The 65,788-nt window shown below is 33.7% G+C and overlaps 3 protein-coding genes and 1 pseudogene across 3 annotated transcripts; 3 read left to right on the plus strand and 1 right to left on the minus strand.

The window, feature by feature from the left end:
* Nucleotides 14,465–15,632, plus strand: LOC18601628 (expansin-A23). Its single transcript, XM_007032645.2, has 2 exons — nt 14,465–14,656; nt 14,798–15,632. Exons 1-2 carry the CDS (start codon nt 14,509–14,511, stop codon nt 15,415–15,417), a joined length of 768 nt encoding a protein of 255 aa, XP_007032707.2. The 5' UTR covers nt 14,465–14,508; the 3' UTR covers nt 15,418–15,632.
* On the plus strand, nt 16,130–28,927 carry LOC108661581 (annotated as a pseudogene).
* LOC108661582 lies at nt 29,573–30,337 on the plus strand. The gene has a single exon (XM_018119018.1). It carries the CDS (start codon nt 29,573–29,575, stop codon nt 30,335–30,337), a length of 765 nt encoding a protein of 254 aa, XP_017974507.1.
* On the minus strand, nt 46,749–49,097 carry LOC18601629 (F-box protein At5g39250). Its single transcript, XM_007032647.2, has 2 exons — nt 48,847–49,097; nt 46,749–47,906 (listed from the first exon to the last, which is right to left on the minus strand). The coding sequence occupies exon 2, from the start codon at nt 47,797–47,799 to the stop codon at nt 47,050–47,052; it is 750 nt and encodes a 249-aa protein (XP_007032709.2). The 5' UTR covers nt 47,800–47,906; nt 48,847–49,097; the 3' UTR covers nt 46,749–47,049.

Raw genomic sequence — 65,788 nt, forward strand, 5'->3', positions numbered from 1 at the left:
ATAATAACTGAAACTAAACCGAACTATACAAATAACCGAATTAATCGAAACCGAACAAATTTGGTTAGTTTGGTTCAGTTTCCAAAAATCGAACTTGACAAATTTTTTATTTTTTTGTTTGTATATATTTATTTATGCTATATTTTTTTAATAAATCAATACTATAAAAATATTAAAAATGATAGTAAAAAATTATAATAAATAAGATGGATACTCATATAATTAAAGAGAAACTAAAGAGGAAAAGATATTAGGTTTAAGATTTATTTTTTATGCAAAAGTCCCATAATACCCTTACTTAAGTTTGGTTAGTTTGGTTAGTTCGGGTAGAAATTTTTCTAACTGAAACCAACCGAATTTGAACTATCCTAACCGAACTATCCAAAAAATCAAGCTAACCAAACTGAAAAAATCGAACTCATTTCGGTTCAGTTCGATTGTTCGATTCGATTTACATTTGCTCACCCCTAATTATGATTATATTTGTAACGAAGTCACTCCAGATGAAAGGTGTTCCATCCCAAGAGCGTCAATATTGAAGTTCAAATTTGAACATGGTGAATTTTCACTTTTTGTCACTAAATTTGGATCTAACTCACTATGGGTCCAAAGTTGGGATGAATGGGTAGAAAAAGTCTTAAAAAATTTCACATATTCAATTGTTCTTAACAATGCTGGAGTCCTTGATGCTGTAAGAGTCACCATTAAACTTTGTATTCGTAAGGAGATCAGAATTGAAATATAATGCGTTATTCTTGCAAGATGGAGCACTTTTTCAGATACTATAGTTACTGTTTGGGGAGTGCTTATTTTTACCCTTAAAGATGTGCATTTTTTTAGAACTTCCTTGTGCTGGACAAGGTAACTTTTGTTCCACCATACTTTTTAAGGAAAAGAAGAATGTCAAGAAATTCTTTGTAGACTTGTTTAAGAGCCAAGTTAAAGCTTCAAAAGTGACACGTTTCTCCAACTGGGTAGGACTTTTTTATAAGAAGTTCAATATTAAAGCTGAAAGTAGTCCTCTTAGGCATCTATATCACACTCATGAGTTAGTGGCTTTGCTGATCATGTGGTTGGATCGATATGTCCTCCTAGGTTGACTAGATGATGGAATCTTTTATTCAGTTATTCCTTATGTAATCAAAATTGCTAAAGGTATGAACTTTCCTCTTGCTGCACTATATCTAGGATCCCTATATAGGAGGTAAGACTTATATCACTTTAAAATTGTTAAATTAGTTGGCCACTACAGAGTCTTGACTTATGTGGATGTATCATTCATTCAGATGTGTTTGTGGGAGAGATTCTGTAGTTGTGCCCCCATTTTTAACGTGTATCAGCCTTTTGTGTCTTCCTCTACAAGTAAAGCTTTAAAGGACAATTATAGGGCTTGGGTGTGGCATGACTAGACTTCCAAAGATAACATTTTTAAGCTATTGAATAAGGCAGATCAATTTACTATAAAGCCTTATGTGTGATCGAATAATGGTTTTGGTGATATAACTATTTATTAAGATAGGCAACCATTTGAGAAAGGAAAACTGAGCTTGCGCGAATTGAACTTCTAAGTGTGGATTCAATCTTCTTAATTGCCTTCCATGATTGAGACGACTAGTTTAGGTGCTGATAGGGATTCATTGTCTTTCGAAGTATACTTTCCTTATAAAATGACGTGCCAAATTGTATATGATTGACTTGCTTTACCTAGACCTCATTTTCTTGAAAACTTCTCTTCTTGTACTTCCTTATTTCTTATTGTGTGCTCAATCATAATGTGGATAAGTTCAAAAATTATGTTGTCCCAACCCTTGACAGAATAGATGCCTACATTGTTGGTTGGTATGCTTATTGGGGAGACTATTTTCAAGAATAGACCTCGTTTATTATACCTGATCCTAAGGTGCAATTACATTATCCTTCCATTAGTAGTAATAACGTGTCGCTTTGCTTGATTTGCTTTAAGAGGAACAAAACTTCTCGTCAGGTAAGCTTGTTTCTTACTCTTTTTATCTCTCATTTCATTACATTCTTACCTTGATATTGAACTCGCTTTTTCTTTTTCTTAGAGATAGTCAACTCTAAGTGCATAAGTGTAGGGACAAGATATCTTAGAGTCTAAGAACGAAGAAGAATAATGTGATCACACGAATGATTATGAGTCCAATGATGAGTCAGTTAAGGAGAGGCTTCCCAAACATGAACATTTGAGTTTAGGAGGAGGAGTCGATGGTAATGTTATACAATAAGGTTTGATAGATATGATTGATTTTCTACCTTTTACTATGCAAAATGTTGGTGGTGATGATGTGAATGCCACTACTGGAATTGATTAGAGTGTTCTTGGGACCGTTTCAAGTAATATGAATTTTTTATTTTGGCTTTGGAACGCTTCTGTATAACAGTGCAAATACCATTTTTGGGGGTACTCAAAGCATTCAAAACAACTTTGGAATTGGTGATACTCTTGATGTTACTTGCAACATTTCCTCTTTTAGAGGTGTTCCGAATGCTACTCGCAATACTTATTCTTTTGGGGTGTTTCGAATACTACTTGCAATGCTTCTTCTTTTGGTGGTGTTCTAAATTCTACTTGTAATTCTTCTTCTTCTATTGGGGATGTTCTGAATACTACTTACAATTCTTTTTCTCCTTCTGAGGGTGTTTTGTATAGTACCTATGGAGCTTTTTCTTCTCTTAAAGGCACTCGATCATTTGGCTCATTAGTTGGTGTATGATCCCCCTACCTAGAAAGCAGGATTTGAATCCCCTTCCCCCAATTAAAAAAAAAGAAAACTAAAACGTTATTTATTTAAGTATTGTTTACACCCATTTTACTACTCATCATGTGTCATCTTTTTTTTAGTGATAAAATGTAGAGATGATGCTTTTGACACTCATTTAAAAGACTTTCATGGCATTCTAGTCTTGCCACAAGAATTGCAGCTTTTAGAGAATATAAAGCAGAAGGTGAATATTGACCTTTTAAAGGCAAAATCATGAACAAAGCTATTGTGGATACATTAGGCAGTGCCTTAGAGATTGCTTCCTCCCATGTGTAGACATTTTTTTTCTAAAAATTGTAAAAGATGGTGGATTTCTCGGAAGATGTCCTTAACTCTAGTTGCCGAATTAAATGTCTTGACGCTTGCAAAGGCAAGGCCAAATACATTATGACAAGGATTGACAAACCTAGCATAGAAGCTGAGATAAAAAAGCTTGATACAAGGAAGATGGAATTGCAAAAAAGATTAAAAAGCTTTTCCAATTTTGAGAATGATAGATTCTCTTTTGTTTGTAGTCTAACTTTCGCTTTATTGTTAGACTAGGAGGCAGAAGACATGCAAGGTGTAAACAAACAATGTCCAAAAAATATTTTTGTGTCAGCAGCTGAGGAAGCTGTGGCATGTCCCTCTCTCAATGAAAATTACCAACGAGGCCCATCGAATAGTGATTCGGGCATGAAGGAAAAGACATTGGCAGCAGCTGCAGAAAGTGACGGGATGGTGGGGCATAAAGTAATAAATGATGATGCAGATAAAATTTAAAAAAATTACTCTCTTGAATCACCCACACACCCGAGCTTTCCCATGCATGGGCAAATGGGTACTGCAGCGACAGAAAGAGAAATGACAGGGACTAGAGGGGTAGAGTCAACCTTAAACGCAACAGGAGGTCGGCCTGACACTCAGTTTTCTCCCAACAAGCAAGGCAAGCAGACTAAAAAAAATAAAAATAAAAATAGAGGCACGGGTGGAAGGAATATGGGATTGACAACACTGGCTGAAAATGATGGGACGTTGAGGCAAAAATCAATGCTAGAGGACAAAGGAGAAAGCTCAAAAAATAATTCTATTAAGCTCCCAACACGAGCAGCAACATCACAACATGGGGACGGGCATCAATCAGAGCATGTGGGTGCAGGTAAGGATTCAAAAAATTATTTGTCTAAACCTCCAACGTAGGGAGCGTCTTTTATACATGGGGAAGGCCAATTGAGGATAGAGAGTGGGCTTGGGGGTCAAAATGAATCAATGGACATGATGAAAGGAAGTGGAGAACACAGCCCAATAACTGAACAAAGTGTAAGTCAAACCAAGATTTTAGCTGACAATAATCGGGTGGCCTTAACAGTGGAATGCTCACGTGAAAGAATGAAATACTATGCTGAAAATCCTCCTAACTTAGAGTCTGCCTCAGGTAAGTGCATGTATAACAAAGAGCTAAGTGATGTTCCTTTTATTCCCACTGTCTCTGAAACAAATTTTGTAGAAATAGAGGTCCATCCTCGGGTACGACGTAGGAGACATTCCGACATTGAAATTTCAATCGATAAAATATTCAGTTTAACCTTAGATAAAGCTGTGGATATCAGGGAAAATGATGAGGCCTCGGATGAAGATTCCATCTCAGTAAACTTTGCAGCTAGTTGGGAACGCGAGAGGTATTTCTAGTTCTCTAATCCAAAGAAGAATCAGGAAATTACAGCTCTTGCAAAAATAAAATCTTAATAATTTCGAAACCCATGGTAGATGCTTCTACTTTTTAATAGAAGAAAATTAGTTTTAGGGTTGTGTAATATGGAAGTGTTTCACTTTTATGACAGTAGTGAAAAATATGATCATAAAATGAAACATTCCACTCTAGGTACTTTTCTTATTTCTAGTACTCATGTAACCAGAGAGGGTCGGTTTATGTCCCCCTCTTTTGCACTTTTTATTTCGTTATTAATAAAAATTAATAGGGTAGTTGGGCTCTGCGTGAATTTCCAACATTAAAAAAAATAAAAAAATAAAGCGAAAGTTGACTCTAAAAAGTCATTCATAGAAAAGGTAGATAGTAGATAGCATTCTTATACATGATACTTTTTAATGTATTGAAATTTGACTAGTGCTACAACATTATTGGTTTTTGGATTAACTAGTTTATAATATCCATTTTCGTTCACCTCATGAACAATGTATGGTCCTTCACACTTTGGACTAAACTTAGCTATTAATGTTCCTTTACTAATATGTTTTGCTACACGAAGTCCTAAGTCACCCACTTCAAAGCTTTTTTTCCTTACCAACTTGTTATACGCTCTACTCAATCTTTTCTAATATGTGAAGAAGTTCTTCTTAGCTATATCCCTTTTTTTCCTTCAATGTTTCTAATTCCATCATTTGTAAAGTATCATTATGCATTTCAGCATCCAAGGCCAATCTAGTTGATGGGACTAGGATTTCTGCTGACGAAATAGCTTTTGTCTTGTACGCTAAAGAAAAAGAAGTAGCGTTGGTAGGTCCTCATTTTGAAGTTCTACATGCCCATAGTGCCACTAAAATTGCATCATTCCAAATCATGATGTACCATTCTACTTACCATATTGAGTAGAGTCTTGTTGGTGGCTTCGACTTGTCCATTCCCTATAGGGTAATAAGGGGTTGACTTCACATGGTCAACATCATAAAGAGCTTAGAGTTCCCTTATGCTAGACTAATAATGGAGTACCATTGTTTGATGTTCTATATATGATGTTCTCTTTAATGAAGTTGGCCACAGCTGGTCTAGTTGCATTCTTCAAGGGAACAACCTTTACCCATTTGGTGAAGCATTCTGTTGCTGTAAGTATCCATATATGTCCTCTAAAATGAGGATTGATAAGCCAAACCAAGTTGAACACCCAAGTGTGTAAAGGCCAAGGTGTTATGAAGCTATGGAGTACTACAGTTGAAGCATGTATGGCATTTCCATGGACTTGACATTCATGGCATTTCCTTATGTAATTGATTGCACTTTCTTCCATGGTAGGCCAATAGTATCCAAGATCCAACAACTTCTAATAAAGCTTTCCCCCCCTTCATACTCTCCACTACTTCCGCCATGAACTTATTCTAATATAGGATTTACATCAGTTGGAGAAACACATTTTAGTGGATGTCCCGTAAATGACACTCGGAACAATTCATTCCTTTTAAGGCAAAGGCATTGACCTCTTCCTTGTAATTCTTTTGTGTCTTTAAAATTTGTTAGAAGAACTCCATTTTGAAAGAATTTGATGTAAGGTCTACGCCAATCGCCCACACTTTCTACAAAATGACATTCACACACATTTGGAAGTTCTGAACACTTGGGATAAGACTGTTGAAATTGAAGCACATCTTTGGACATAGTCGACCAAAAATACCCTACTTTCTAGGGTAACTGATGCAAAGGTAGTCCTTCCTCTCCACACCACTATCTATGCATTATTTTTAGTTTTTCTTTTGCTTATGCTTGGAAATGCATCCAGCTAATACTTTATTGCTTCCCTTGTGGTACAACACACCATGGATGAGAGTGAAGTGCTTCAATTGTGAGATAGAGGTAAAGTTGGATTGAGCAGGTCTCTTATTATAGGTGTATGCTAGTCCTCTTCTCATAAATGAGAGGTTGTAAAAGCTCACTGGATAGACATGAGAGCCTTCTCTTCAATACTAAAATAGTACTTTGATCTTCCTCCTACATCTATATCTTGGAAGCTAGAGTAACAAGTGTGTCTACATGTCTATTTGTCGATATCTTGAACTATGTTCGCATTTCACCTTTTGGAATTTTTGTTAAAGTGACTAGACAATAGTTATATATAATGCAAGCATAGGCTTTTTAAGAAAAACTCACCATTTATCTACTTTACAATGAAATTGGAGTTTCCATGGATGCATAAGTTATTGACTTTGACCATAGTGGTGTGGGAGTTAGATCTAAGTGGATTGATGTGATTGTGTAAAGCATGGATTTCAAAACTTTTGTTTTTTATAAAGGAAGCAAGCAATTCAATTACACAAGTGGAAACACACATTATTTTTATTGTAAGTAACATAATCACATCCTAAAAATAAGAATCTATTAAGTAAGAAAAAAACATACCTTTCTATTTAGATTCTTATTTTTGGACACTACCATACCAGCAGTTGATTTCTTGACCAAACAAGTTTACCACTTACTTTTTAAGAATGCTTTCAATATGAACCTTGAGTGGACAAGGTGTGGAATGCTAGACTATAAGATGACAATTGATTTTGTCTATCTTTTTTTCCTAAAAATTAATGGCTATTATTTTTTCAAGAAATTCAACCAAAAATGGGAGAAAGGAAAAGAGATACAGTAAAGTTAAGAGGATGAGGGAAGTGACGGCATGATTTCTTATCTAAATTAAGACAAACATGTTTTCTTATCTAAATTAAGATATAACATGTTTTCTTGTCTAAATTAAGACAAACATGTTAAAGCTGTTATTTTTATACACAATTTAATTAATTAAATAAAACATGCATTCCAACTTAAACAAGTTGAATTCTATAAAGCTAAGTGGGAAATCTATTTGGACATAGATAGTCCATACTCCAATAAACTTAGAATTATTCATAATCTCATTAAAAATAATTCAAGCTTATTAACCATAAAATCACTTCACCATAGATTCATGGTTGCACTATTGGATTAATTATAATTACAAGAAATAATTCAATACTTGATATTAATTATTAGTTATCCGATTGCAAACCTTATATTGTGAACCCTTATAACCATCCAATGACAAAAGGTGAATTTACCGTTTTACCTTTTATGTCAATTTTATCCCCTAGTCTTAAATTTCATCCAATTAGTGATTCAATACCTTAGATCTAATCTTTTGAGTAACCAAATGTGATGAGTAGCTAATTCATTAATCCACTGAGCTCAGATTAATCACCAATCTTTCTGAAATCACTAGAAGTAATGTTAATGCTATGAACTCTTTTTTTTGGATATATGTTCTCAAATGTTTATCTCGATTATAATCCCAACATACAAAGTCTAGATCAACATTTTATGATGATCATGCTCATGGCATATCTAAGATTATAAGGAGATAAAACATGAGTCCACTATTTATCAAGATTTTGGTTCTACTATAAGCAAATTCATAAGTGTGAGATCACAGTTTGAGTAACGATTAAACTTAAATTTAATTCTCACATGATTCCAGTTTATGTTATAGTGTCATTACTTAAAGACAATCATTTCGATGATTTGAGACTCATTTTTCCTTTGAAATGAATCACATTCGTTTCGTTGGAAGTAATCTTGACACTATAACCTTAATACAATAAAGTGACCAGCTTTATTATATGGTTGTGAATAATTTTTAAATTCAATTAAAATACATGTCCCTTATGTATGACTCTTCATACAAATGTATTTTAATATCTTAATAGAATCATGGTATCTTAATAACTAGATAATGAATGCTTACTTAAAACAAACTCTTCATCTTATTATCAAAATGTACTTTAATTACAACTAAATTAAATAAAATTAAACATGAGAATATACTTGCTTTTCAAGGCACCATATTCTTAAAATTCCTAACAAGTGGCCGTCTACAACCTTAGAATCAATGCTTCTACAACCCTAGAATCAATGCTTCCTACTCTGCTTGGTTGTTGGTGTAACAAAAATCTAGCTTAAAGGCAAAAGAAATAGGATCTTCTTTGGTGGGTATGTTCACCTTGTCCACCTCCTCTGAGTGAGCTTGATTGTTGTGAGAATTAGAGGATGACTCATTTTCTAAGTGAGCTTTCTTTGGGAGAATTAAAACTATCCTAACACCTCCACCAAACATAGTGAAGAACCATCAAAATAAAATCCTATTCTCTTTCTTCTGTGCTAACAAAGCATACTTTATGGAGCTCTTTTAGGATACAATTAGGAATTACCTCTTCAAATTGAAATGGGAAATGCACCAACAAATTTGAGAGAGCTTGAGACTTGATCACCTTAGGTTGCATTATCAGAATATCAAATTCTCCAAGTATGAGAAACCACCTTGTATTCTTCCAAATAGGGTTGGTTGAGAAAGTAAGAATTTGATAGGATCTGATTTGGTTACTACTTGAAGTTTGTGAGCCAAGAAGTAATGGTGAAGCTTTTGAGTTACGTACAACAATACAAGACAATACTTCTCCATCAGTGGGTAATTTAATTCACTTCGATGCAAACATCTACTTAGGTAATGCATAGGTCATTTTTGCCCATCCACTTCTTGAACAAATAGAACACCAATTGAGTGTAGAGCTGAAGTGAAATATAGCATCATCGGTTCCCCTTAGATTGGTATAGTCCTTGTCTTGAAAGAAGTAATAATACATTTGAATTTCTTATAGGCTTCTTGTTGTTGTTTACCCCATAAAAATGGGACTTTTTTCTTAATAAGAGCTTTAAAAGGCATAATGATCTCCCTTAGAGCTAAAATGAACATCTAAATGTAAAAGACGTCCCTAATAGGATTTTTAGTTATTTCTAGTTTAATAGAGGTGGCATTGACTAAATAGCCTTTATCATTGCATAATCCATATCTATGCCTTTCCGATGAACCACAAAATCCAAAAACTTACCAATTGTTGCTTCGAAAGCACACTCTAAGGGATTCATGCACAACTTGTTTTCTCAACATCACTTGAACACCCTTCTCAAATCTCTAAGACAAAGTAGAGCTTTTTTAAACTTCACCACAATGTCATCCACGTAGTCTTCTAAGCAATCATGCATCATGTCATGGAAAATGGTTGTCATGGCATGAAGTGGCACTTGCTTTTTTTAACCCAAATGGCATAATTGTACAATAAAAGTTATTAAATGGGGTTTTGAAGGCTTTCTTCTTTATATCACCAGATGCCATCTTTCTCTGGTTATATCCACTAAACCCATCCATGAATGAGAACATTTCGTGACTTGCAGTAACATCTAAAAGAGTATCAATGTTTGGAAGAGGAAAATCATCCTTAGGACAAGCTTTATTTAGTTTCCAAAGTCTAGCACACTTGAATTACTCTTTTTTCTTCTTTATAAGAACCACGTTAGCTAGCCAAGTTGGATGATGTATCGGGTTGATGAACCCAGCTTTAAGGAGTTTGTTGATTTCCTTATTTATCTAGCTTTTGACTTCATGGAAAATACTTGTGCATGCTACTTCACTGGATTGGTTCCAAAAGGGTTGTTCAATTCATGAGTGACAAGATTCTCATCCAATTCGGGCATTTGCGCATATGTTTAGGTGAACACATCTTGGAATTCCTTTGATAACTAAACCATTGCTATTCTCTATTCCTTCGAAAGGCTCTTACTTATAAAGAGTGGCTTAGGAGTCTTTCATTTCTCAACTAAGTTGAGTTCCTCCAACTTGTTACCTTGTGGTTTTGGTTGTTTTAATCAAGTAACTTCTTACGTTCTTCCTTTGTAACAAAGCTTTGAGCATTGGTTTAAGGAGTTGTCGTGACGAGATTTCTAATGATAAAGGGATTTGTGGTATTGAGGAATAGGTCAATCATGCTCTCTCCATTCCTTCTATTTCCATTTGTGTTGTAGACCACGTTATTAGCATTTTCTTCATTATGGGTTGGCATTGGTTGAGGTTGAGAAGTTGTGGCAATTGAGGATGCAAACTGGGTGATGGTTTCTATCATTCGCTTGTTGTTTTCCTCTAACATTTGCATCATTTCTTAGGAAACTTAGAGCATTTCTTGGTTGTTAGGAGAACTCTCCATATCTTTTGACAAGAAATTTTTTAGTAACTTTTTCACTTACTGCATTAGAAGTAGCAGAGAGGAAGATTGAAACAGTCTTTGAAGCGTAAATGCGTTGGTGGTAGGTGGTGAGGAATAAAAAAGGGTGGAAAAAGCGAACAAAGTATGACGGATGAGAAAGGCTGAGTAGAAAAAATGTTTGGAAGAGTATTGAAAAAGCTATAAGGATAATCTTTGCTGAGTTTCTGATAATTTCTTATTGCCTCCCAACCTTCAAAGCTCTCATATTTATACTAGATGAGAGTGCTTTCTTAGAAGCAATTAGGAGAACATGTTAAATTATGGGAGAATGTGCTCGTCATGGAAGAGCATGTTTAAAGAATGACTTATGAGATATTGAGAGAATAACCATGTGGTTGGGTAGTAGGCGGAAGTTTTGGGTAGTGAAGTAGTGACATGCGATAGTGCGCCACGTGTACTCTTAAGGAACGAAAAAAGAAAAAGGCAAAGCACATGTACTTTAAGGGAAGGTTAAGAAGAAATCCTCTTAACTATCTCTATATCTGAGCTACCAAGTCAAGTGCTCTAAAACATCCCAAATGTGAAGATAACTCATGAACCTTACCACCTGTGTTAAGTTACTTTCACTTCCCTGTATGCAATAGCTGTTCCACGCTTATTCCTATTCTATAACATAACATATAAAATAGTTGTTCCACGCTTGTTCCTATTCTATAGCACAACACTTCAAGAAGTAATATTTATCCAAAATTGGGCATCTACAAACCTTTTCAAGCATAAGGTTTAGTTCCTCTACCTTTTCTACAATTAAGGTATAACCAATATAACTACCTTTCAAATGGTTAAGGTATAAACAACAATGATTACAATAATAAGAAAATGTAAGAACTAAGATGCTTCTTTAAGATTGGTAAGCTTGGTAGGTATAAGTATTGAATAAGCAATGAATGATGAACAGATTAGTCATGCTCAATAAATGAAGACAACAAATGCTTAAGAGAGAATAAAGGGTGATTTTAATGTTTAAAACTTTGTTCTCTTGTTTTGATTTGATTCCAGAGTCTTTTTACTTTATGAATGTGATTGGAAGTTTCAACTTAGAGTAAGAAAGCCTCTTGGAGCAATTGGAGTGCATTTAATGCAAAATATAGCCATTAGTTGCTAGAATTTCATGCCAACAGTCACATGTATCAATACTTTTACTAAGGTATCAATACTTTTTAAGTGGGTTTTTCAAATCTCGCACAGAAGTATCGATACTTCCAAGATAAAATGCTTTTTGTCTTATATCTTGGAAGTATCGATACTTTCAGATAATGTATCGATAATTTTACCTCAGCTTTAAAATTTTTGCTCTTGGGTTGAATAGTATCAATATTTATAAACATGGTATCAATACTTGTTACTTGCCAAGCATGAGGTATCGGTATATACTTTATTGAAAATATAAATACTTACAGCTTAAACTTCATTTTTTAAACTGTTTTGAACCTCTTATTTCAATAAACACTTAGCCATTTCTTTTTAATATTTCAAGGGGTTTTTAGGCTTTGTCAAACGTTGTTTAAAGATTTGAATTTGCAATTTTGATCATTCATTTTGTCATTTCAAAATTAAGATCATTTGTAAAGTTAACAAAGACTGTTAACTTATATTAAAACAACCTAAACACAAAGCGTCAATTATGATCTTCCAAACAATCGAGAGCTTTACATCCATAGGATTGTCATTTTGGATGAAAGGGTATTGGTATTAATTTTGTAAAAAGTGATGACATCAAAATTCTTAAAGATATAGAGCAGTTTTATAGTTTCCAGATCAATGAAATGCCAATGAATGTTGTGAATCTAATATAAGAATGCTTTCTAGGTGATCGGAGCGAATGATATGGTTGAGCATGATTTATGTCCTAGTGTAATTGAATTCTTTGTGTAGTTGCATTATCTATTCTGTGTGATTAGGCTGTACACTACGTGGAGGTGGATTGAAGCAAGTTAGAGGCTTTTGTGATAAGAAACACATAATAGATTAAGCATCAACTATAAAAAAAAGAACCCAACATTAAACTAAGAAATTTAAATTTAATGTATAGAATAAGAATAATAGTTTTTATTTTTCAAAAGCGACCTTAATGTATGTTAATATAATTGATATGCTTTTTAACCGTTTATCTCAATTTTTTGCAGCAAAATATAATTTAATTTTTTACTTTTTTTTACATCAAAAGTATAAAAAAGTTACAAAATAATTAAATTATTAGCAAGAAGCAAATAACAAAAACAAGACTCAACTTTATTAGCAAAATTGGTAACGAGATATATTTTATCATCCTTTTATTATGTTATGAAAATTGGTGTAATGACTGCAATATTTGTAAAATGATCATTAATTTAATTATAATACAAATGTCAAAGTTTTAAAGTTAACTGATTAAAATTAAGTAGGTTCAATCCTTTTTCTTTTTCTTTGAAGAAGAATTTGAGAATTTAAGATTCAAATGTAAAAAAAAGAAAAAGTTTTTAAATATAAGGGTCTTATGGTTTTTTGAAAATTTAACATTGTTCCTCTTTGTGGGAATAGTAGTAAAATGCAAAGTTTTATTTGTAAAAAAAAACCTCAACATGTTATGTGAGAAAATGTCATAGGTTTATTTAAGTTAATTATATTATTAACATATTGAAAAATCATTTTATTTTTACAATAATATTTTAAAATTTTAAATGTATAATTTAAACTAAAATTTAATATTAAAAAAATATTATATTATTGATATAATAAGTTCTGGAGCCGAATTGGGATATTAAAAATCCTAAAAAAGGCCTGGCTGATGAGGGGCCAAGCTTACTTGTTAGTTTCAAAATTTTGGAGGACATGTTTGAATTCTGAACTGGATATTCAAATTTGTGATATAAGGAAGTCAATGGCAAGATGGCATAAAGTTTAATAAGCTTGCCTTATTTATATTGATGATGGAAAAAAGAAGGAAACTAGTGAAAAATGGAGCACCCTTGCACCATATATAATTATGTGCCTAACAGATTTACCATTTTTCAAATACAAGGATTAAGGAGCAAAACTAATTAATTAATTTTGCTACTGATTTTATCTCTCATAGCAAACACAGTGTGCCCACATGATAAAACAGCCTAATAAATAATGAAAATTTTATGTAGTTCCTCTTTCAACTGTCGAATTCTCTATATTTATTATTTAATTAATTGCTGTTCCAATTCCAATAAGTATCGCTAAATTGTAAAATGTTACCATTTTCTTTGGCATGATTTCCTTGGAATAATCATATGACCCTTTGACTTTTATCTTCACTAAAATCACAAATTTTATTCCTGAGATAAATGAGCATAAATTACCTTTTTTATCACAAGATTATGCTAAACCTTTGTTCTCTCTTGTCGTTACACATCAATCATGTTTAATAATATAATTAATCCCATAAATTCTATCTTTCTTTGAATGGTAAAATCAATTTTTGTGGATTAATTTCCTTAACTCTTGGGATTATTTTTTTAGTATATTATTATAAAATGCTTCTTTTTTTTTTGTTAAGTAAATTATTGTCATTTAATGGCCATACAAAAACGTACCTTATGCATGGAATAATTAATAAATATGTTTTTGCCAAACTGACTTAATCCCTTTTCACATTTATAAATTAATTACATAATGAACAAGATTGAAGAAGACAGAATAGATGAAAAGAATATTTTGCTGTTCTTTCCAAAATTGTGGTGGCTGCAATGAATGCAAGGTATCATTTCTTGCATAATTTGCTGGACTAAACCAAAATCTTCCTTGGACTTAAATGGTGGAATTAAGGTCTCATAAATTTGAATTTTCCTTCCCTTTTATATCTCATATTGACCTTGTATTTATACACCAGTCCTTGGACTCAGGTTTCTACCAGGCTTTGATTTAGTTTAATCTCTCTATATCGTTTATAGCAATGGCTGTTCTTAAGTTTTTCTTCTCATTTCTCTTGTGCATGTCCTGCTTGGCTGCAGCTATGGGCAAGTGGCAAAGACATATTGATACCAATTGGCACGACGCCCATGCAACATTTTATGGTGATATGAGCGGTGGAGAAACCCTGCGTAAGTATACCGTTTCACATGTATGGATTTTGGTGCTATTATTTCCTGCATGATATATCAAATCATCCACTTTTTGATGATTTTGATCATAACACAATCGTTAAATAGTTAAGAGGTATTATACGTGATTATATATTGCAGAGGGAGCTTGCGGATATGGTGATCTCTTCGAGCAAGGGTACGGACTCGAGACAACAGCCCTTAGCACAGCTCTATTCAACAACGGACTCACCTGCGGTGCGTGTTTTGAAATCAAGTGTGTCAATAACCCTCAATGGTGTTATCCCAATGCTGGCACCATCAAAGTGACCGCAACCAATTTTTGCCCTCCTAATTACTCAAAGCCTGATGGCAACTGGTGCAATCCCCCACTAAAACACTTTGATCTCTCAATGAAAATGTTCACCAAACTAGCGCAATACAAAGCTGGAATCATCCCCGTCCAGTACCGTCGCGTCTTGTGTTCCAAGAAAGGTGGGGTTCAGTTCCAGGTCAAGGGAAACCCTTACTGGACTTTGGTGTTGTTGTACAATGTTGGAGGTGCCGGTGATGTTAAGAGTGTTAAAGTCAAGGGCTCTAGCACTGGCTGGATACAGATGAGCCGTAACTGGGGAGTGAATTGGCAGACCGGAACAAAGTTAACAGGGCAAAGCCTGTCATTCCAGGTGACTACCAGTGATGGCAAAATGTTGGAGTTTGATAACGTGGCACCGGCCAATTGGCTGTTTGATCAAATTTTTGATGGGAAAAAGAACTTCTAGGAAAAGTTTCTTGAGCTTCTTTAGAATGTAGTGCTGCCTTTCTACATGTCGTTTTGGTGCAAGTTTGTGATGCAAATGGGTCTGATTAGGCTGTGTTTGTTGTATCCCTTTGTGGAACCAAAGCAACCATTTGCATCTCTATGTTCTACATTGTTTTTATGTAAGCAAGAAATTTGATAGTGGTCAAATGATAGCGTGACTAACGTTTTCAATTATGGAGTGAGACCATTTTTGAGAATGGTTATTGATTTATTTGGCCATCATTATGAAGATTATGATTAACCTCTTCCATATCCTGCCATAATGCAAGCTACTAAGCAGAAATGCAAAGCAAAAAAGTTTGGTGTTTGTGTTGATAACATATAAAAAAGTGGGCTGAGATCAAGTTCATCACTTTTATCAGCGTGGGTTGACATCCTTTGCATCAGCGTTAATAAATATTTGATTTAGTCTTGTTGTTAAGTTGATTTCAGTGATTGGAAGGGAATGAAAATTTCATGGTATTTAATCAAATTTAACGGATTCAATCAATGCAATTTTCGTTGGTTAACCATCCTTTTTTCCTTTTACAAGTTTGAGAATCTTCCTGGATAGCAAATATTTCACTTATTGGCAGTGTTATTTAATTTCTTTTGATGGGTGCATCGTTTAGAAGAAGATTAATACATCATATTTCCCATTAAAATTGGCATGCTCAATTTGACGTGCTTATTTACGCGAACGTCTCCAAATTGTTCATTACTCACCCTCAATATCAAACCTTTAATAATGCTTTGGAGAGAGCGCCTGTTATAATGCATAAGATGCCTAGGATTTGGATAATGTACTGTCTCATTTTTTAAGAGGCATAAGTTGTATTTCATTAAAATGAGTTACATCCTGCTGTCATTAGGCTTTGTTTCTATACATCAAAGACTTATCACAGCACACCAACTCTGAAAGCTTCCAGAGATGACAATAACATTTACATACTACCTGGATTGGAACATGCTTGACAAAAATAATGCAACCCAACCCACAAAATGCTTAAAAACAAAATCTTCCAAGGCCCATTTGATGGAGGTTAAACTTTAGTTCTCAAAACTCATTTCCATGACTGAAAGTTCATCCCTGTTGCCTCTTTAAGCCAGACTGTTCCAACATTCCTGGTCATGGCCTATCATAAAACGATAGGATAATGTACTTGTAGACATTAACGAAACAGGAGTTGATTAGTAAGACTCGTAAGACGTTTGATAGGGCGCTTTGTGCTTTACTAGTGACTCAACATGATAGGATTTGGCAGCCTTATTTGGTTTTTGTGAGTCAAAAGGTATCCCCGTTGAGACGTCACTTGGGGTTTACAGGAGGCATGATCCTTGTCTTATTGAGGATTTTATTGAGTTTTTGGTGAATTCAAGTCTGTGGCAAAAAGCAACGGTAGAGAGGTTAGTGTTATACATCGTATTTTGATACGGTGGCTAATAAAGTTTACGGATACCAATTTAGGTTGATTACTGAGTTAAAAGGGTAATTCAGAAGCAAACTTGTAAAATCTCGATCTCCATAGACACATAACTAGAAGTAGACGTGATAATGCGAACTAGGGGTAATTTCATAATTTCTCTAGGTGAGCTCCTACGAGTGGGTTTTTTTGATGCTATTGAGGTCTAAATAGGCCTAAGGAATGAATGAATGAATGATGTTTGTGATGGTAAATAAAGGAAGAAGATAAAAATAATGATAATTTCCACGATAGGGGCAAAATGGTTATTTTGCATCTCGGGTCTAAATTTTTAAGTTTCGTGAATCCGAGTACTTTTAGACTATTATGGACTTTGTTTCGGTGTCAAAAGAGCAAAAAGGTTACACAAAAGATGGGAGGAAGACAAAGTCACCATGTTAAGGGTATTTTGGTAATTTAAGTGAGAAATGAATAAACTTTAGATATAAATATCTAAAGCTCTAGCAATTTCCAGCAGCTTCCAACCAGTTCTTCTTCCTTCCCATCTCACGTTTCTTCATCTCCATGGGAGCCTCCCATAAAGCTTCCATAACTTTCTCTCTCTAGCTTCAAATTTCATACTTTTGAGCACTCTTCATGGAACCTTTTGCTCTCCTTCACTCTTTTGCACCTTAAAACCCTTAAAAAGTCTTTGTTCAACACTTTCTCTCACTAGTTGAAAATTTTAGGGAGAGAAAAAGAGGGATTTTCCTTGATAACTTGAGTATTCTTAAGAAAGAATTCAACTACAAATCCACCAAGGTGAGAAATGAGTTAGAATTTGATTTTTAAGATGTTAGAGATGGCTAAAAATTAGATTTATGGGCTGTCATATTTTTTATAGTTATATTGTGGGTGATAAGTTCCAACAAGGCCTCACATGTCCGTTTGAAGCAATAATCGAAATTAGAGTCAATTAAAGATTCAACAAATATTAGTGAGTGAACTTGCATTAAAAAAGTTTTGGGATGTGTATACAAGTATGTTTGATTGAATTTCTAAAGTGTTTTGTTTGTTTTATCTTCAAAACTGGTGCCTTAGGAACAAGCCTTTGATAAATTGTTTCTATATGTGACATGTGGCTGTTATGGATTCATGCACTATTACATTGTGTTGGTATATATATATGTTATGCATGGATGGTTGATATTGTGCGATAATTATAACCGTGCGTGTGCACGATGTGGGGGGATGCACATGCCGGTGATGACTGTGGTGAGGGAGATGGATGATGATAGTGTTCGTGTGCACGATGTGGGGGGATGTACATGATGGCACTAACTGTGCACTATGTGGGGGGATGCACACGATGACTCCGACTATGTGCACGATATGGGGGGATGCACATGAGCTGGATAAGATGAAGGTGGCATCAGAGCAAAGGGTTGTAACTCGATCCTTGGGAACTCTCGCATGTGAACAGTGACGAAGCATGACTCTCCGCCCAGGGGCTTATAAGGGAAGGTGTTTCGTGATCTCTCACCCTATGAGTGCTTTGATAGGTACCATTTGTTGTCGTCGTAGTGAAGGAGAAAGGGTGCTTCATGATCTCCCTTCCCTAGTGACAGAGGTGGTATCAGAGCTTTAGGTTTACTTGAGTCTTAAGAATTTTTGTGTCAGTCATCGGAGTTGTCGGAGTTAATGTAGAGTCTTGTTTATGGTTTGTGATTGCAGCAGAATTCATAGACATGAGGCTATATGAACTCTTATTCTTAGTAACCTATCCTCTTGCTAACATTATGCAAATGTCATAAGTGGTACCGTTGTCCGAATTTGAGATGCCACTCAAGACACGAGCTGTTATTGGAAAGATTTTAAGCAAATGCTCTTAAATGAAAGGTTAATGTAATAATAAATCGCTCCGATTAAAGATGGAGAAAATTGGAGTTGGACTAATAGGTCAGAAATAACTCATTTATTTGGTGGAGTTAACCATTGAGCCATGATTGTCAATGGAAAGAAATTTGATGACCATGGATGGTATTTAAGGTCAATATAAAAGAGCACGTGTGATAATGGTAACAAGGGACGCACTTTGATTGGAATGAATAGTGAATGTTATGACTCGCTTGAGGTTTATAAATTTAAATATCTAGAAAAGTGTAAACCAACGTTTATATGCACGGAAGTAAGTGCACTATGTTAATTGAGTTTGACATGCCCTTATAGAAATGGTGTGGGCTTTTGAAATATTTTATAAGCGTATAAGTGTTGAATATGTGTATATTAGCTTAAATGGGGTTGGTTTTGATTCTAATTAAGTAACTTTGAGATTTCAAGGCTTGAATTGAATTATTGTGATTTATGGTTTTAATTGCATGAATTAGCTCAAGGGTGAAAATCATTAATTATTATAATTGATGTATGGTTATGAAGTAAAAGGCTAGTAAATGATCTACTCTAAGGATGAGCTTGAATTTTGCTATGCTTAGTGTGGAGTCAAAGGATTAAAGGACTAGATGTGGATTTAGCAGTTTGAAATTAAATGACATGGAAATTAAAAATTTAGTCTAAATGCCATATGGAGTTCTATATGAAGATCGATATACGAATTGCTTTAATGGTCAATTCAAAAATATGTTTGGTTCAATATGCAACTTATGATGTAAATGATTAGTCTTGAATGTGACTTCTCCAAAGGTAAGGGACTTAAAACATGTGGATTTTCGGATATGCTCTAAGAGGAAGCTTCTGCATCCTAAGCTTAAGAAATTTTGATCTTATGACTGTAAAAGCAAGATAAAAAAATTTAGTGAATTGTCTATCTTATGGATGTAATTGGTTAAGAATTGATGAGTAAAGTCAATATCTTAACACTAAGTGGTGTGCAATTTGATATATGTGTACCTAAGAGTAAATTTGGAGATCATTGCTTAATCAATTTGCACTAAATGTTGTGGCAAAGGTATATGAATGTTAGTAGTGAAGTACGTCCAAAGTGAGATGTGTGGAGACTAATGTTCCGATCGTAAACTTGTGATAGAAAGCTAGTTTTGCAAATTGTGGTTTCCATGATCATAAAATAAATGGAGGTTATCAATATGTAGGCATACACTTGGAGTTGTACATCTTGTGATCCCCATGCATCATATGGAAGGAGATATCCCACAGGGAGTTTACCCTGATTTATGGTTACATGCCTGTAGGCTTGGCATGAGATTGAGAATGCCCTGGCATAAATGTGGAATGTATTATGAAAGGTTGAAAAGCCACATATACCTTAATAAGGTCAATAACATGAATGAGGGGGAAATATGAATGTTGACATGCTGAGCACAAACAGCTTAAGGATAATTAATGCAATTATACTAAGTTAGATGGTATGATCCTAACTAAGAACACGGACACCTTGGGAGATTTTAAAATAATGTCCAGTGGGGTCAGTGAGCTAAAGTGTTATCGAGCATACAATGAACGATTAAAGTTAAGAGTGGCTTTAAAATTAAGCCTTTGATTGATTAAGTTCTCAATGGAACCCTATTAAAGGAAGTGTTTAAGTGTTTTTGAAATGTATGGAAAAACATAAGAGAATATATTAGCTTGACTTGCTATAAAAGGTCGAAATTTGGATGGCCATGAGTGGCTTGTGAGTAACCCAACAATGTATAGGTAAATATGCAAGGGAGCTATGATTGATAGATAAGGGTAGAACTTTAATGATGAGACTATGTTCACTGCTTTATGCATTGAACAGTAAATTACGAACATGTATCCACCTAGTGAACACCCTGGTGAGACAAATTCAAGAGATTTTTCACAATGAGAAAACACTAAAGCTCAAAAAGCAAATGGCTGTATGATCAAGTTGGGCTCGTGACTGATATGTCACATAAGTATGAAGATAAGATACAAGCATAAGTGTACTTGGAAATGCTGGTTTGAGGTAATGATTATCCTACCGTTTTGTGGACCCGATGAGGTTCTTGTCTCAACATAATTGTAGACGTAAGGCATAAATTGTGAAATGTGCTTCCCCCACAAGTTCCAATTTATTTTGAGTAATTATCAAGGTAAAGTTCCTGATAGGGATAGGCAAAGGTTGAATTATGCTTCAAATGTTTAGAGAAAGAGGGTGACATGGTTTGATTAAATGATACTACCCTTGGTAAGGGAATAGAAATATGCTACGAAAATTATAGAAATCTACTTAGAAAAGAGATGATGATTCGAGTATTTATATATGAGTAAAGACTTTGGTAATGAGTTACGACCTAGAAGCATGATATTAGAATATGAATTTTGGCTAAGAAAAATCGATTTTTAAGACACGTGGTGCTCTTGGGGTGGTGCCAATTAGTGGTCGATTCTAGTATGAGAATAGAATATTGGGATTAGCTTTGTGTATTCACCACAAATGATGAGCATGATCTAACCAACTATAAGAAGAATTGATTCTAAACATGATTGTTGATTATTTTGGTTTTACAGATGGCTTATTGAACTTGATATGCCTAAGGCTATTCAAAGTTAAAATTTTTGGAAATATATATGTATGGATATATATGTTACATATTGGTATAAAAGCTTAAGCGGAGTTAGTTATAATTTGATTTGATGATGATATTCTATTAATGGTTATAGTGCTAGACAATGATTAAGATAATTTATCGCTGATTTGGCAGTAAACAAGTGGATTATAATGCTGTTAGCTTAAAAGTAAGTGTTTATACTTTTGGTATGAGTTCATCAAATTCTATTATATCGTGATAAAACTTGGTGTTTTGATATAGCCTAAGAGGCTTGGCATATGAACTAGCTTAACTGTGAGCTAGAAATTATTAGGCTATTATGAAGTACACAAATAGAGAAGTATGACATGAATTTAACATCCTAAGGAGCAATGGAAAATGATGTATCGATTTTGGTATAGCTTCAATATATATAGTTTGATATATAAAGATGTGGGAAAAAGTTTATAGCTTATGCGTAAAGGTGTGCATTTGAATTCGTATAAATAAAAGTGTAAAATCTACCTTGATTGGTATAAAGCTCATGATTCAAAGTGAATGATTATGGATTTAATTTTCTAAGGTAAAAAGGATAAAAGAAGTTAATATCAGAAAGGTCTTAATAGATGATTCTTAAATTTTAAAGTGCACTTAAGGAGAAATAAATGTTTAATTTGATCTTCAGATCGATGAACTAATGAGGCCATGAGATCTGATGTTTGGAGTAAATTTGAAAAATATCAAGTTAGATATGTTGTGGGTGATTGATGACGAGCAAATTACCTATGACATCGAAAATATAGAAATGATTAGTAATCAAAATGAAACTTAGAAAGGAACTTTAAAGGGAAAATTTTGAGCAACTTTAATCTTGAGAGGTTGAGTTATTGATTAAAGAGATTGGTTAAGATTATAAGGGGGTATGTGGAATGTCATGATTTATTGAAATGCCTAGTGGTATAAGTTGAGATTTATCTAGTGAGCACTCGATCATGAAGGTATTAGAGTTTGTTTTTGGGAATATGGTTACTTATGGTTACTAATGGTTACCATATTTGAATCATCCGTGATGTTAAATATATATGAATAAATAAAGAGTGTTTGATCCTTATGTATTATGAAATGCTTGAATGGAATTTGTATGGAGGTATGTAAAACGAAATAGAGGTTGGTTGACCATTTAGACCCATAGTTAATGGTGGAATAAATGCTAGAATGTTAGAAGGTTTGATAAAAGATCATGGTAGAGGAATTGTGGATGGTTAGGTAAACATGCAAGATTGATGATTTAAGGATGATTTAATTGAGGTGTGACCAGAATTAATAGCTTATTTGAATTCTCTTTATAAGATGAAGAATGATATTGTTTTGATCAAACAAGAGTAGTACACATAACCATATACTATGACATTGTCTAGTTTTCTATAAGATTGGAAGTTGATATGATGCATAGACCAAGATTCTATGTTAAGAATGCCTAACGAAAGTGATGTGGTAGAACTTTAGAATTTTGATTATTCACCTTACGTCGATTTGAATTCGAGGACGAATTCATTTTAAGTGGGAGAGACTGTAGTATCTCGTATTTTGATATGATGGCTAATAAAGTTTACGAATATAAATTTAGGTTGATTACTAAGTTCAAAGGGTAATTCAGAAGTGAACCTGTGAAATCTCGATCTCCATAGATACATAACTAGAAGTAGACGTGATAATGCAGATCAGGGGTAATTTCATAATTTCTCTGGATGAGCTCCTACGAGTGGGTTTTTTTTATGCTATTAAGGCCTAAATAGGCCTAAGGAATGAATGAATGATGTTTATGATGGTAAATAAAGGAAGAAGATAAAAATACTGATAATTTTCATGATAGGGGCAAAATGGTCATTTTGCATCTCGAGTCTAAATTTTTAAGTTTCGTGAACTTGAGTACCTTTAGACTATTAGGGACTTTGTTTCGGTGTCAAAAGAGCAAAAAGGTTGCACAAAAGATGGGAGAAAGACAAAGTCACCATGTTAAGGGCATTTTGGTAATTTAAGTGAGAAGTGATAAACTTTAGATATAAATATCTAAAGCTCCAGCAATTTCCAACAGCTTCTAGCCATTTCTTCTTCTTTTCCATCTCACGTTTCTTCATCTCCATGGGAGCCTCCCATAAAGCTTCCATAACTTTCTCTCTCTAGCATCAAATTTCATGCTTTTGAGCACTTCTTCATGGAACTTTTTGCTCTTCTTCACTCTCTCACCTTAAAACCCTTAAAAAGTCTTTGTTCAACACTTTCTCTCACTAGTTGGAAATTTTAGAGAGAGAGAAAGAGGGATTTCCATGATAGCTTGAGTATTTTTGAGAAAGAATTCAACTACAAATCCACTAAGGTGAGAAATGAGTTAGAATTTGATTTTTAAGGTGTTAGAGATGGCTAGAAATTAGATTTATGGACTGTCATATTTTTTATAGTTATGTTGTGGGTGATAAGTTCCAACAAGGCCTCACATGTCCGTTTGAAGCAATAATTGAAGTTAGAGTCAATTAAAGATTCAACAAATATCGATAAGTAAACTTGCATTAAAAAGGTTTTGGGATGTGTATACAAGTATGTTTAATTGAATCCCTATAGTGTTTTATTTATTTTATCTTCAAAACTGGTGCCTTGGGAACAAGCCTTCGATAAATTATTTCTATATGTGACATGTGGCTGTTATGGATTGTTGTACTACTACATTATGTACTACTATATATATATATATACACGAATAATGTTGTGTAATGATATTAACTCGGTTATGTGCAAGTGGGAGTGCGCATAAGTCGTTGCTGACCCGCCTATGTGCGAGTGGGAGTGCGCATAAGCCGTTGCTGACCCGCCTATGTGCGAGTAGGAATGCGCATGAGCCGTTGCATATGAGCTGATGATGATGATGATGGGAGGGTGTGCATGATGATTGATATATATGTACATATATGGTATATGGTTGTAATGCATGTGAAATTTTGGCATGTTGAACTTTGGAAATTTTTGAGCATTTCATATTGAAATTGGTATGATGTATCTTGAAAATGTCCCATTTTCTTGCAAATTGAGTTCATTGCAACACCAAATGGATTTTTAGTGCAAAGGAGTTCCTTTTTACACTTAGGTGCCCTTATTCTCACTGCAATGAGAAAGCATTCTCGCTATAGCGAGAAACATTCTGTTTTGGTAGCCAACAACTCGCTGCAGCGAGAAACTCTCGGGTTCTGATGCAGTGCCTTTATTTTGATAAATATTTTGACCACCTTCCCGTCTAAACTGGTAAAAGTGGTAAACATCAAAGTTTTAGCCTTGCCTCTTATCTTTCTAATGGTAAAAAATTAGGTCAATTGGACTTATGTAGCAGTAGATATGATAGAAAAATTGAAACACATGCAAATTGACACTATTTCTCACTGTAACGAGAAACTTTCTGGTTTGGCCGTCGAATCTCGCTGCAGCGAGAATGAACTTCACTACAGCGAGAAATTTGTCGCCATGCTTGCTACCTTGCTTGATTTTGACCTACTTTTCACCCATTTAAGTTCATGGATTGATCATGGGTTTGTGAAACACTATGAGGGTATTAATCAAAGTTTGAAATGATGGGTTTTTAGTATGAAATTAAATCAAGTGCATTGTTTTTGAAACAAGTGCATCATGATTTCCAAATTCTTGCTATCGATTGCTTGTTCCCTTCTTATGTTCACTCACTGAGTTTTATACTCACGTTTTTAAACTTCATGTTTTCAAATTCGAAGGCAGTTGAGACCTAGATTGAGTCGCACACATATGCTCGCCTTCTTGGTAGGTACTATGGCATCTCAGTAGCAGTAGTTTCACTTAAAGTCACTCCGCTGACGGTCTCGAGTCTATTACTTGTGAACATGTATATGTAATGTAAACTACTAAGAGTCATGTTATAAATGAAGTATGTATATGTTGGATTGATGATGACCGTACTTTGATATAATATAAATATGAATATTCAGTTGTTATAAAATATTACTGAAACATTTACTTTTGAGAGTTACAACACTTCATTTTAAAGATGATGGATGCGAATGATAATCGAAATTGCATAAAGAGGCTTGCTTGGGCTTAATGGGCTACGCCCATTGGGCCCATGCGCTGGTCATGGCTCGGGAATTTAGGCTGTGATAGTTAACATTTGTTTTGAATGATGATCAGTTCTATTCGATAAGGTAAAACTAAGCATAGATTGTGGTTGGAGTTGTGTGACTTGTTGAGAATGCATGCCACAAAGGTTTTAGAGCTCAATGTGGATGCAATAATCAATGGTGGGATTAGGAAGTTTACAAATGAAGTTGAGAGATCGACTTTGGACTTCGCTTGCTAATTATTATATCAGAAGAAATTTTTTGAGAAAGCCATGGATATTTTTAAGGAAAGAATGACAATAGTGGTAACCGTTAGGGATTTTAGTGTCATATTTGATGCTTATTCGCAATTTGATAAGAGCACGATGGCTCTTAAGATGGAGAACATGGATTTGAGCGATGAGGGAGAAGATGATGATGTTGAGGAGGATGAAGATGAACTAGTTTGTTTGGACATTGATCTGTGCAAGTCAAAACCTAAGTTTGAGAAGAAGATTATTAAAGGGCTTTGGTTACATGATGATAAGGACGTAGATTTGAGGTTTGCTCGGTTAGAGCATTCGATGAATAGAAAGGCTAGAATTGGCTAATAGTGTCCTTTTACGTCGGAATCCACTGTCCACATAATGTGGTGCAATGGCATTGTAGGGTCAAGTTATTTGAGGGAAACCCCACCAAGAAAATATTGATATACACAGAGGCAGTTAGGACAATTGACCCAATGAAAGCTGTCGAAAAGCCCCACACTCTATGGGTGGCTTTTGCAAAGCTATATGAGACTTACAAAGATCTGGCCAATGCTCGTGTCCTTTTTGATAAAGCTGTCCAAGTAAATTACAAGACTGTTGATCACTTGGCAAGCGTGTGGGTTGAGTGGGCGGAGATTGAATTGAGGCACAAAAATTTCAAAGGTGCACTTGAGCTGATGAGACGTGCCACAACTAAGCCTTCTATTGAAGTCAAAAGTAGAAGGGCTGCTGATGAAAATGAACTTGTTCAAATGAAGCTCCTTCAATCTGTTGTGATTTGGAAGAAGTTGGGATATGGCTGCATGATGCAGTCTCTGTTACAGGTAAGGAAAAACAGGGATGAACAAAAATGCTTAGCAAGGAACTAAAGTTCATCCCATTCATTACTAGTTGCTAAAGCTATTTAAGTGCAACAGACTCGTACGTGGATAATAGCCTACAATGCTTGGTCACAAGCATAAGATAAGTGTTAAAATACATTAAGAACTAAGCATGTATGACAACATGTAAATACAAGAGCTGATAGGAATAATAGCTGTTACGGACTTAAGTTGAGTTTGGACAAGTGTTAAACTGCTACTGCAGGTTGCATGCAAGTATTAGCTTCAACATTCCTCCTTAATACTTGCGTGCAAAACATCAGCTCATTCATCTGAAGTTGGAGCTTTGGCTTTGATCATAGCCATGAACAAATGCTCTTCCTCTTCATGAACCTTCTCTTCTATTTGAGTTGGTTTTTCTTATGTCTTAAGTTTATTCTTGTAAACCTTTTCCACATGTTCAAACTCATTAGATGTCCTTTTTTGTTCAAAGATTTTCTAGATTGCAAAGCACCTTTGTCTTTGAACTTGGCCATCAAATCATTTTCTGTGTTGTTGTTCATGCACATTGCTTTTCTATGCTCTATAGCTTGGAGAGGAGTCACGACTTCAGTAAGGGTCAGTTTGGAGAGATCCTTTACTCTTCCAATGAAGAGATTTTAGCTTCGAATCTCTGGACACATTGAACAAATTTTCTCTCAACTATCTCACTTGATTTGTCTTGCTTGACCTTATCTCTGCAAGCCTTCATAGCTTCGTTGTCCTTCATCTTCAAGACCTCAAACTCCTTTAATGGATTCAAGACTTGCATTAGTCTTGTTCTATGTCCAACCACATCCCAATGGTTGTAGGCCCTTATGTAGGCTTTCAATTTTACAGACCAAATGGAGTAGTTGGCTCCATTAAAGGTCGGTGGTATTTGATGAGAGAAGGTATTGCTATTTGCCATGCTCAAAGGACAAGTTTTTTTTTTTGGGAGGATTTTGTAGTGATATTCAGAGTTTTGGTCCCTTAAGACCTTAAATTATGTTTTGATACCATGTTGTGATTTGGAAGAAGTTGGGATATGGCTGCATGATGTAGCCTCTGTTACAGGCAAGGAAAAACCGGGATGAACAAAAATGCTTAGCAAGGAACTAAAGTTCATCCCATTCATTTCTAGTTGCTGAAGCTATTTAAGTACAACAGACTCGTGCGTGGATAATAGCCTACAACACTTACTCACAAGCATAAGACAAGTGTTACAATACATTAAAAACTAAGCATGCATGACAGCACGTAAATACAAGAGTTGAGAGGAATAATATCTGTTAAGGACTTAAGTTGAGTTTAGACAAGTGTTTAACTGCTACTGCAGGTTGCATGCAAGTATTAGCTTCAACACAATCCTTGAGGCTCTGGACATACTATGTGGACTTGGAAGAAAGCCTAGGTACTCTGGATTCAGCACGGGCAGTCTATGACAGAATACTAGATTTAAGAATCCCTATGCCACAAATTATTATAAACTATACATTTTTGTTAGAGGAAAACAAATATATTGAAGATGCTTCCAAAGTGTATGAAGGAGGTGTCAAGATAGTCAAGTATCCACAAGTGAAGGATATATGGGAGCTCTTTGAGCATGCTGTTGAAACGGCACCTGCAGATGCAGTAAAACATCTGTATCTTCAATATGCAAAGTTGGAGGAGGATTATAGGCTTGCAAAGCAAGCTATGAAGGTCTATGATCAAGCAACTAAGGCTGCTCTAAATGTTGAAAAGCTTTGCATTGTATGAGATTCGCATTGCTCGTGCAACTGAAATCTTAGGTGTTCCGAAAATAAGAAAAATTTATGATCAGGCAATAGAGTCTGGTCTTCCAGATAAAGACGTGAAGACAATGTGTTTAAATATGCAGTGTTAGGAAAGAGCTTAGGAGAAATTGATAGTGCTCGTGAAATATATGTATTTGCATCTTAGTTTACAGATCCACGCTCCGATGCTGATTTATGGGATAAAAAATGAGAGTTTGAGGTGCAACATTGAAATGAAGATGTCTTTAGAGCAATGTTGCTGATTAAAGGGAATGTTTCTACAAGTTGTAGCTAGACACACTTCATTCAGAACATTGATGAAGCTAAAGACAAATTGAAACAAGCTGGTATCTCTGAGGATCAAATGGCTGCTCTAAGGAGGCACTAATGATAAAATTGTTAAAGACAACTCTAGAAACATAGGCTTTGCGAGTGCTAGAGTTGAGTGATAGGCAGATGGAGCAAATCATGAAGATATTGAGTTCCTAGAAGAAAGAGTTGAAATTGCACAAAAAGATGTTCCATTAGCTAAGAGCCATCTGGGTGCACTTGAGCGAATTAAAAGGCATAAGCGAGCTTAATTTTGACAATTTTATACACTAATAGTAAAATTTGTGCCATAGTCTGAGCATTTGTATATTTAAATTAAATCCATTGAGTTTTGGGATGCTTTCTCTCATAATGAAAAAAGACCAAACTGTTATGAATAAATATATGAATGTCCATTATATTGTGACCCAATAAGTGTAGATCAAGTCAAACAACATAAAAGGCAAGATACAAGAAATGTAATATGATTTGAACTCTTAGATAGAATTAGATTAGGACTATGATTCAAGAGGTTGTTAGCCTATAAATAGACCCCTTCACTTTATTTGTAAATACGCACTTCAATAAGATATTTTTTCTTCCCCTAAATACTTTCTTTCTTCTCTTTAATTATTCTTTCAATTATCTTTATTTGTTCTTTTAAGTTATTTTTCATAACACGTTATCAGGACGAGTCTCTAATCTCTCACACTCAAGCTTCACAAAAATCGAAGTTCAATTTCTCTTCAGGTAATTTTTGTCTATTGTCACTTTATTATTTTCCCAAATTTTACCAATTTATAATAAGTCAATTTTTAATTTTATATTAATTGTTTTTCATTAGTCAATTTTTTTTCTTGCCAATTACGATATATTGTGTAATACTAATATTTATGTTCTTCTTTTAAGCTATCACAATGTCAAATCCTATAAAGCTTGAATTTGTGGCTCTTGATATTACTGGCAAGAACTATCTATCTTGGATTCTAGATGTGGAAATCCATTTAGATGCTATGGGTCTTGGAGACACAATCAAAGAAGAAAATAAAGCATCCAATCAGGATAAGGCAAAAGCAATGATTTTCCTTCGTCACCATCTTCATGAAGGATTAAAAATGGAGTATCTCACAATAAAAGATCCAGTCAATCTTTGGAAAAGTCTAAAAGAAAAATATGACCACAAGAAAATAGTAATTCTGCCAAAAGCGCGTTATGATTGGATGCATCTACGATTGCAAGATTTTAAAACTGTAAGTGAGTATAACTCAGCATTGTATAGAATTAGTTCTAAACTAAAATTGTGTGGAGAAAATGTGACTGATGCTGATTTGTTAGAGAAAACATTCTCTACTTTTCACACCTTATATGTGCTCCTACAGCAGCAATATCGTGAAAAAGGCTTTAAGAAATACTCTGAACTGATTTCATGTCCCCTCGTGGTTGAGGAAAATAATGAGCTATTGATGAAAACTCATGAATCTCACCCAACTAGTTCTACTCCATTCCCTGAAGTAAATGTGACATCATTTAGAAATTTTGGTCGTGGTAGTGATCGTAATCATGGTCGTAATCGTGGACGTGGAAAAGGTCATCATCATTATCGCAGTCGTAGTGGTTATACAAATTATTATTCTGATAATAAGAATACCCATCAAAAGTGGATGAATAGTGAAGAGATATAAGGAAAAGACAAAGATGGACAAAGGAAAAAGAATATAGAAAATATTTGTTATCGATGTGCATGAAAGGACATTGGACACGTACCTGTCATACACCAAAACATCTTGTTGAATTTTGTCAAGCATCACTAAAAGATAAAGGAAAAAATATCAAAACAAATTTTGTTGAAAATGATAGCCCAATTGATATAATACAGTTGGATGTTATTGATTTTTTTTCCCACCCTGAAGAACAGATTGATCATTTGATTGGTGATGGAAATCCTAATAATGAAATTTTTAAATTTTTTGTTGATGTGTTTTAGTACAATTCTAGTAGGAACTTGGTATGTTTAGTATAATTTTATTAAGAAGTTAAGTGTTTTAATATGTCTATTAGAAAGATTTTTTTTTTGTGTTTTATTAAAAATAGGGGTTTATATTTAATATTCTTTTATATGAGTTTCTTACTATATATGTTTTATTTTCTTGAAGAAAATATGGATAGTCAACTGGTTAGATCCAAGATCAATGATAAACATATAAGTTTAATAGATAGTGCTACAACGCACACTATATTTAAAAACAATAAATATTTTTCTCACTTGACAATGAAAAAAGCTAATGTTAATACAATATTTGGTAATACAAGATTCATTGAAGGCTCTAAAAGAGCCAATATTTCACTACCTGGTGGAACAAAGTTCATAATAAAAGAAGCATTATTTTCTACAAGGTTTCAAAGAAACTTATTAAGTTTTAAAGATATTCGTTTGAATAGATATCATATTGAGACAACAAATGAAAAAGGCATTGAATATCTTTGCATTACATCTATTATATTGGGTAAAAAAAGTGTATTGAAAAAATTACCCACTTTATCCTCTGGAATGTACTATAAAAAAATTAAAATGATTGAAACTTATGTAAACAAGAAGTTTACTAATAATTTTAATGTTTGGCATGATCGGTTAGGCCATCCCGAATCAATAATGATGCAAAAAATTATTGCAAATTCATGTGGTCATCCATTGAAAAGCTAGAAGAATTTTCAATCTAATGAATTCTCATGTGCTGCATGCTCTCCAGGTAAATTAATTATAAGACCATCACCAGCAAAAGTTGAGATTGAATCCCCTATGTTTTTGGAACATATTCAGGGTGATATATGTGGACCCATACATCCATCATATGGATCATTCAGATATTTTATGGTTTTAATTTATGCATCAACAAGATGGTCACATGTGTGCTTGTTATCAACTCACAATTTGTCATTTGCAAGATTACTTGCACAAATAATTCATTTGCGAGCACATTTTTCTGATTATGCAATCAAGACAATTCACCTTGACAATGCTGGTGAATTTACGTCTCAAGCTTTTAATAAATGTTGCATGTCTATTGGAATAAATGTTGAACAATCTATTAGTCATGTTCATACATAAAATGGTCTAACAGAATTATTTATCAAACGCCTTAAACTGATTGTAAGGCCATTACTTATGCAATCCAAACTCCCAATTTCTGTTTGGGGACATGCCATTTTGCATGCAATAGCACTTCTACGCATCAGGCCAACAAGTTATCATAAATTTTCCCCTATACAATTGATTTATGGTCAGGAACCAAATATTTCCCATCTAAGAATTTTTAGATGTGTGGTATATGTTCCAATTGCTCCACCACAATGCACAAAGATGGGTCTTCAAAGGAGGTTAGGAATATATGTTGGATATGAATCTCCATCTATAATTAAATATCTAGAACCCTCAACATGAGATTTATTCACTGCAAGGTTTGCTAATTGTCATTTTGATGAAATAATTTTTTCAACATTAGGGGGAGAAAATAAGCAGTTGAAAAAGGAAATATCTTGGAATACATTATCATTATCTAGTTTTGATCCTCGCACAAATCAATGTGAGCAAGAAGTTCAAAAGATAATTCATTTGTAAAATATAGCAAATCAGTTGCCATAAGCATTTACTGACCTATAAAGAGTAACTAAATCTCATATACCAACTGCAAATGCTCCAATCAGAATTGATGTAGGACAATCTATTGTTGCTAATGAGTCTAAGACATCCCTGAAGCGTGGAAAACCAATCGGTTCCAAAGATAAAAATCCTAAAAAAAAAAGGAGCAAATATTCAAGATGGTTAAGAAGAGGAAACAAAAACTCCAGAAGAGAGCCTTGACATAATTTCAGAAGAAATTCAGTACCTGAAATTAGTGAAAATGAAAAGATCTCAATAAATTATGTCATGACAGGAAAAAGATGGAATCAAAATGAAATAAACGTCGACGATATTTTTGCATATAATGTAGCGCTCAATATTATGAAAGAAAATGAAGATCTTGAACCTACATCTATTGAAGAATGTAGACATAAAAATAATTAGCCAATGTGGAAAGACGGAATCAAAGTGGAATTACATTCACTTACAAAACGTGAAGTTTTTGGACCTATAGTCCATATGCTAAAGGGCGTAAAACCAGTGGGATATAAATGGGTATTTGTGCGAAAATGAAATGAGAAAAATGAGATTGTGAGATATAAAGCACAGCTTGTTGCACAAGGTTTTACCCAAAAGCCTGGTATTGATTATGAAGAGACATATTCTCCTGTGGTGGATGCAATTACATTTCGATATTTAATTAGTCTGGCAATACATGAAAAGCTTGAAATGCATTTGATGGATGTAGTTACAACTTATTTATACGGCTCACTTGATAATGATATCTATATTAAAATCCTTGAAAGATTTAAGTTGCCTGAAGTACAAAATTTGAAATCCCGTGAGATTTATTTGATCAAATTAAATAAATGTTTATACGGATTAAAACAATCCGGACGCATGTGGTATAATCGCCTTAGTGAATATTTGTCGAAAGAAGGCTATAAAAATGATCCAATATGCCTATGTGTTTTTATAAAAAGATTCAGATATGAATTTGTAATAATTGCTGTTTATATTGATGATCTAAATATTATTGGAACTCCTGAAGAGTTATCAAAAGCCGTGGATTATTTAAAGAAAGAATTTGAAATGAAATACCTTGGAAAAACAAAGTTTTGTTTGGATTTTCAAATTGAACACTTGACAAATGAAATTTTTGTCCATCAATCTAATTATATAGCAAAAGTGCTAAAACGATTTTATATGGACAAAGCACATCCATTGAGTTCACCAATGTTTGTAAGATCATTAGATGTGAAAAAAGACCCTTTCCGACCTCGTGAGGATAATGAAAAACTTCTTGGTCCTGAAGTACCATATCTTAGTGCAATTATACCATTAATGTATCTTGCTAGCAATACACGACCTGATATTTCATTTGTTGTGAATTTATTAGCAAAATATAGTTCTTCTCCAACTCGAAGACATTGGAATGGAATTAAACATATACTTCGATATCTTCAAGGAATAATGGATATGGGCTTATATTATTCAAATGCATTAAAATCATATTTAATTGGTTATGCAAATGTAAGATATTTATAGATCTACATAAAGCTCAATCTCAGACAGGTTACTTATTCACATATGGAGGTATGACTATTTCATGGCGTTCTTTAAAGCAAACTATAGTTGCTACTCTTCTAATCATGCATAAATTTTAGCAATTCATGAGGCAAGTCGTGAATGTGTCTGGTTAAGATCTGTAACTGAACATATTCGAGAAATGTGTGGTTTGTCAACCAAGAAAGAATTCCAACAACATTATACGAGGATAATACTGCTTGCATAGCACAGTTAAAGGAATGATACATTAAAGGCTATTAAACAAAACATATTTCGCCAAAATTCTTCTTCACTCATGACCTTCAAGAAAAGGGTAATATTAGTGTTCAATAAATTCGTTCAAGTGACAATCTAGCAGATTTGTTTACTAAAGCTCTTCTTACTACAACATTCAAAAAGTTGGTACAAAAGATTGTGATGCACCGTTTTAAAGATCTTAAATAATGCAGTTGTTAGGGGGAGTAAAATACACATTGCACTCTTTTCCTTCATTAAGGTTTTTCCCACTGAGTTTTTCTTGATAAGGTTTTTAATGAGGCATTATTTCAAAAGCGTATTCTTGAAAAGAATTATGTACTCTTTTTCCTTCACTCGGATTTTTTCCCCATGAAGTTTTTTCTAGTAAAGTTTTAACGAGGTATATTCTTAATACAATGGACATTCAAGGGGGAGTGTTATGAATAAATATGTGAATGTCCATTATATTGTGACCTAAGAAGTGCAGATCAAGTCAAACAGCATAAAAGGCAAGATACAAGAAATGTAATATGATTTGAACTCTTAGATAGAATTAGATTAGGACTATGATTCAAAGGGTTGTTAGCCTATAAATAGACCCCTTCACTTCATTTGTAAATACGCAATTCAATAAGATATTTTTTTCTTCCCCTAAATACTTTCTTTCTTTTCTTTAATTGTTCTTTCAGTTATCTTTATTTGCTCTTTTAAGTTATTTTTCATAACATAAACTATTAAATATGTATGAAAATTTCAACTTCAATCCTGAAGAACATAAATTGGTGCCAACTGCATTAGATTAACTTTTCTATTGAGATTAAATATTAAACCTCAAAAAACTTGACTGGAAAATGATGAGTTGCAAGCTTTCTTTTCTTAGAGTTCAACAAGAGTCCTAGGATTATACCCTGTAGATACTTGATTTTGGTTAATACCTATTCTCTAAAGAATTATGTTACAAGATAATATTGTACAAAGAACAACCAAAATGAGTGAAGCACTACTTCACGCAGAACAAAAACAAGTGAAGTGCTACTTCACACAGAACAACTAGTATAAGTAGAGCATTACTCTATATGGAACAACTAATACAAGTATAACAGCTATTTTGCATGAAATAATCACTTCACATGGATGAAATTGGTTACTTTCATCTTGGAATGTTTCGAAGAATTTGGCTTTATGGCTAAAAAATGGATCGGAGGTAGTTATTAGGTCTTTTGTTTAACCTTTTCTTAAAGTAAAAGTGTTTCACCCTCCTACCTTGTTCTTGTATACCTCTTCACATACATTTTCTTCTCTTATATCTTTTCATGTATACCTCTTCTCTATTACCTTTTACTCAAGAACAATTCTTATTACACCCAATCATAGTAACGGTTACTCACATTAAAGCTTTTCATAATAATGTAATTCATGAGGTGCATTAAAGCCTATTCTTGAGTAACTACCACTTTTAGCACTATATATAAAGCCTCACAATTTATTTAAAAGGGCTTTTCCCGCCCTCTCTTAGGGGTTAACACATTCTCTTCCAAAGCTTCTTTCTTTAATTCTCTTTTACTCCCTAGTTCTCTTCTTGTTATCTTCCACTTGCCACGACATTCAATACTTCAAAAACAACTCTAATCTTCCTTTCCGCTGCCTCCGGTGCATCATTTTACTTATTTGCAACGCTTCCTTTCTCTATCATAAGAACCCTCTTTTCATTTTGGCAACTTCATTGGGAATGAGTGGTTGCATTAAGTAAAAGCTTACTAGAAAAACTTTACATTATTGGAAGATATGGATAGTTCCTCTAGTAACCAAGATGAACCGATTCCCACCTACATCCGAGAGCTGATGAAAATGATTGAACCTTCTTGAGAGAGAATGCAAATGTTGGAAGATAACAATAGGCGAATATTGGAGACTATATCTCAATTTGCATCTTCCACTCCCACCACTTTTCAAGCTTAACTCGTACACCTTAATGGTGATGAAAATGTATGAAATGGATACATTCCCCTAGTAGTAAACACAAATGTGAATGGAGGAAATGGAAAAAATGAAACTGATGTGGTGGGTGTTGGAAATCCTAAATTGATAAACTCTTATACGGTAGTTACACTAGCAACTAGACCTATCAAAATGGGCTTGGCCCATTGGGTCAACCCATTTTTATTGAAAATGGGGTAGGTTGGGCTCGAAAATTTAGGCCCATATTAGAATCGGGCCTAAATGGGCCAACCCATCTGATCAATGGGCTAGGGTGGGCTAGGGCAGGCTAAAAGAAAGAAAATAAATTATTAATTTTAGTTATTTTAATAATTTTATATATTTAATTATATTAAAATAATAATTTAGTAACCAATAGTATTGTTAATTTTATATGTTTCAATATTTTTAATCTTTACTTGTCAAATTAAAAATTTTAGTTTAGATTAAAACTCACTATCTATTTTTCTTTTATGACAATCAATATTAGATGATAAATTGATAATGATTCAGACCTTGAAACATCATTGCTGTCCAAACAAGATTTAAATATTTTGCTTGAGAATGAGGATTGAGGAAGACATAAATGAGTCTTGAAGTTTTTAATTATTTGGTTATATACTTATGTTTATGGGATGGTAGTTTATGTTAAAGATTGAATATAATACCCCGTACTTTATTATGGTGGCTAATTATGAAACCTCGACCTGCACAGATGCGTGACTAGAGGTAGACTATTGAATGCATCAAATTCACATATTTAATGGGAGATTAAATACCTAATTAGTCTAAGTTGGACTAGATTTAAGATTGAATTTAGGTATTTTTATTTATTTTATTAGTTTAGTTTAATTTATATTTAAATTTTTATTTTGAGTTAATGATGCTAGTTTTATGTTATTTATAATTTTTTATGTTTTTATAGGAGTAGGATCAAAAATAATTTCAATTGGTGAAGAAAGGTGCACAATTAACTATTGCTTTATTTGCATATGTTTAGGTTTTTCAATCATATCTACCACTACAAAAGTCCAAATGACATGATTTTTAGACCATTAGAAAGATAAGAGGTAGAGCTACAACTTTGATGTTTAGCACTTTGCCCATTTCTAAGTAGAAAGTGGTCAAAATTTTTATTATAGTGAAGGTATTGCACCAAAAGAACAAAAAAAGGGCATATTTGTAAATTTCATGAAACTTTGATTGACTTTAGGATAAATATCTCATTTCTTCCAGCACCTTCTCCTCACTTCCAGCAGTTTCTTCTTTTTCTTTTTTCCATCCTTGTCCCTCACTAAACGTTTTCCCCCTTTCATGGAAAAGAAACCTTAAAGCCTCCATAACTCTCTCGAATTAACTCCAATTCTCATGCTTTTGTACACTTTTTCATAGGGTTTTTCATAGTCTTTCACTTTTACACTTCAAGAACCCTCAAAAGCTCTTCCTCTACACTTTCTCTCACTAGCTAAACATTTTAAGAGAGAGAGAGAGAGATAGACTTTCCTTGATAGCTTGAAGAACTCTTGAAAAGAATTCCACTATAAAACCACTAAGGTGAATAATGAGTTAGATTTGGTTTTTGAGTTGTTGATGATGGCCGATAATTAGGTTTGTGGGCTGATTTATTGTTGAAGGTTATTTAAAAATGTCTAGTATAAACAATGACTACTTAAATGGTAATTGGAACCTAGTTAGGAATAACTAGTAAAACTTGATTTAGGAAACAACTTATGGAATAGTATTTATGTAAATTGAGTTGGTGTGATGCTATTGTGTGTGATAGGTTCCAATGAGACTCCACATCTCCATTCGGAGCATTAGACACAATTAGAGTCGATCAAAGCATCAACAAAGACATTATGAGTGAACTTGCATTAAAATGTTTTGGGATAAATGCATACGTGTTTAATTGAATCACTTAAAATGTTTTATCGGACTTTTCTTTAAAACGTGCATGGGAACAAGCCCTTAATAAAATGTTTTTATGTGGTAAAAAATGTGATATAATGAAACCGTGTGTTCTTACATTATACGGATATGTGTGTTATGCTTTGAGTGATAATGCTATATAATAGCTAAATCAGTGCACATGATGGTGCCGATGGTATGCGGTGTGGGAGTCACATGCCAGTAATGATGTGAGCGAGAGTGCATGTAGGGAGTGCACATGATGATATTGCCTTGTGGGTGTAGAGAGTGCACATGAGCTGAATAAGGCGGCGGTGGTGTACATGTATATATATATATGCTATAGACAATTTATGAAAATAAAAATTGTGATTGTACTATATGCTATAGAATGTTTTTCCGCTGCAGCGAGAAACCCTCTGTTTTACTTGTCTTGATTGGATATTTGCTGTAGTTTTCACCCTTTTCAACTCCATTGTGGATTATAAATACTTCACCTTAAAGGATTAAATAATCAAGGGTTGAATTAAGGGTTTTACAAGAAATTAAACTATATTGTATTATTTTTAAAATAAGTGTATCGTGTTTTCAAAATCTTTTCGTATCGTTTATTTGTTCCTTTCCTGAGTTCACTCACTGAGTTTATACTGATTATTTTCAACTTCATGTTTTAGTTTTCAGGTTCGAAGGTAGTTGGACTCTTAAGCCGAGGTGTTTCCTCTTTTTTATTTTTTTGTAGGTCGCCTAGAGTCACTCCGCTGACGGTGAAGGTCTTTGTATTGCACATATATGTTTAATGTGAATTGTTAATATACATTTGACAAACTATCTATGTATATTTTAATTTATGATGCTAGTGTGAGTATTTACTTGGGTTCTACGAATTGGCTTCGAAAAAATTAGCATTCGAACACTATTAATTATAGATCTTAAAGAAATATGAATGATAGATGGACTAAAGTACAGATTTACATAGGAAGGCTTGCTTGGGCCTAGTGGGCTGTGCCTATTGGGTCCTTGCGCCGGTCATGGCCTGGGATTGGGCAGTGACATTGAAACTTTATTTATGTAATTTATTTGCTTATTTATATTTGGTGTAATTTATTTGTTTGTAACGTGTTTTTATTATTCAATTTATGAATTAAATTATAAAACAATTTTATTGATAGGAAGTTTATTAGATAGATTTGCAAAAATGATTTTTTTTTTTTTTAAAAGAAATTGGCTGGCCCAACCCTACCCATGGGCTAGTAATGGGTGGGCTGGGCTTGGGTTATGATGGTTCATGTAAAAAATGGGCTGGCCTGGCTTAACAGATATTTTCTCAACCTACAAAGATTTGGGCCGAGCTGGGTCGAACCAGCTCATATTGACACCTCTACTAGTAATTACCTCAACTACAATAATCTAACCAACCATTACTTAAGGCTTTGTAACAATGGAAGAGCTCTAAATGTTAATAGATTAGAAGAATAAGAGCTTTAGCTTTTTTGAATCTAATCTTAAGTTTCCTTATCTAACAAGTGCAGCTGTTAAATCATATCCTAAAGGCTACACTAGTCTTAAATTCAAGCAATTCAATGGTAAAACTGGTGATGCACGAGAACATGTTATGAAGTTTGTGGAAACATTCGGAGTAGCGAAATTGGATGATGACTTGAAGTTGAAAGAGTTCTCTAAATCTCTCATTGAAAGGGCCTATACACGGTATGTTAATCTTAACCCTGGCTTTGTCTAATCTTGGAATCAAATGTGTAGGATGTTTGGAGAAAATTTATTCTCTACTCAAAAGAAGGTTACTCTCATTAATTTGGGAGGAGAATGTCAAAAGTCCAAAAAAGACCTTATGGAATACATCCAACGCTTTAGAGAAAGGGTATTGGATATACAAGAGTCTTATGATGAGAAAGAGTTGGTGAAGTTTTGCATTCAAGGAATGTTTGATGAGTGTAGGCTACACTTGAAGAATTTACCTTTTCCAACTTTTGCTACCTTGGTGGAAGTGGCATGAAGAACCCATTACACGGTTCTCAAATAAAAAATAGCTACTCACTTTGATAGAAGGAACATTCCAACAGTGACTGCAATTCAAGGAGGAGGTAGAGAAAAAAAAAGGTCGTTTCTAGAAGAGAATATTCCTCAAGAAGATGCAAGCATAAAAGTTATTGATTGAGAACAATAGGGTCCAAAACAACCCACTTCCCGCTCATTTATGATATTTCTATGACATTGACTCTTCATTGCTTTATGAATTACAATTTGACATAAAAAAAATCATATTCAGCCGTTAGCTTTATCGTTTATATTTTGACTATAATTATATTATACTATTGGTTGCAAGCTTTATCGCTCATTCTTTAACCATAGTTCATCACTTTTACTTCAGTCCAAAGCTTTACTACTTATATTTTGGCTGTAAGAATATTGTTCTAATGTTCACAAGTTTTATCGCTCATTCTTTGACCATAATTTATTATTCATATTCCAGCCGCTAGCTTTATCGTTTATAATTTGGTTGTAATGATGTTATGCTATTGGTCTCAAGTTTTATCGTTCATTTTTTGGCCCTAACCTATTACTCACAAATTGGCCGTAGCTTTTACACTTACTTATTTAAAGGATTGAATTAATCTCCTTCACGTCAAGTTAGAGTTAACCTCCTTGATATAAAGTTGAGAGTTCCTTTTAGGCACATACAATGTGAAATATGAATAAGTAAGCAATAGGCGTATAACATTATTATTATTATTGCAAAAAGAAAAAGAAATACAATATAACAATAGCAAAGTACTAGCTCAAATGAGCTTTCAAAAGACTAACCAATTACATATTCCATAAAAAACAGCTACTATTGACAAAGATATCTAATTGTTCTCGTACTTCAGTTTCACGTTTTCTTAGTGAAGCTATTTTTGTCGTAATGTCTTCTAACTCTTTTTCCAAAGAAGACTTGTTGAGAAAAGCTTTGACTCTAGATCTACAATCATTGAGGCATTCAAATTTGAATCCAACGTTACAAGCATCATCGAAATCCCATAACATCTACTACAATTCCTCTGGTGAAGTACTCATTAATAGAGCATGGGAAATGGCTAGAGCTTTATCTAACACTTCCATCATTAAACAAATGACATCCATGTTCTTAAAAAAGGAAGTACTCAAAAATTCTCCTTTTATACTGAAAATTTGCTCTAAGTATTCCACATATTTTGAAGAAATTTGAAAACTATGGAAGTTACTTTTTTACCACTCTGTTCAGCACATGCTACTTGAGTACCAGAAACATTATTAGCATCTTTGTGTGCTGGCACTGGAAAGGAAGAAGCATGAGAATTAATCAGAGTAACTCTAATATCATTAATAACAACTCCAACATCATGAATAGCCTCAATATTTGGAGTTGCTCCAACATTATCGATGACAACATCAGGAATAGCTCTAGCATCAACTCCAACATCAAGTACAACCTCAACAGTAGGAATAACCTTAGTGTTGGGAATAACCTCAATATTAGGAATAACCTTATATTGAATAACTTGGGCAGTAAGAATGATCTTAATTTCAAAAGAAAAAAAATCAACATCAATTGGAGTAACATAATAATATGTTTATACTTGGTTCATAGTGGAGCCCTGAACATGAAAAGGAAATAGAACATCCAAATCAATGAAATCATCAAAAGGGGCTAGCTAACCTTCAACTTCAGCTTCATCAACATCAACAGACTCATCATCAAATTCATCACTACGTTCAAAGTCACATGATTCTTCCTCAATCTCAGCTTCAAAAGTCTATTCCTCTTCAATCGAGTTAAGTTTTACTCTCACAGTTGTTTCTCTCTATAAAAAAAATAATAAGAAAATGAATTTAAAAAAAATAAAAGATGAAGTAAAGGCTGAACTTACTTTTTAATGTACATGTTTTTTTTTATTAGTAAAAGCGTGAGAATCATCATCTTCTTCTTCATTTACATTTCTTTTCTTTTTGAGAGAAATCAAGCGCAAGTATACATCAGTGTTACCTACAAGAGGAGTGTAGAAACAAGCTTTGGGATTAGTTAAAGGCAAAATAAAAGATCTCCATTCTTCAACACACTTTCTCTAATAAGCAAACCATCCAAAAGTGTGGATACCAACTCTATCAAAAGTTAGGACAGTATAACTTTTAAGTTTATCTAAACAAAGTTGAAGTCTTACCCTAGGAGATGAAGAAACGTATGAAGAAAAACTAATAGAAGAAGAAGAGTCAGGAGGAGCTAGTTGGTCAAACCCAAATTGGCATGCCATGCTGTAAGGAGAATATACCTTGACGAAAGAAAATTTCTATCTCCACTTGAACTAGAACTCTCAATCATAGATGGAAATTAGGAACTGTGAACCTATACACAAAAGTTAATACCTTGTGAACTAATTCTTCTTGATTGTAGAGGGTGGTGATCATAATAAATTTTAAGATCACAAAATCCATCAATGGGTTGCACATAAGGGCTGGGATTGAATTCCTTTGTCACATCCATCACTTCAAAAACATTACCTTTCGAGAGTTGATCATGCCATGGCCAAGCTTTATAGTTGTTCTTGGATAGAGGGTTATTCAGGGAAAAAGATGCAAAAGGATATGCATTAGGCACGGGAGTGCAAGTACCAAACCTTTCCCATAAGCACATCTAAATGAAGGAATCATCCACATAAGTCAAAACTTTGTAACACCTAGCTGACTCTACAGTTTTGAGTTGGTAAAAGTTTATCCTCTTATATAGAGATCCTAAATACAGTGGACCAAAAGGAAAATGTATTATCTTGACAATTTTTATTGTGAAAGGAACAACAGCTGAAGAGATACCATCATCTGACGCTTTGGGAATATATGTCGTGCCAACTAAAAAATTATTAAATCCACTAGCTCATGCTCATGGTTTAGGTAATCAAAAGGACCAATTTCATTTTCCTTAGCGTTGAACTTTTTATAAAGAAACCCTATCCAATTGGTGAACCGTGCAACCTCTGAAGTTTTACTCAAATTCTTGAGTAGATCAAAGAAAAATTCTCGAAGACATATATCTTCTTTAGAAAGCTTGATAGAGTGAAAATCATGCTTCCCCATGCAAAGAAGTTCCAAGAGAATACTTACATCTTCCAGAGTGAAAGTAAATTCCTCCATGTTGTAATCATAATATGAGAAAAAGTGTTCCACCTTGCAAGAATAGCATGCCATACATCCATCCTTTTCTCTCTACGAATATTGAGCTCGAAAGTGAGACGTACAACATTAAGTATTCCAATAGATGAGAGAAGTTTAACATAAGTAAGATTATTCAACAACTTATTTACCCATTCATCCCAGCCATGAAAAAATTGAGAATTGGAGCCTAGCTTAGTAGTAGAAAGTGGAAACTCATCACATTCAAACTTGAACTTAAGAATGGATAATCTCGAAACACTACTTCTTTTATGATGAGGTGCTTCTAAGCATAGACAATTCTAATCATTTCCAACAGGCTCAAAGGGATGTTCGTCAACTTGCCTGGCACGAATTTCCTCCCAAAAATGATCTTCTCCTCTTCCTCTAATAATTTTATCTTCCAAATTTTCAGGGACAAGAAGAACTTCACCACTTTTTTCTACTCTAATTTTCTTGGGAGGAATTACTTCGGAATCATTACTCTTCCTTTTATGTGCAGTAGTTTTTTATCTTGTTACAACCGTTCTAAACTCACCATAATGGATCTTTGGAAGGAAATGCCTCCTAAGCATAGAGAAAGATGGAAAAAGAATCCTATAAACATGATCATAGAAAAAGAGATAAGTATACACACACAATAATTTTTTTATTTATGTATTTATTAAGTATAAAAAACACAACAACAACAAAGTAAAAACAACAAAACTTATCAAAATTATAGATTTTGATATTATTTTTATTTTTAATAATATATATAATAAAAACTTATACATATATAATATAAAAATATATACAATAAATAAGTAAAACTTAAAAAAAATCTACAACTTCTAATAACAATAACATAATAATAATAAAATAATTACAAAATTATAATTACAAAAATAACATAAAATAAATCTACCGTGAGCTCCAAAACGCGTGTCGCAAGCACCAAAAGAAAGTTCCATATTAAAATTATAAAAAAGTATCACAAATGCCACAAGCTTCAACTCAAAAGCCAAGTAAAATAAAAATAAATAAAGGGAAAGCTATGGTGTAACTTAAGCCTAAAACAAAAGCAATGTTTCCAAGGTCCTCCTTTTACACTTTTGCTTATGCTGTGAGCTCCAAACCAAACTTCAAACTATCTATAACTTACATAATTTGAAGATCTAAAATTGATTCTATATTTGACCATGTTTTTATTCCCATAAGCTGTCATGTGTAAAGTTGTAACTTAATATAGAAAGAAGACCCAATGCAGCTTCCACAATTTGCCACGTTGGGGTTTTCAGAGATTGACACATTACTTTTTCAATGGCCTTTTCAAGAAGATTTTTAGGCTTTTGGTCTTGCTTTAGCTAAAGGGTCAACTTGGGCGGGCGGCATGCCCACATCCTTTTGCTTTAGCTAAAGGCTTTTGGTCTTTCAAGAAGATTTTTTCATGAACATTTCTTACAATAAACTTTTTTTTAACCCGAGTGCAAAGCAAGGGGTAAAATCTAGTAAAAAAAAACAAGAGAAAAATCGTGGCTTGTGTTGTGAACAATTAAAAAGCTACAAACAATATAGCTTTCTAAAGAAGTAAAAAGACAACATAAGGTTAAAAAATCAAAGGCACCAAAGACCAAGTAAAACAAGAGCTCGGAATCCACGCATTACTCTTCAAAGGAAAGAAAAATATTATAATAATAATTAGTATTACTATTATTATTTTTGACATCTTCTTATAAAATCAAATAATTTGTTTATCTACTTGAATATATATAAAAAAATTCTTTCAATAAAAAATTTCATCTTATGTATGAAAAATTTTTTATTTCATATTTTAACTTGTTCAAAAAAATTCGCAAAAGAACAAACATTACTTTGAATTTTGTTTTTCTTAAAATTTGAATAAAAAACTTGTTCATTGTAGCTTCATATTTATAGAGCATATAGAATCAAGGTTTTTATAAAAAAGGTTAACTTTTCTTTTACGATTTGTATCTTGAAAATTTTATTTTATGACAATATATTGTTTATAATCAATCAAATATTACACAAACAGTAATATGTTATTACTTAAAACATTACTGCTTAAGATATTACTATCCAAGACAGTACTACTTAAGACGTTACTGGTTGAGGTGTTATAGTACAATACACTATGATACAAAATAAAACTTTTCCCTAAATTAATGCATGAGAATTATTCTTAAGTAAGAATTCTTATGCGGAGGGCAGAAATGTGGATATATGATTTTGGTTAATACTTATTCTCTAAAGAATAATGTTACAATATAATAATGTACAAAGAACAATCAAAACAAGTGAATCACTACTTCACGCAGAACAACTAAAACAAGTGTAGCGCTACGTTACGCAGAACAACTAAAATTAGTAAAGCACCACCCCATATGGAACAACTAATACAAGTAAAAACAATTACTTTGCACGAAATAATCACTTCATATGAATGATAGTGAAAACGACTCGAAATAAGTGGCAGTGTTTATAAATTACTTTCATCTTGGAATGTTTCAGAGAGATTGGCTTGATAGCATATATATGAAGGTAGTTAATAGATCTTCCTATTAACCTTTTTCAGAAGTACAAGTGTTACACCCTTCTACCTTGTTCTTGTATATTTGTTCACATACATCTTCTTCTCTTGTACTTTTTTATATATACTTCATCTATATTACCTTTTATTCAAAAATAAGTCTTATTACACTTAATTACATTAATGATTACTCACATTAAAGTTCTTTATAACAACGGCATTCATGAGACGCATTAAAATTTATTCTTAAGTAACTGTCACTTTTAACACTATATATAGAGCCTCACAATTCACTTAGAGGGGCTCTTCCCTCCCTCAGGGGCTAAGCATTCTCCTCAAGAGCTTCTCTCTCTAATTCTTTTCTACTCTCTAATTTTCTTTTAATTGTTTTCGTCTTGCCACGACACTCAGCATTTAAGGAACTATTTCAATCTTCCTCTCCACCACCTCCGACGTATCTTTTTACTTGTTTACAACATTTCCTCTCCTTATCACAAAAACTCCCTTTACAACCCCAAAAGCAGATTTGGATCAACTTCTAGTCCCATGGCACAATACCCCTTTTCTTAGAATAAAAGCAAAACATTGTTATACTATTTCAAAACTAAGATCTCTACTCTAGTCAGCTGATCATGCCCACCCCTTATAACACTCAAGCTAAAGTTTGGATGGGGACCTAAAGACTGCTGATGGCAACATCTGAGCAATTTTTGTCTTCAGGCTTAAGTTTGCTCCCTTATAAAATCATGGAATCCTGTCTACTATTAGCTTACTAAAAATGAGCTTTTTAACCCCAAAAGCGGAAGCTCCGGTGCGAAGAGAAAGACCAGGAAAGCAAGTTCACAAAGAGGGGCATCCCCTAGTTTTGGGCTTCGTATATTAAAGACTGGGTAGGCTGGGAATAGCGTGACCAAGTCGCGATTCCAGCGGGGAGCCGAAGGAAGACTAGAAACACAAGTCTTGCCTATTTTATCATGGTGTATGACCGTCGAAATCATCAAGATTTTATCTATTATTATTATTATTATTATTAGTTGTTGTGATAGCCAAATACTAAAAACTGAGGCAAAATAAGTTGAAGCAGATATATCAGTAGTATAATCAACACGTGCCCGCATTGGCTTCTCAACACAAGCTGATATTATCAAGTTTTCAAAAGGGTGATGAGATAGCCATAGAATGCTGAAGTTGAATACAAGAACTGTTCATATTTATTGATTACAACGAATAAAAAAGGTTATGTACACACTTATGAAGCAGCGAGGTAACGATGTCACTAGAGCAGTAGAGAGCATCCCCAATGAAAAGAACAACGAGGCTGCACATATAATTACAGTTCAATTATTTTCTGTGCCCGGCTACCACAATTCCACCCTTCATTTCCAATCAAGCATGTCTAATAGCCACAATACCTCTTCTTTCGAATTGGCAGCATCACAAAAATCCATTTCAATTCCAAAAACATCAATGACACCATCATTTCCATCTTCCATGAAAAGCAAAGAGATCCATGCCCGGATTCCTGAAATGAAGGGGTAGTTGGGAGAGAAGTCGAGGTAGTCGAATGCAAGGGCCCTATAAGCTGTTCTATCTATATAATCAAACAGTGATTTATTAATAATGCAAGCAACCTTATTGGAGTCCTTCCGCTCCACGAGCACTGAAACACTCACAGTCTGGCTCCAAGGAACGGTGAACCTTGGCTCAACAGGTAATGTCATTTTGTACTCAGGACCCTCAAGATGAAACTTAAGCATGTCACAAATTCCAGTAGGTGGGATCTTGATTCCAGTCTGGAGGACAGGGCCGGGGACAACTTCAGAGAAAATCAATTTATCTTCTGTCCAAATGTCAATGAAGAATTCCAAATCATCAAAGGAAAGTCTTGGAGGGAGAAGAGTGCGCTTATGCTGCCGTTTATAAAAGGTTTGATACAGTTTGTAGTAGGTTACAGTAGGAGGGTTGGGCCGCTTGCAAATGGAAGGCCATCTCTTTGCACATACACATCTCCAAAAGTAATCATCTCTAGCTATGTCTCTCCATTGCTTACAGACCACCATGCAAGCTGCAAGGTCAATGCCATCTAATAAAGGAAAAACAACCTTCAAAACTTCTTCACATGACATTTTCAGATTGCAAAATGACCATCAAAAGCCAAATCACTATGTGCTCCAGCAAACTGGAATCATTTACAACATCAGAAGGTGTTAAGGACCCAATTGCTGATGGGTTCCTGTGAAAAAGACAAGGTCAACTTTTAAACTCAAGAGCATCTACGCATCAGCATTACGTTCAAAGCAAAAACATTGCACACACATGTCGTGGCAAGTTGTCTATATTATGAAAACAGAAAAAAGTAACATTTAACAATGCATTTAACAGAAAAAAATAATATAGAAAGGTATTCTACCCTCCTGCAAAACTAAAACATTATTCCAAACAACCACTTCTGCCCTAAACAAGTCTTTCAAGACTATAAGCACCAGTCTTTTACCTCCCCAAAGATAGCTACTTGCCTATTGTACTGAAAAATTATCTGATTAGGTAATTACCCTCTAAATACAAATGCAACTCGTATAAGTAGACACACATTGACACCTTAATATAAAGATATGATACTAGCGCTTAACCCCGACTCGATTAGGTTTCCTTCCTAGCAGGACAAAAACACATTGCAATACACAAATGCACAGAGTAAAAGACACACATCATGTGATTTTAAAGCAGTCAATTTACACTATTAACACTTCAACAACATGATAAATCGCCAATGCAACACCGATTTGACAAATATTCTACTTCATATAATAACTATCTAGCTTCGTATAATTCACATTACTAGAACTCAAAAACACAAATAATTTTTAAGACTGATCTTAAAATTTCCACTAGAACCCAAGTATTATCTAACAACTACAGCACAAAACTAAATCAAAATTCCATCAGAATTCATAAAATAAAACCCTAAAAATGGTATCCATAACAAAAAGATCATAACTTTACATAAATTAAGTAATGGTAAAACGAACCCACAAACAGAAAAATCAAATCAAACACACTATTATTCCAAATCTGACGATAAATCCGAACTTTCAATTTCATACATGAAAAATTCACCCAAAAAAAAGCGTAAAAATGGATAAAAAGAAAGGGGGGGGTGGGAAAGAACAAACCCCAGATCGAGAAAAAGCCCAAAAACTGTGTAGGAGATTGGCAACGAAAAGAATTGGTTAGAATTATTAGGCAACCGAACTTTTGGTGAAAATTTTGGGGGAAATTTCGGGAGAATTTGTTTTTAGCGTTGAACACAGAAAGAAAAATCTGAAGAAGGTTAGACAAAGGAAGAAAGAGAAAGAGATATAGAGAGAGAGAAAATAATTTAAGGGAGAGAGAGACAGAGAGGCTGCGGCTTGGAAAAAGTTAATAAAAGAGACAAAGCCTCCACATAAAGCAATGTTTAATTTAATCAAATCAAGTATGATTGATGGTTTGGGTTTTAGTCGTAGCAAGTTGGCCATTCTTTGCATGGGCTTACTTTGGACCAGCACCATGCTTTTCCAGCATTCATTGCTCTAGCCGACCCATCCCCAGGGGATAGAAGCCCAGCATTTTTAGGCCATGGCTACACATGGGCCTAAGCCTGGCAACGACTTGATACTTTTTTCCTTTTGTATTAACATTTTTAAAGTTATAAATAAGTTATTGTTATATATGGATACCCGTGATTATGTAATCCGATAATATAGGGTTCAGTTATGAGTGGATTAGGCGGGTTCAGTTATGAGTGGACTCTAAACCAAAATTCGATTATATATAACGTTACAAAATTTTTAAATTTTGTGAAGTTTGACTCTTTGCCTTTCTTAGTTTAACACAATCTTTGTCATATCAACTAACTTGTTTTTTTGTAAACTAATAAATGTAATAGTAGTTTGTATTAATTGAACTATAGTGCAAACTCAAATATGTAAAATTTTATTATTAGTAAGGATTTAACTCATGAGAGGGTTGGAAACTTAAACTAAATTTATCATGTTTAATTAACAAATTAATTAAGAATAAGTTAAACTAAATTCAATAATGCACACTACTATAAAAATAAACAAATTCAAATAAAAAATCTAATAATAACAAAGTAAAATTACCAAAAGTTCCAATAGCAATACAAATACAATTAAACAAATATAAATCTAAAATATAAAAATTCACCAAATAAAATTTATAAATTAGAACAAAACCAAGCCATTAATCAAAAACTAAAACATATAATATTTTACGTATATATCGCAAAAGTGAGGCAAGGATATAAATATATATTCTCGTCTTCGCCCTTGTTTGCGCTGAAAAAGTCATTTCTTCCTTATTCCCATTACTTATTTTTTATTTCTCGAACTCGACCCATCGGGATAGAGAATCAAGTTCCTTGTGGGATTTGGGTGAGATTGATAAATCCTCAAATTTGATGATTTTCATTTTCATCTATTGTTGTGTTTAATATCTTTAATTTTGGGAGGAAAGTTAAGTTAGGAGTCATGCATGTAACATGTCTTAAATATATGGATAATTCTAATTGAACATATTTATTAATTGAATTGATTTAAGTACCTATGACAAATAAGGATAACAAATGAAATTTTCATAATATTAAAATCATCTCATATTTAGAAACTGGTTCACTTTGTTGTCTTCTTAACAATCTTTATGGCTCCTATAGACACCTATACCCATGGATCCTAAACAAAAATAATAATAAATAATAAATAAAATTAATAAATCACTCTTAAAAAAAAACTGAAACTGACGGTTTCAATATGCCTTGCTTCTTTCTCCTACAGTCAACTGATCAGATGTTCAGGTTTATGGCTACCCTATTGCTTTTCTAATCACTATCACTTTGATACTTAGGAAATAACCTGCACAGGGCATTTATTGCCTCTTAAGCAGCTAGATTTAGGTCACCTTTGACTGCCACCGCCAGGTTTCTTTTACTTGAAGCCCCTCACCTATAAAACCATACTCAGAAGAGCATGATTTTACTTTTGGATTATCCAAAAACTTGGACAATTAGGTTCTATAAGAACCCTTGAAATTCATAAGAAAGAAGGGGTCAATTTTACAAAACTTAGCAGCTAATTTCACCACAGAAGCCTTAGGTAACCAATTCCAAAAAAAGAGAGAAAACCCTAAAGCTAAAGAAAAACAAAAAAAATCCTAACTTTCTGTCCTATCAAGTAGCCAAATACCACAATCAAAAGATTAAGAAAAGCATAAATAAAAAATAGCAAAAAGTAATAAAAAAAAGCCTTGAAAATTTGAAAACTAGAAAGGACCAATGGGGTTTGTTTTTCCTTCTTTTCTTTTGGGATCTTCACGGGATTTAGGGAATTTATGGCCTGTGGTTTTCGATCGGTTTTGTTGGGGAGTGATTGTGAGGGAGAAAAAGAGGAAGTTGATGAAATCGATAGAGAAGAGGGGCAATTGACAAGGTAGGCTGACTGTCATGACCTGAAACTCCCATCGAGCCCGTGACAATTGTCGCGACGTCCCGATAGGCACTCATTACCCCGAATGCCGATTGAAATCCCGTAAGACTTAGCATTAGCTTCTGAATCTCCCCAGTGAGCGACAGTTATTAAATCTCACATTTCAAAAAAAATCATAAGTCATTTCCAAATCAAAACAATAAAATATTACTTTCTGGCTCACAGGGGTATTTTCGTCATTTTTCTTCGAAAATACCGAAACTCGCCAAAAACATGGTGTAAAAGCTAAATATATTCATACATATCTTAAATTAAATAACTGAAGAATAAAATTACTTTTACAGTGACACGTGGACCCCCAACTAACTAAGAAAATATAGGGTTATGAATCCTTACTTTCTAAGATGCAACTCCGAGATTAATTCTCGTCTTAATCAACTATCAACAAATTGTCTTGAGCCTGAAAAATGTATAGGAAGAAGGGTGAGATTATAAAATCCCAGTGAGTAGACAGACATCATCAAAATAATTTAAAGCCGAGTAATATGAGACAATTAAAATAATTCATCCCAACCCATATAAATAATTGGATTGCATCCAATTACTCAACATGGCTTATGAACTTTTCAAAAACTTGGCTTTTGCCAAAAATCCATTCTCGGGGATACCCCGCGAAGGCATCTTACCGAGACCGCCAAGGCTGTTTATTGTCACACACACAAACACATTTCACCTCTGACAACACAGCCGTTCCTTGGAGTTAGCTGAGTCCCAATTTCACGTGGTGGCCAACGTGAAGTGTACTCAAATCCTACCTCGAGAGTTATCTTACGCGCCTCTCCAATCGAGGTAAGCTCAATAATTGGGAACTGTGCCCCTCTAATTAGGCTAACCCACAGAACCCCCGTCACTGCAGTGCCCACTTTATAATCCACCAACCAATAAAATCACAATAGTATGACATGGCTCACTTAACACATTCAAGGTAAATCAAAGCAGTTCACATATTCTTAAAATCATAAAAATAACCAATCATACCCACATTTATCATAAGCCATTTAATGTAAAATCATAGATAAACAACACAATCATAGTATAGGTCTCCAATTACTCTATTTTTGAAATCATTATTAAATTTTCAAAAATATTATAAAATTATTTTATAAAATCCCATTTTACCATAAAACACAATAATTTTCCAATTAAACCATTTTTTCATAAAATCACACAATTAAATAAATCTACTCTAGATAATTAAGACGATAGTAAGTTTACTCACTGTACTAGGAGTCGATATACTCCTATTTTCAATCCGCGGGTACAGTCCTTTACCCGTATCTAATGGCTCACCACCTAGCCATAATCCATGGCACATATTTCAATTAAATTGTGTCTAACAGTCATAAGCTATTTCAGGCTCGATATATATGCATGATATGAAATGAAAAATGCACAGGTAGCCATCTAGACCCGGTATTGACCTAAGTCGATTTTTCATCCAATAAATTGGCCAATGCGTCCAATTTCACTCCAACTTTCTCCATTTCTTTTCCAATCCCTCAATTCACCAAGCACAACTAATTAACACACAATTAGGCAAATTTATCTTCACTTTTCTTCTTGGAACTTTCGGCCATTGAAGGTTCATGGGGAAAATGGATTCTTTTCTTGTTGTTTTGTTTCTAAACATGTTTAACTAACTCTAAACACCAACATAACTCAAAATCAAACAATTCCAACATCTTTCTCTCTCCATACCCATTTTGACCAGCCATAATTTCATCATGAAAACATGTAATTTAACCATGGAAATTAAGGAAAAATGCATGGGTAAGGTAAATCACTAGCAAAATCAAAGAAATTTTACCTTTGCTTGATCAAATCCTTGAATTCCAACACTTTCTCTTTGATTTTTCCCACCTAGGGTTTGTTCTTCCTTGGTTTCTCTTCTCTTCTGGTTTGGCTGATCACTATGGGAGAAATGGGCTGATTTTTTTGCCTTTTTATAAAGAAATAATAAAATAATAAAAACATGACACATGGCATTTCCTTATTGGCTCAAATTTTAAATATTTGACTTTTAATTCTTTAATTCTCCACCACACATTTCTCATGTTTATCCATTTCCATGATGAATAAAATCCCTTGGTCTTGACAAGTGTCGGGGGTGAAAATTTACCGATTTGCCCCCGGGGTGGCAAAATTACCATTTCACCCTTATACTCCAAATTATACCGAAATTAAAATTTTTCACTTCTAAACTTCAAATCATACTCCAATACTTAAATCATACTCCAATAAGTCAAATGGACCAAAAAAAATCTTTTCTAAAAATTTTCATTTTGTCCCCAAGTGGCAAATGACCATTTTACCCCTAGATAGTGAAAATTCCAGTTTGACTCCAAATTGATCCTCGAACTCCGAATTACCATTTTGAGTCATCCATGAACTGTGAAACTCTTAATTTCACCTTAAAATTCCTATTTGAACTAGTTCGAGGCTTAATCGACTTAATGATACCATTAGGGGCAATATCGTCTTTTAACGATTTCTCGAACTTCCTAAATATACAAACATTCTATCGAGCATGTGAATGACATTATAATTATTTTACAAAGCAGGGTTTGACACCGACAGTGAGAGTAGTGACTGTTTAGGGAAAGAAGAAAGGGTGAAGAAAGGGGTTGAAGAACAAGCTCAGAGAAAAGGGGGAGGAAAACTGTAATTAGAGAGAGAAAATGGGAAGGTGAAGTGAACAGAGAAGAAAGAAAAATAGTTTTTATACTTAAGGTTAACACCTGAAAACGACACCATTTTAAGAAGTAAAAAGGGAAGGAACATCAGTCAAATGACGTCGTTGAGGACATTTGGGAAGTTATAGCATAAGCACTAAAATGGTGCAATTTGAGTAAAGCTCTGTGAGCCTTGGGAAGCAGATCTGTTGAAGTGGGGTTGTGTCATGACCCGAAACTCCCATCGGCCCCGTGACAACCGTCGCGACGTCTCGATAGGCACTCATTACCCCGAATACCGATCGAAACCCCGCAAGGCTTAGCATCAGCTTCCGCATCTCCCCGGTGAGCGACAGTGAGCGACAGTTATTAAATCTCACATTGCAAGAAATCATAAGTCGTTTCCAACTCAAAACAATAAAATATTATTTTTTAGCTCACAGGGGCATTTTCATCATTTTTTTTTAAAATTTCGAAATCCGTAAAAATGTAATATGTAAGTGGAAACGCATATTTCATGATTTAAATTAAATTTTGAAGTCTAAAACATTCGTTTAAAGTAAAATTATAACTATTTGAATATAATAAAAATATTAAATAAAATATTCTATTTTCTTAAAACACAATATTTTCAAAGTCTTCCTAAAATAACTTTTGTAGCGTAAGAGTAAAATAAATTTATTCATATAGTAATAAAGATAATTAAAGTATGAAATTTCGTTTACAGTGACACGTGGGCCCCCAATTGAGCAAGAAGGTGTAGGGCTATGAATCCTTACTTTCTAGGATGCACTCCGAGATTAATTCCCGTCTTAATCAACTATCAACAAACTGTCTTGAGCCTGAAAAATGGATAGGGAGAGGGGTGAGATTAAATAATCCCAGTGAGTAAACAATTACCATCAAAAGCATCTAAAGTCGAGTAAATGGAGACAATATAAAAACGTTATATCTCAATAATGTTCATAACACAAAATTCGTTTCAATCTATACCAAACAATTTCTTTTTATCAAAATTTTTCGGCTTATGAATTTCTTAAACTTGGCCCCTGCCAGAATCATTCTCGCGGGTACCTTTGTCAAGGTATCCCACTGAGACTGTCAAGGCTGTTCAATGACCCATACCCATAAACATGTTTTCACATTTGACACACAGCTGTTCCTTGGCGTTGGCTGAGTCTCACTCTCATGTGATGGCTCGAACGTGAGGTGCACTCAAATCTTACCTCAGGAGATACTTCATCCAACATCTCCCCTCGGAGGTAATTATATAATTGGGTTACCGTACCCCTCTCATAGGCAGTCCACGAAAACCCCAACCACTGCAGTGACTGTTTAATATACCACCAGACCCATAAAAATTTCAGCAGCATAATATGGCGAATAAAATGTAATCCAGTCTACCGAGACCAATCCAAAACTGTTCATATATTTCATGCCAACCCAAAAAAATTTAGCCATCATGCTACCATAGTGTCATAAGCCACAATTTCAATAACATATAAAATCATAAATTTCAACACAGTCTCCATATACTCAAATTTCTCAAAACAATATTTGATTTCAAAACCAGAATAAATCTCATTTTTATTAAAAAATATTTTAATTAGAAAACATAATATTTTATAATTTAAACTCACCATTCAATAAGAGCATCAAACAAGTATAATTACTCTGGATATTTAAGAAGATAATTTGTCCACTCACAGTTCTAGGAGTCGATGTACTCCTAATCCCAGTCTTCAAGTACAATCTCTGTACTTTTATCAGTGTAATTTGCTCACCACCTATCCACAATGTACAATACATAATTCACCACATCAATGCTTGACCATTATAAAATCAATTCAGGCTCAGTCTATATGCATGATATGATATACAACTTATCCGACCATCACTTAAATGTGGTGCTGACCTAATTCGGTCTATTACCCGATTAAATCGATATACGTGCCTGTTTAAACTCCAAATTAATTTTTTTCAATTTCTATACCTCAATTGCACCCAAATTGACTTAATGTCCCTCAGTGTGGTGCAAATTATCAGTTTCGATAGCAAATTACGAAAATACCCCTAATGGGTAAAAATTCGTATTTTTGCTCCGAAAATTCCCATTATTTTTCTAGACTCATAATTCATCATTAATCATCATAATTCCTCAAATAAACATCAAGATCATCAGCCAATATTCCCCTAGAAAATTTGGCCAATAATGGTAATGAAGGAAAATAAATTCTTTTCTTGTTATTTTGTTCCTAAATATGCTAAACTAACTAAAAACACTAACATAACTTAAAATCAAATTAATCTAACAACTTTCTCTCTCCTAACCCCTTTTGATCAGCCATCAATTCATCATGAAAACATGTAATTTAGGCATGAAAAATTAGGAGAAATGCTTAAGGAAGATAGATTTCAAGCTTAAGTTGAAAAATCCTACCTTTTTCACTTGTTTTTCTTGATTTTCCATACTTTTTCTCTTGAAATTCCTCACCTAGGGTTTGTTCTTCCTCTCTTTCTCTCTCTTCCTTGCTTGGCTGAATATTTGGAGAGTAATGGGCTGATTTATGCTATTTTTTTAGTTAAATAATAAAATATCCTAAGCTTGACACATGGCATTTTCTTATTGGTTAATTTTTAAAACTTTTAAAATTTTAAACCTTTTATCTCCACCACATGATTAGTCAAAGGTCAAAAATGAGGATAAAGGAAGACCTTGTGCTGGACAAATGTCTTGGTGGTGGAAAATTACAATTTTACCCCTAGAGTGACAAAATTATCATTTTACCCATATACTCCAAATCATATCGAAATTAAAATTTTTCACTTCTAAACCTCAAATCATACTCCAATAAGTCAAATGGGACCTAAAAAATCTTTTTTAAAATTTTTCATTTTGGCCCCAAGTGGCAAATGACCATTTTGCCTTTGGATAGTGAAAATTTCGGTTTGACTCCAAATTGATCATCGAACTCCAAATCACTATTTTAAGTCATCTCTGGACCATGAAATTCTTAATTTCACCTTAAAATTTCTATATGAACTAGTTCAAGGCTTAATCGACTTAATGATACCATTAGAGGCAGTATCGTCTTTCAACGATTTTCTCAAACTTCCTAAATATGTAACCATTCTATTGAGTATATAAATGACGTCGTAATTATTTTATAAAACAGGGTTTGACAGGTTGGTTGTCTTGGGCTGTCTCTTGCCCAAGGAAGGTAAACCTTTTTCTTTTTGTGGGTTTGGTATGATTTTGTTGTATTGTGCTTGGCCCAAATATTTGGTTGGAAAATAAATTAGTTTTAGTATGTGATTAATTAAAATAAAAAATAAAAAATATGCAGTAAAATTATCAAATGTTAAGGTAAAAATATAAAGAGAAAAAAGTAAAAAATTATAAATAGAGAGATAGATAAATATTTAATAATAAAGTGATAGATTTAGTTATATAGAATATAAGTGTATATATATATAGGAAAAGATGAATGCCTAACCAAAAAATAGTAATAAATAATAGTAGATCTAGGTTNTATATATATATATATATATATATATATATATATATATATATATTTGAAAAGATGAATGCCTAATGAAAAAAATAGTAATAAATAATAGTAGATCTAGGTAAAAAATACAAATATATGTGATAGATAAATAAATATTTAGCAGTAAAAATATAAAACTAAGTAAATAAAATAATATTTAGTTATAAAAAATTAATCTAGCTGAAGGAAAGAAAATATATGAAAATGTAAAAGTATATGTATATTTTGTCATAAGCAAAATAGACTAAATAATGAGTGAAAATAATATTAATATAGATAATTATATGAAAGTGACTTAAATAAAAAAGGTAGATAAAATGTAAAAAGATAAGTTAGGCATGTAAATAGAAATGAGATATTTAACTATATAAATTTATATTCATATAGGTATATATAAAAAAAATAAAAGAATGGGACCTAGTATGAAATTATTAAATATAAAAATATAACGATTGTTTTAGGATCAATACCAATGATAGGATGTCCATTCAGAACGTGAGAAGTCATAATTCCCAATGAATTATTAGGGACTTTGATTAAGATCCCACTAGTACCATGTGAAGGTTTTAATTTTGAGTCATGATGTTTCCAATTCTAAATAAATAAAAATTGTATTAACCTAATTACTAACCAAACAAAACATAAAAACAAAGGAAACAAAATAATAATAATAATAATAATATACAAGAGGGAATAGATAAAATATGTAATTTTAAAATATAAGATTATATAAAATAAGGATTTTCAAGATAATAAATAAATAAATAATGATAATAAAATTTTTAAAGAGAGTAAGATGATAACAATAATGAATATAGAGAATAATCAATAGCGGACATAAGAGTTGGTATAGTACGTCTTGCATTATAATCGCATTTAAATGTCATGGCTTGTAGACATTACGTGTGCGAGTCCAAATCTCGATGATGGGACTTTTCAAGGGAGCTTGCAAAGGCGAGTTCTTTCAAAAAATTTCCTAGGTGAAAGGATACTTTCGAGTCTCACCAGTACGATAGGAAGGCTCGGAGAATATCCTTAATAAAAAGCTTCTGCTCGTATTAAGGTCTGCATTCATAAAAATATTATTTTTTACTTGCAAACGACTACCCCGATGATGGGATTTACTCGATAAACTTGCGAAAGTGAGTTTCTCGAGTATTTTCTAGGTGAGAAATTACTCTCGGATCTTACCAGTATGATGGGTGAATTCGAATTCGCTTAGGACATCAATCGAGGACAATTTTTAACGTCAAAAGATCAGATTGTTTACTCTAAATGGTCTAAGTGTTCATTACTTGAAAGATCTAAGGATTGCTTTGTAAATTCTTGTAACACCCGACCCTAAATTATCTATGACATATCATTCACATGCTTTGGATAGCATGTTTGTATATTGAATTGCCCGGAAAACAAGTTAAATGACTGTATTGCCCCTAATGGTACGGTTCAGTCAAATAAGTCTTGAACTAGTTTAAACAGAGAATCGAGGATGAATTTGAAAAAACTAAAACCTATGGGTTGATTTAAAATGAGGATTCAGAGTTTGAGGTCCGATATGGAGTTAATCCGGACTTTAAGTATTTTAAGGGTAAAATGGTAAATTACCACCTGAGGACGAATATGGAAAATTTTAATCCCGTTTGATTAAGATTGATTATATTAAACATATTGGAGTTTAATTTGAGGGTTTGACAGTGAAAAAATTTAATTTCGGTGATTTCTAGAGTATAGGGGCAAAATCATAAATTTTTCACCCGCGGACAAAATTTGAGATTTTGAGAGAATTTAGATCAAAATTGACAAATTGGAGAGTGGTACGAGTATAAGGGATGAAAAATATGTCTATGGGCAATTTTTCAGTTTTTGGGGTAAAAATGTAATTTTGACTTTTACAGGGGCAAAAGTGTAAATTTCAAAAATTACTCCACCAAGACTTTGGATAAGTCTTAGAATTTTATCTAAGCTATGGATATGTTAGACAAGTGTATGGTGAAAATTTGGAAATAAATGGATGGCTAGAATTTAAGGAATTAATAAAAAAAATGAATAGAATAATATTATATTATTTTAGCCTTTAAAAATGTCAAAATTCCAGAATTCTCATCTTCTTCAGCCGTCCAAACCAGGAGAGAAAAAGGGGGAAAAGAAATAAGAACCCTAGCTGAAAAATTTGGGAAAAATAAAGAGAAATCAAGAAATCAAGCATTAAAAAGGTAAATTTCATTGATTTTCCTTGTGATTTTCACTACCCATGCATTTGTTTCTCATTTTCATGCAAAATTAGAAAGTGGGTATAGACACCCATGCTGGCCAAACCTCCACGGATGAGTTTTGAACTTGAATTTTGGTTGATTTTAATTAAATTAAGTGATTTTAGTTAGGTTATATTGAACTATAGCAAAAATAAGCTAGAAAAATAATTTTCTCCCATTGAAACCCATTATACCGAATTTTCTAGGGGAATATTCGCTGCTGATCTTGATGTTTATTTGAGGAATTATGATGAATAATGATGAATTATGAGCCTAGAAAAATAATGGGAATTTTCGGAGCAAAAAAATGAATTTTTACCCACTAGGGTTATTTTCGTTATTTGCTATCGAGACTGATAATTTGCACCACACTGAGGAACATTAAGTCAATTTGGGTGCAATTGAGGTATAGAAACTGAAAAAAAATTAATTTGGAGTTTAAACGGATGTGTATATCGATTTATCCCGAAATAGGCTAACATCTCGTTTAGGCAAAATTTAGACATTTTGCACTTCATATCATGCATTAGTAGTATAAATTAGCTTATTTTGGTTTAGTACCAAAGCAGTAAACCTCTTAATTGTGCAATTTGTCAAGGTGGCGAATCCTTTGGTAAGGGTAAAGAAATTGCACCCGAGGAATAATAGTTGGAGTACTCAAATTTAGTTTTCAGAAACTGTGAGTAAACTTATTATCGTCTTAATTATCTAGAGTAGTTTTATACAATTGTGTGATTTTATGAAAAATGGGTTTATATGGTAAATTGCTATGTTTTAAGAGAAATTGTGATTTTATAAAATGATTTTATAAATTTTCTAGAAAATCGAATACTGGTTTTGACAATAGAGTAATTTGAGACTGCCTGCTTGTGTTGTAAATTTATGGTTTTAAATTGAATGGCTTATGACAATAAATGAGCATGAATGGCTAAACTGATTTTAGTGTTAGAATTATTTGTACTGTGTATTTAGCCTTGAGAGGCTAGGTTGCGATAAATTGCCATGTCATGCAGAAAAAGATTTTATAAATCAAGTGGTAGATAAAAGATTAGCTACTGCAGTGGTGGGGGGTTCCGTGGGCCAGCCTATTAGAGGGACACGATCAACTCCTTTATATTCTCACCTCGGTCGTAAAGGCGCGTAGGGTATCTCCTGAGGTGAGCTTTTTGAGTGCACTTCACGTGGACCACCGCGTGAGAGTGAGACTTAGCCAGCGCTAAGGAACGGCTATGTTTCAAAATAAAAATATGATTTATGCGAAATATAAATTTTTAACAACCTTGGCGGACTTCGTTGGATACCCCTGGTCCAAGTGTCCCCGAGTACAAGATTTGGCATGAGCCAAGTTTTGAGTAATTCACGAGCCATATTGATTATTTGGTTGAAATGAATATTCGTTATGTGAAAAATTTATTGAAGTTAATTATTTTTAATTGTCTCCATTTACTCGCCTTTAGATAGTTTAGATGGTGTCTGTTTACTCATTGGGATTTTATAATCTCACTACCCTCAATTCCCCACATTTTAGGTTCGGGATAGCCAGTAGATAGCTGATTGCATCAAGGACTTCAGTTAGCCTTGCATTGTCAAAATTATAGATTCACAGACTCGCATCTTATTGGTTAGTTGGGGGCCCACGTGTCATTGTAAAAGTAATTTTATACTTTAGTTATCTGATTTAAAATATGTATGAACATATTTAGCTTTTACACCATGTTTTTGGCGAGTTTCGGTATTATCGAAGAAAAATGACGAAAATGCCCTTATGAGCCAGAAAATAATATTTTATTATTTTGATTTGGAAACGACTTATGATTTCTTGAAATGCAAGATTTAATAACTGTCGCTCACCGGGGAGATGCAGAAACTGATGCTAAGCCTTGCGGGGTTCCGATCGGCATTCGAGGTAATGAGTGCTTATCGGGATGTCGCTGCGGTTGTCACGGCCCGATGGGAGTTTCGGGTCGTGACAATTCTCCTTCTTTTCTTTATTTCAACCCCTACTTTTCACCATTATATAATTCCACATGATGATTGTCATAGAAATGAATGATGATTGGTAAAGAGATGAACTAATTAAGTAAGAAACTATATTTGTTGTTCAATAAAAGACTTAATGATGAGGAAAAAAGAAAAAAGAGCCTCAACATGAAAAAGGTCCAATGTCAAAAGAAATGATGCCTAAGGAAAATTAGGAATTTCAGCCAATGGGAAAGGCGTAGACAAAGATGAGTGAAAGTTGTAGTGAAAAGGTTGGATGAAGTAAGAAAAGGGTCAAGAAACCTTAATGAATCATAAACATGAAAACATTCCATCAATTCAATCGTGTACACATGCCTAACCATGCATATGATCATTTTCAAACAAGAATCAAAATTAATACATGTTCCAAGGTTCAAAAGTGGAAATTTATCGAACCTAAAGTGTTCAGGTTGTAAAACTTTGATTAAGATGGAAGTATTTGAGTATTTCATTTTCATAAAACAACTAATGCAGAAAGGATTTAAGCCTAATTAAGTTGGCACGAGAGATTCCAAGCCAAATTTAGTTGACACTAGTATGAGTTTAAAAATGATGTCAATCCAATTAAGTTGACATTAGATAATTTAAAATCGAACTTGTTTTGAAATAGGTCGAGCCTAGGTCAAGTCTAAGAATTTTAATTTTTAAATCGAATCTGTTTTGACATAGGTCGAGCCTAGGTCAAGTCTAGGAATTTCAATTTTTTAATCAAACTTGTTTTGCTATAGGTCGAGCCTAGATTGAGTGTAGAAATTTCAATTTTTTAAATCAAACCTATTTTGATATAGGTCCAGCCTAGGTCAAGTTTAGAAATTCAGTTTTTAAAATCAAACCTATTTTGATATAGGTTGAGCCTAAGTCGAGTTTAGGAATTTCAATTTTTAAATCGAACCTATTTTGATATAAGTTGAGCTTAAGTCAAATCTAGGAATTTTGATTTTCAATTTGAACTTATTTTGATATAGGTCGAGCCTAAGTCAAGTCTAGGAATTTGAATTTTTAAATCGAACCTATTTCGATATAGGGCGAACCTAGATCAAATCCCAAAATTTCAATTTTTAAGTCAAACATATTTTAAGATAGGTCAACCCTAGATTAAGTTTAAGAACTTCAATTGTTTAAATCGAACTTGCTTTAAGATAGGTCAAATATGGTGCTTACGTCTTTGCACTATTCTTGATTCTCAAGAATGTGTAAAGAGAGGCAACTGTAGCACCTATACCCATAGATCTCAAATAAAAAAAATAATAAATAATAAATAAATTGCTCTTAAAAAAATTGAAATTGATGGTTTTAGTATTCTTAGCCTCTTTCTCCCATAGTCAACTGATCAGATGTTCAAGCCGATGGCTACCCTATTGCTTTTCTAAGCACCGTCACTTTGATACTTAGGAAACAGCTTGCACAAGGCATTTAATGCCCTTTGGGTAGCTAGATTTGGGTCACCTCTAGCTGCCATCCCTAGGTTTTCTTTTACATGGAGCCCTTCATTTGTAAAATCATGCTAAAAAAAGCATGATTTCATTTCTAGATTGTCCAAAAACTTGGAAAATCGAGTTCTATAAGAACCCTTGAAATTCATAAGGAAGAGGGGGCAATTTCACAAAACTTAGCAGCCAATTTCATCACAGAAGCCTTAGGCAACCAATTTCAAAAAAAGAGAGAAAACCCTAGAGCAAAAGAAAAACTCAAAAAAATCCTAACTTTCTATCCTATCAAACAACCAAATACCATAATCAAAAGATTTAAGAAAAGCTGAAATAAAAATAACAAATAGCAATAAAAAAAAAGGCCTTGAAAATTCGAAAACTAGAAAAGACTAAGGGGGTTTGTTTTTCTTTCTTTTCTTTTGGGATCTTCACGAGATTTGGGGAATTTAGGGTTGGTGGTTTTTGATCGGCTTGGTTGGGGAGTGATTGTGAAGGGAAAATAGAGAAAGTTGATGAAATCGAGAGAGAAAAAGGGCAATTGACGAGGTAGGCCGGCAGTGAGAGTAGTGATAATATAGGGAAATAAGAAAGGGTGAAGAAAGGGGTTGAAAAACCAGCTTCAGAGAAGGGGAAGGAATACTGTCATTAGAGAGAGAAAATGGGAAGGTGAAGTGAAGAGAGAAGAAAGAAAAATAGTTTTTATACTTAAGGTTAGCACTTAAAAACGACATTATTTTGGGAAGTAAAAAGGGAAGGAGCATCAGTCAAATGATGTCGTTTCGAGCGTTTGGGAAGTTGTAGCATAAGCACTAAAACGGTGCGATTTGAGTAAGGCTTTGTGAGCCTTTGGAAACAGATTTGTTGAAGTGGGTTTGGTTGTCTTGGGCCGCCGTTTGCCCAAGGAAGGTAAACCCTTTTCCTTTGTGGGTTTGGTATGATTTTGTTGTATTGTGCTAGGCCCAAATATTTGGTTAGAAAATAAATTAGTTTTAGTATGTGATTAATTAAAATAAAAAATAAAAAATATATAGAAAAATTATCAATTGCTAAGGTAAAAATATAAAGTGGAAAAAGCAATAAATTATAAATAGAGAGATAGATAAATATTTAATAATAAAGTGATAGATTTAGTTATATAGAATATAAGTGTGTGTGTGTGTGTGTGTTATACCTATCAAAATGGGCTTGGCCCATTGGGCCAACCCATTTTTCATTTAATATGGGGTGGGCTGGGCCATGAAAATTTAGGCCCATATTTAAACCGGGCCTAGATGGGCCAGCCCACCAAATCAATAGGCTAGGGTGGGTTGGGGCGGCCAGCCCTATGGGCCAAAAAAATTAATAATTTTAATTAATTTAATAACTTTATATATTTAATTATATAAAAGTAATAATTTAATTGCCAATAATATTACTTATTTTATATATTTTAATGTGTTTTGTCACGACCCGAAACTCCCATCGAGCCCGTGACAACCACCGCGACGTCTCGATAGGCACTCATTACCCCGAATGCCGATCGAAACCCTGTAAGGCTTAGCATCAGCTTCTGCATCTCTCCAGTGAGCGACAGTTATTAAATATCACATTTCAAAAAAATCATAAGTCATTTCCTATTCAAAACAATAAAATATTATTTTTTGGCTCACAAGGGCATTTTAGTCATTTTTCTTCGAAAATACCGAAATTCACCAAAAACATGGTGTAAAAGCTAAATATATTCATACATACTTTAAATCAAATAACTGAAGAATAAAATTACTTTTACAGTGACACGTGGGCCCCCAACTGACTAATAAAATGTAGGGTTACGAACCCTTACTTTCTAAGATGCAACTCCGAGATTAATTCTCGTCTTAATCAACTATCAACAAATTGTCCTGAGCCTGAAAAATGGATAGGAAGAGGGGTGAGATTATGATTACATAATCCCAGTGAGTAGACAGACATCATCAAAATAATCTAAAGCCGAGTAATAGGAGACAATTAAAATAATTCATCCCAACCCATATAAATAATTGGATTTCATTCAATTACTCAACATGGCTTATGCACTTTTCAAAAACTTGGCCCTTGCCAAAAATCCATTCTCGGGGATACCCCGCGAAGGCATCTTACCGAGACCGCCAAGGTTGTTTATTGTCACACACACAAACACATTTCACCTTTGACAACACAGCCGTTCCTCGGCGTTGGCTGAGTCTCAGTTTCACGTGGTGGCCAGCGTGAAGTGTACTCAAATCCTACCTCGGGAGTTATCCTACGTGCCTCTCCAATCGAGGTAAGCTCAATAATTGGGAACCGTGCCCCTCTAATTAGGCTGGCCCACGGAACCCCCGTCACTGCAGTGCCCAATTTATAATCCACAAACCAATAAAATCACAATAGTATGACATGGCTCACTTAACACATTCAAGGCAAATCAAAGCAGTTCACATATTCTCGAAATCACAAAAATAACCAGTCATACCCACATTTATCATAAGCCATTTAATGAAAATCATGGATAAACAACACAATCATAGTATAGGTATCCAATTACTCTATTTTTGAAATCATTATTAAATTTTCAAAAATTTTATAAAATTATTTTATAAAATCTCATTTTTCCATAAAACACAATAATTTTCCAATTAAACCATTTT

The sequence above is a fragment of the Theobroma cacao genome, chromosome 4, assembly GCF_000208745.1.
Source record: "Theobroma cacao cultivar B97-61/B2 chromosome 4, Criollo_cocoa_genome_V2, whole genome shotgun sequence".
NCBI classification, from domain to species: domain Eukaryota; kingdom Viridiplantae; phylum Streptophyta; class Magnoliopsida; order Malvales; family Malvaceae; genus Theobroma; species Theobroma cacao.

Excerpts from the sequence above, each read along its gene's own strand:
- LOC18601628 (XM_007032645.2), top strand. The coding sequence starts at position 14,509 with ATGGCTGTTCTTAAGTTTTTCTTCTCATTTCTCTTGTGCATGTCCTGC. Across the intron at positions 14,657-14,797 it reads GAGCGGTGGAGAAACCCTGC|AGGGAGCTTGCGGATATGGT; the intron begins GTAAGTATACCG and ends TATATATTGCAG.
- LOC108661582 (XM_018119018.1), top strand. The coding sequence starts at position 29,573 with ATGTCAAATCCTATAAAGCTTGAATTTGTGGCTCTTGATATTACTGGC.
- LOC18601629 (XM_007032647.2), bottom strand. The coding sequence starts at position 47,799 with ATGTCATGTGAAGAAGTTTTGAAGGTTGTTTTTCCTTTATTAGATGGC.